We start from the raw sequence: 72,089 nt of genomic DNA, 5'->3' as shown, positions 1-72,089 counted from the left end.
ATTGTGTGGCTTGAAATCAACCACCCTTCCTTCCCTTTTTGTCATGCTTAGGTCATCAATCCTATGTCATCTTCCCATGCTTGTCCTCTTCTTATTGGTTTGATGACATCATCCTCACTAACCTCTTTGATTAGCTCCTAATTACTTGGCTAATGACCGCTGATCTGTTATGCGGTTCGCTTGACTTTCGTTTTCGTTTATCGTTTGAGGGATCATACCCGGGATCTTATTACTTAGGTTTCCTTAACCGTTCTCAATACATTATATTCCTTTTATGATCCTCTCGTATAATCCTTGAATTTAAATCCTTTTTATTCTGTTACCTTATAGTCAATTCTTTCTGTATCTGGTAGATTTCCGGGAAAAATCAAAGTGTTTGAATTTGGATTCTGACGATCTTTACATACACTTATAAACCATATAGAGTACTAATAAGATCTCAGAAGATCAATAAAAGAACCCCTACATATGTGGTATGAAAAGTTTTCTTATTCAGCATAATCAGCAAAATCACTATTCATAAGGGTTTCAAAAATTCCAAAAATTGGGTATCTTACAAATCCCCTTCGAAAGGAGGATCTTAAATATAAAAAAATGAGTTTTGGGATCCGCCCTAACTTTTAAAAATCATTTTGAAGACTCGAAAACATTTTTAAGAATGTTTGGAGTAATGCTGATTTAATAAAATAAATCAGTCTCAATATATTAGAAAATATCTGAATGTTATTATTTAAATAATATTCCCATAAAGAATAATTTATAAAAATAATTGAAGTAGAAGTTTTAAAACTCATACTTGAAATTATTATTAAATAACCAAATAGTACGAAAGTACGATCTTTATTTGAATAATCGAAAATAAGTTTGATTATCAAAACATTATTCTTTAATAAAATAAAGAATATTATTTAGTAAATAAGCGGAGTCATAAGTCCTCGAATAAATATTCAAAATAATATTCATTGAATAGAATAAACAGAGTCATAAGTCCTCGAATGAATATTCAAGATAATATTCCTTAAATAAAATAAACTGAGTCATAAGTCCTCGAATGAATATTCAAAATAATATTCATTAAATAGAATAAACAGAGTCATAAGTCCTCGAATGAATATTCAAGATAATATTCCTTAAATAAAATAAACCGAGTCATAAGTCCTCGAATGAATATTCAAAGTAATATTTATTAATAAAAATAAAGTTATCGAATAAACTTTATTCGATTAATAGTTTTGCAAACTATATATATATATATATATATACTCGGGAACATCGACTCCCGGTTTTAGAAAATGTTCGCCTTTGGGTCCCCTATACTAAGGGTATACGCAACTATTGCTTATCTCTAGCATAGGTATTATGCAATTATAAGCATTGGAATCAACACATATAGATATCAAGATTACGAAACAGACATGCATATAAACCATATCAGCATGCTCCAATATATCGCAAGATTTGCTAATTAACCATCATGCATCTATCACAAGATAATGCATATACATGTATACATCACAACAACAGTATAACGGGTAGAAAACTTGCCTGAGTGTTCCCAGATAGACTTAAGCTTAGAACAACATAAGTCGGAATTAAACCCCGGTCGCTTAAGAAACTAGACTTTAACCAATTGAACCCTAATATTCGCTTATGGTCACTTCTACGCTTAACGAATCACATAAGTCGTTCGAGTACCCTCGGCTCCACCATTTTTAATAAATTGACCATTAAGAATTTTAAGGCGATTCTTTCGTGAATACCCTACCAATTGCCTAATCCACTTTACATAATTGTTTCATACTCCAATTAGTCATTTAAGGGCCTTAATCAAGGTTTTAAAGTAAGGCGAGGGGTAATGGTTCGTTCGCGAAACGCCGTTACTTAAAACGGTCGTTTCTCCTAAACCATACATCGGATTCAAGAGAACCACATATCAAAACGAAGCTCGTAACATGAACTATCTAATCATGGCAATGGTCAAAACCTAACAGTGAGTTCACGGGTCCTAACGTTAAGAACAAAAGCAGTCTAAGGTAAATCGGACATTACAACGGCTATACTTTAGCGATTCCCAAATTTTTACAATACTAATTCACATCAAACCAACTACCAATAAATAACAACTTCAGATCCATTTATAGGCTACTGATTTAAGTCAAAATAAGCTCAAGTATCTCAATCCAATCAAATATTATAACATCTCCAAATTCAACTAAACTACTTAACAATTAAGCTCAAATCATTCTTATCATTCAAATTACTACTCATCCATCCAAACCATCTCAAAAATTCAACATTCAAACTTATTACTAAAGGGTGTGAAGATTTATACCTTTCTTGGAGGGTGGAAAGTTACTAGGGAGCCTCAAAGAACCTTGATCTATCCTTATATAACCTTGATCTTGCAAATGAAATCAAGAAACACAAAGTTATAATTTGAAAACACTATTCACCCTAATCTTTGGTGAATTAATTAGCTATGAATCCATTTGAATCAAGAGCTTAAAATCATACCAAAGCTAAGTTATGAAATGTAGAATCCATAAAAACAAACCATGGAATTTATGCTTGAGGGGAACTTGGACTTTGGATTTTTCTTCCTTGCTTTTTCCTTGAAAGCCGAGAGCAAAGATGAAAATGGGGAGAAGAAATGCTTCTTGCTCGGTTTCCTAGGTATTTGTGTGATGATTTTTGTTTTGTTTCTTTGTTTATGGCTTGGCTAATTTTTTTGGATTTACCATGGTAACTTTTGCATGGCCAAGAATCAACCAACAACACACTTCCTTTTGTCATGCTTAGGTCATCATTCTTATGTCATCCAATTGCCAGATTTCTTCTCCTTGTAGTGTGATGACATCATCATCCACTAACCTCTTTGATTAACCCCTAATTTCTTGGCTAATGACCGCTTATATGTTATACGGTTCTGTTATGGATTAAAACTAATATATATAATTGATGTATCTAATAATAAGGAACGTGAGCTTCAAGGCTCGATTTTGACTGCTCTTGTGTTTCGTGACTCAATCTGCCTTAACAAGATGCCTACGTACCTTGCTGATTGCCAATGATCAAGTCAAAAAACGTAGTTCTGATCTGTGGGGTGAGGCCCCTTATATAGATGTTGGGGAGTCCTTGAATTGGACTTGGTATAGGAGACTTGGTGGTCAAGTCCCTGAATTAGGATAGACTTAGGAGTCCTAGGGAGTAGGAAGTTGATTTCTTATCCCATGAGGTTCCTTGGAGGCCAATCTACAAGGACTTATCTTAATAGCTATTTTTCTCCCTTATTTATTAATTATGAAACTAATAAATAATCAGGGTTTTTGGGCCTTCTTTGTTCCATCAGGCCTGATCTGGTCCATCAGACCTGATCGACATGTTAACCTTTCTGGTCTTGAATGTCATACATCTTCTTATTGGGCCTTCCGGCCCAAACTATTATGTAATCAGGATTTATTTATCCCTATCATTTACCCCCCAACTTTTGGGAAACATTGATTAGGTTTCGCAGAAGTTAAGTCTATTCATTCCCTTACAGGGATTCGTTTTTGCGTAAAGTGTGGAGCGACATACACGTTTACAATGATTGTTCCTTTTTTTCAGGAATTATCTTAATTTCCAGGAACTTTTCCCTTAATTCCGGGATTTTTCTCTAACTTTCTGGATTTTTCCCTTAATTTTTAGGATTTATCCTTATTTTTCTGGATTTTTCCCTTAATTTCTGGGATTTATCCTTATTTTTCTGGATTTTTCCCTTAATTTCTGGGATTTATCCTTAATTTCCTGGATTTATTCCTTATTTCTGAAAATATTAGTATTTTTCAGAAAATATTTTAAGGAATTTCCTTATTTTTCTGTAATTTTCCAGGAATTTTTCCTTCTTTTTTCTTCTTTTTCTTCTTTCTTTTTCCTTTTTTTTTCTTCTCTCTCTCTCTTTTTTTTTATAAAGATTTCGACCAGGAATCCATTCGACCAGGATCCTGGTCGAATTAACCTTCAGATTGCCCTGGTTGACAGGGTTTCGAGCAGGATGCTTTCGACCTCAATTCCTGGTCGAATTTCGGCCAGGATTTTCACCCCATTTTTCTTCTTTTTTTCTTTTTTTGTCGACTAGGAATTTTCGTCCCTTTCGGTCAGGATTCTTGTGTTTCTGACCGAATTAACCATTTTTCTTGCCTTGGTCGAAGCTATTTCGAGCAGGATTGGTTCGGCCAGGATTCCTTCGTGTTCTTGGTCGAATGGATCTAAATTCTGATCGAATTAAGTCTGGTTTTGAGCCTTGATCGAATTCTATTCGACCTCAAGCATTTTGATCAGGAATTCTTATGATTTCTGGTCGAGCTGGGTCAAGAAGCAGGGTTAAAAACTATTCCGGTATTTTCGACCAAGAATTTTGGTCAAGAATTCTTTTCTTGACCGAATTAGCCCTTTTTTTCAGCCTTGGTCGAAGGAAATTCGACCTCAATGCATTCGGCTAGGATCTTGGTGCAAGTCCTGATCGAATGGGGTCAAGAGTTCAGAATATATTTATTTTAACCTTGATCCATTTGACCTGGGCCCTTAATTTGGGCTGAATTTTCTGGGACCAACCCTTCAATGGGTTTTTAGCTAATTGGGCCCCTCCCTTATTGGGCTAACTTTTGTTTTTAATTGGGCTTTTTTTTTCACCCCTAAAATCATTTGGGCCTAATACAAAGGACTTTTTACCTGGGCTTTTTAAACACTTGGGCCCTTAACTGAGCTTGATTTTTTCAAGGTTTTTCTAGAATTGGGCCTCATTTCTGAGCCCAAATTCCAAACTCTTCTAATATCTTTCTGGATTCTTCCAGAATCTTGAAAAAACTCAAGTTTTTCTTTTGATTTTTACTAGAATTCTCTGTATTTTTCTAGAAAATCTTCTAAATTCTTTCAATATTCTGTAGGTCATTCCAGAAGGTTCCTGAACCTGGGCCCAAATGGGCTTTCCTAGGCCCATTTTCCCCTCTTTTCCTCCTGTATAAAGGTGGGTGGGAGTGTATCACTCACACTCTTCACTCCTCATTTCATACACTTCTCAAATTCTTCAGCTTTCTCCTCTCTCAACTTTCCTCCCTTAGCTTCCAGCCCTTTTTCCTTCAAAGTTTCCAGGCTTTTCCAGCTTTACTAATGGCTGACAAGAGTTCCGAGAGGGCGGCCAAGATAGCCTCGTCTTCAAAACGAGGTAAGGATATCGAGATCCGTTCTTCGTATATGTCTCTAATCGATATGATTAACACTAGGGGGATGAATATCCCTCTACTGCACATCTCGATTCTTTTAATCATTGTAATACTTGGCACAATATAGATTTCGATAAACTAAATGTACATTATAATGTCCTTCCTCCTCTTAGATTAGTTCCAGTCTCTGGTGGTGACCGTACTTGCCATTGGAGACCCGACACTCTCTTCATTTACACATATGCCCTTAATGCTGGGCTTAGGTTTCCTTTCCACCCTTTTATTCCTCATCTTTTAGCTGATTTACAAATCAACCCGTGTCAGCTTCCTCCAAACGCTTGGAGGAATATTTTATGTTTTATGGTCAGCTGCCTTAGGGAGGGTTTTCCCCTTTCCGTAGCTGTTTTTAGGAAGGTCTTTCAGTGCTATAATAGCTCTTCCAGTATTTGTGGTTGGGTCTATGTTAAGCAAAGGCCCAAAAGTAAACATATCTTTAACAGCGCCTCCATTCCTGATAATAACCAAAATTGGAGGAATAGTTTCGTTGGGTTACGTTGGGAGAATGGTGACTGGGGCACACTTTTCCGATCTTCCTTCGGGAAGGTCAGTGATGGTAGCCTCAAATCCATTCACTTAACTCCTGATGAAACTATTATTTATAATGGGCTTACTCAGGACGATGGCACTACTACCAGCTGGATTCTCTTAGAGGAGTTCTCCCTCATTCACGTGGGACTATCCTCTGTTTCTCAACAGGGTATTTTTCTTCCCTTCTTAACTTTATTTCATTTCATGCATTATTAACATCACTTATTTTGTCTTTTGCTTTGTTTCACAGCTGCTAAGGAGATTAACGAGGACAATGTTCCTCTGGTTGAAGAGACTGCTAGGATGAAGAAAGCTCGGCTCGCAGGCCTAGACACCCGGGGAAAGGCGACAGAGCCTATCTCCTTGAAAAAGCACAAAGAGCCTATGGGGGAGGCTTCAACTGAAGGAGTTGAAGGCCATAGTGCTCCTATTACTGCTGCTGCCCCTGCTGCTGCTGCCACAGGCGCCTTCCAGCCTCTCTAGGGATTTCGCCGAGGGGATACCGTGGTTGGTTCCACGAAACATGCTTGGGATTGGTCCTACCATAGCGTGACTCCCAAGGACTTTACTGACGTGGTGGCCACCCCTGACCTTGAGAGGATTAAGCTCGTAGGAGCCCAATCTCTGGCTTCGGTATGCCTTCTCTCTTTTGAACTTATCTTTCATTCTTGTAGCATTTTCTTGCCTTATACTTTGTTGATTGCTTTGTTTCAGTCTAATGCCTATTTCCAAGGCGCTGTGAGGCAAGCCGAGTCATGGAAGCGGGCTTCTGATAAGGCCGATAATGCCCATAGGAGGCAACAGAAGAAGTATGCTACCCTGGAGAAGAAGCTCAAGCGCAAGGAGGAAGAACTCGGAGAGTCCAACGCCGAGCTAGTGGTACTTTGGGCGGAGAAGGATAAAGCTATAGACAACTATCTGGACTCGGAGGAGTTTGCCCAATCCATGAGGATTAGGGATGATTCAGTCTTTCCCGGGTTTTTTAGGACTGGTTGGGACACGGCCTTTGGGACCGTGAACGAGGCTTGTCCTGATATTAACCCGACGGACTATGTCTGCCCTGATGACGAGGCTTTGCTACAGAGGTTTCATACCCGAGTAGTTATCTCGGATCATGTTCCTCAGGATCCACTCCTTCCTCCTCCCGAGTCTTCTTCCAGACCGGCTGAGGACGATAGCTCTTCCTCCTCCTCCGAGACGACAGAGACATCCAGCGAGAGCGGAGAGGACGATGATATGGATGCTGAGGGCACCTCAGCTCCTTAGAGCTTTTTCAGCCCTGCATGGCTTGTCTTATTTTTGAGACTTTATTTATTGAACTTCTTGTAATATTTATCAGATCTATTTTATTTATCACCTTTTATGCTTGCATCCATGCATTTGGTTTTTACTTGTTAGGCCATAAACATTCTTTGAAGAACTAATGAATTTTATAAAATTGTCTGGGATTCGTCCCTTACACAAGTCTTAATAAACTTCGTAATAAAACTAAAACATATAAATCCTAAGCAAGCAAAGCTTCAAGGTGCTTTTCAACCTACTCGCCATCCTGACGAGTGAGAATCGTATCCAGCTGCCCTACACATAGTAAACCTTTAGGTTTTGTGCATGCCAAGTTCTCGGGACTTCAAAACCATCCATAGTCTCTAGCTTGTAGGTTCCTCTACCTTGAACACTCTTGACTCTGTACGGCCCTTCCCAATTCGGGGCAAGCTTCCCTTTCTGTCCTACACCAGAAGCTTCTGTTTTCCTCAAGACCAGGTCACCTTGTTTGAAAAATCTTTCTTTAACCCTTAGGTTGTAGTAGAATGAGGCCTTCTTCTGATATTCTACTATCTTTGCATGTGCCTTATCTCGCACTTCATCAATTAGATCCAGGGCTAACCTCTGCCCTTCTTCATTTTCTTCTGCATTGAAAGCCTGAATCCTTGGAGAGGAATGTGATATCTCCACTGGAACTACTGCTTCTTCCCCATATGCCAACATGAAGGGAGTTGCTCCTGTCGTGACTCTACAAGTAGACCTATAGGCCCATAATATGGGAAGTATCTCATCCACCCAATTATTTCTTGACTTCTCGATCCTCTTCTTTAGTCCATCCAGGATTATTCAATTTGCTACTTCCACTTGCCCATTGGCTTGTGGGTGAGCCACAGAGGTGAACCGTAACTCAATTTCATTTTCCTCATAATACTTCTTGAGTTCCTCGTTGTTGAATTGTGTTTCATTGTCAGTGACGAGGATACGGGAAATTCCATATCGGCACATAATGTTTTCCCACAAGAATTGTGCAACCTGCTTAGTTGTGATTTTGGCCAAGGGTTTGGCTTCAATCCACTTGGTGAAATAATCAATGCCTATAATCAGAAACTTCATTTGTGTCGTGGCCATAGGGAAAGACCCCAGAATATCCATCCCCCACATAGCAAAGGGAATGGGCGAGTTGATAGATGTCAGCATCTCGGGAGGTTGTCTAACAACAGGTGCATGCTTCTGACAGCGATCACACTTCTTCACATATTCTTTGGCATCAGCCATCATTTCTGGCCAATAAAAGCCTAGACGAGTTATCTTATGAGCCAAGGCCCTGCCCCCCAAGTGTTGTCCATAAATACCTTCATGCACTTCTTCAAGAGCCAAGCGTGCCTCATCGGGCCTGAGACACCTCAAGTAGGGAATCACAAAAGATCTTTTGTAAAGAATCCCATCTATCAAAGAGTACCTTAGTGCTCGAACAGTTAACTTCCGTGCTTCAGTTGCATCACTTGGCAACCAACCGGTTTGAATGTGATTCTTGATAGGATCAATCCATGACGTCCCCAGGCCTATGGGAGTCACAAGCTTAACATCTATGCTTCGTGTCTTCAAAACACGGAAGTACACACTTCCCGAACTTTCTTCTATCTCAGATGAAGCAAACTTTGATAGCGCATCTGCCTTAGCATTTTCTTCCCTTGGAATGTGTTCAACATGGCATTCATTAAATTGGGTCATCACAGCCCTTACTAGGCGGACATACTTAGCCATCGTATCATCCCTTGCCTCAAATTCTCCCTTTACCTGGGATATGATCAGCTTCGAGTCTCCACGAACCTTTAAGTTTTTGACTCTAAGTGTCCCAGCTAGACCAAGGCCAACTATCAGGGCTTCATATTCTGCCTCATTGTTTGTGGTTGGGAAATCTAGCTTCATAGCATACTCAATTAAGAACCCATCAGGGCTTTGCAAAACCAATCCTGCTTCACTGAAGTTTGTTTTTGATGCTCCATCAAAATAGAGAACCCAATATTCTTTATCATCCCTCTCTTTGCCCCCATTATCGACTCCCTTGTCTTGAGGTATGGCATCTTCCTGCCCCCCGACTTCTTGGTTGGGTATGGTACATTCCACCACGAAGTCAGCTAGTGCCTGGGCTTTTATTGCCGTACGTGGCTTATACTTTAGATCGAACTCTCCCAGCTCTATTGCCCACTTAATCAATCTCTCACTTGCCTTGGGACTGTGAATGATATTTCTAAGGGGCTGATTTGTTAGCACCTCAATCTGGTGAGCCTGAAAATAAGGACGCAGCTTTCTCGAAGCCATTACTAAGGCTAAAGTGAATTTCTCAATAGTTGAATAATTCAACTCAGCACCATGCAAAATTTTGCTGACATAGTATACGGGTTTCTGGACTTTCAGTTCCTCCTTAACCAACACCGCGCTCAAGGCGTTCTCTGAAACAGCCAAGTACAAGAATAAAACTTCATTCAAAGATGGTTTGGCCAACAACGGGGCCAGAGCCATATACTTCTTTAACTCTTCGAATGCCTTCTGGTTTTCCTCATTCCATACAAAGTCTTTGATGTTCTTTAGTGACTTGAAGAATGACAAGCACTTGTCTCCTGACTTGGAGATGAATCGTCCTAGCGCAGCGACCCTTCCTGTGAGCTTCTGAACATCCTTGATAGTTTTTGGTGGTTTCATGTCCAGGATTGCCTTTATTTTATCGGGGTTAGCCTCAATTCCTCTCTTTGAGACCATCAATCCCAAGGATTTTCCAGATCCTACTCCGAAAGCACACTTCGTAGGATTCTACATCATCTTGTGGTACCTCAAGACCTCAAAAGTTTCCCTCAAATGGGTTATATGATCAGTCTTTACTAGACTCTTAACTAGCATGTCATCAACATAGACTTCCATAGTCTTACCAATAAGATCCTTAAAAATTTTATTTACCAACCTTTGATAGGTGGCTCCCGCATTCTTAAGACCAAACGCCATAACAAGATAACAATAAACACCAAAGTCAGTGATAAATGATACCTTTGGAATGTCATCCTTGTGCATCTTAATCTGATTATATCCGCTAAATCCATCCATGAAACTCAGCATCTCATGCCCAGCAGTGGCATCAATCAAAGTATCAATCCTTGGCAATGGAAAACAGTCTTTAGGGCATGCATCATTCAGATCAGTGAAGTCCATACACATCCTCAACTTTCCATTAGGCTTGTTCACCATTATAGGGTTTGCTAACCACTCCGGAAATTGAATCTCCTCAATGAAACCAGCCTCTAAGAGCTTTTCTACTTCCTGTTTTATAGCCTCTTGTCTTTTCGGGGCAAAATTTCTTTTCTTTTGTTTCACTGTCTTCCGGCTTGGATCCACGTTTAGCTTGTGAGTAATCAGCTCCGGGTCTATGCCTGGCACATCAGCAGCTGACCATGCAAATACATCACTATTTTCTTGCAAAAATTTCACCAACTTCCCTCTAAGGGGCTCCTCTAGTGTGGCTCCAATGAAAGTCATCCTCTCAGGATTCTCGGGGTCTAAAGGAACCGAAACCAAGTCTTCTGCTGGCTTTCCTCTCTTCTCGTCATTTTCTCGGACATCCATATCTTCATTAGGAAGAACCTGCCCCCCGACTCCACCTGCCCTCAAAGAGGCCACATAACAGCTTCTAGCCATTTTTTGATCTCCTCTCTCTTCTCCAATCCCGTTTCGGGTGGGAAACTTCATAACTGAATGGTAGGAAGAGGGGACTGCCTTAAAGGCATGTATCCCTGTTTTCCCCATGATAGCATTATAAGTTGAACTAGCCTTTACTACCACGAAATCCAACATCTGCGTTGCTTGTCTTGGTTCCGTACCTATGGTGGTTGGCAATTTGATTATCCCTTCCACAGGACATTCTACTCCAGCAAATCCATATATCGGCATGTCGGTTGGTGTCAACTGGGAATCGTTATACCCCATCCTTAGAAAGGCGTCGTGGAGTAATATATCCACAGAAGCACCATTATCCACAAGAACCCTCTTAACCGGTCTATTTCCTATTATTGGTGTTATGACCAGCGGGTCGTCATGAGGAAACTTTACACCCTCTAGGTCAGAATCATCAAAAGCCAATGTTACTTCAGTCCTGGCCCTCTTCGGGGCTTCTCCAACAATATGCATAACCTCTCTAGTATATGCCTTTCTGGAATTTTTGGACAATCCAGCAGCAGTTGGACCTCCAAAGATCGTGTTTATCACAGGTCCTCGAGGTCGTGGCCCTCCAAAAATTGCATTTATAACCGGCCCTCTAGGTTGGGGATTCCGCCCCTGATCGTCTTGGTCCCTCCTACGATCTTCAAAGTTCTTCCTTTCATTATTATTCCTGTCCCCTCCTTCTCCAGTATACTTGTTTAATCTTCCTTTTCGAATCAAAAACTCAATTTCGTCTTTCAATTGCCTACACTCATCGGTGTCATGGCCAACATCTTTGTGGAATCTGCAATACTTGCTCTTATCTAGCTTGGCGGGATCAGCCTTCAAGGGCTTAGGCCAACGAATATCTCGATCTTTCTCGATTTCCATCAAGATCTGGCTTCTAGGAGCATTCAGCTAAGAAAGGCGTCGTGGAGAAATATATCCACAGAAGCACCATTATCCACAAGAACCCTCTTAACCGGTCTATTTCCTATTATTGGTGTTATGACCAGCGGGTCGTCATGAGGAAACTTTACACCCTCTAGGTCAGAATCATCAAAAGCCAATGTTACTTCTGTCCTGGCCCTCTTCGGGGCTTCTCCAACAATATGCATAACCTCTCTAGTATATGCCTTTCTGGAATTTTTGGACAATCCAGCAGTAGTTGGACCTCCAAAGATCGTGTTTATCACAGGTCCTCGAGGTCGTGGCCCTCCAAAAATTGCATTTATAACCGGCCCTCTAGGTTGGGGATTCCGCCCCTGATCGTCTTGGTCCCTCCTACGATCTTTAAAGTTCTTCCTTTCATTATTATTCCTGTCCCCTCCTTCTCCAGTATACTTGTTCAATCTTCCTTTTCGAATCAAAAACTCAATTTCGTCTTTCAATTGCCTACACTCATCGGTGTCATGGCCAACATCTTTGTGGAATCTGCAATACTTGCTCTTATCTAGCTTGGCGGGATCAGCCTTCAAGGGCTTAGGCCAACGAATATCTCGATCTTTCTCGATTTCCATCAAGATCTAGCTTCTAGGAGCATTCAGCTAAGAAAGGCGTCGTGGAGCAATATATCCACAGAAGCACCATTATCCACAAGAACCCTCTTAACCGGTCTATTTCCTATTATTGGTGTTATGACCAGCGGGTCGTCATGAGGAAACTTTACACCCTCTAGGTCAGAATCATCAAAAGCCAATGTTACTTCTGTCCTGGCCCTCTTCGGGGCTTCTCCAACAATATGCATAACCTCTCTAGTATATGCCTTTCTGGAATTTTTGGACAATACAGCAGCAGTTGGACCTCCAAAGATCGTGTTTATCACAGGTCCTCGAGGTCGTGGCCCTCCAAAAATTGCATTTATAACCGGCCCTCTAGGTTGGGGATTCCGCCCCTGATCGTCTTGGTCCCTCCTACGATCTTCAAAGTTCTTCCTTTCATTATTATTCCTGTCCCCTCCTTCTCCAGTATACTTGTTCAATCTTCCTTTTCGAATCAAAAACTCAATTTCGTCTTTCAATTGCCTACACTCATCGGTGTCATGGCCAACATCTTTGTGGAATCTACAATACTTGCTCTTATCTAGCTTGGCGGGATCAGCCTTCAAGGACTTAGGCCAACGAATATCTCGATCTTTCTCGATTTCCATCAAGATCTGGCTTCTAGGAGCATTCAGCTTAGCGTATTCGGTGAACTTTTGCCCAGGTCCTCCCTTCTTAGGGGTTGAATCAGGGTTTTGTTCGGCTCTAGGATACTTGTCCTTGGCGATATACTTCAGATCAGTTTTTCGCTTCTTGCCTCCAGTGGACTCATTACTTACTACGGTCTTCTTCATGCTTTCTTCAACCTTGATATACTTCCCTGCCCTCTCTTGGAGCTGCAACATGCTTTCAGGGGGACATTTGGCCAAGGACATCTTGAAAAACTCATCCCTAGTTCCTTGTTGCAGTGCTATCATGGATACCTTATCATCAAGGTCTGGGACTTTTAAAGCCTCCTTTGTAAAACGATTCAGGTAATCTCTCAAAGACTCCTTAGCTCCCTGCACAATACTCATAAGAGATGTTGAACTTTTCTCATGGACTCTCCCACTGATGAACTGCTTAATAAAAGCCTGACTTAATTCTCTGAACAAACCAATAGAGTTTGGGGGCAAGCGACTGTACCATCTTTGAGCCATACCCGACAGGGTTTGAGGGAAGGCCCGACACTTTATAGCATCATTCACGGGTTACAGTAGCAGTGCATTAGAGAATGTCATAACATGATTAGCGGGGTCTCCCGTGCCATCATAGGCTTTGATAGTGGGCATCTTGAATTTCCTTGAGATATGGGCATTCATTATCTCTTCTGTGAAGGGTGGAGTTGGATCATCAGGATCTCCAAGGGGAAGGAGATTGCTTGGATCAGTTCTTGCGACGACAGCCCTTCTTCGTACCGGACCATCCAGGTCTATGACAAGAGGAGGATTTCTCCCCCTAGGAGGTATCTGGGGTCTGGTGGCCTGGTGAGCCTCCAAATCACGCCTCAGCCTTTGGATCTCGGCCTCATGAGCCCTGATCCTTTCCTGCACTTCTTGGGGATTCGCCCCTTGGGTGCTTTGAGGGCGTTGCCTTCCATCGGCCATTGGCTCTTTGCCAGGACGCCTCCTTCTCGGGGCCACTTCATCATCCGAAGATTCGGAGTCTCTCTCAGTGTAAGGACCAGAAAATTCCCGATCCTCGGGGATAGGAGCCAAACCTCGTATATAGGGGGCGATTGCCCTCGTGCTTCACTTCGCCCAGCATATCCACTTCCTCCAACCTCGGGGTGAAGGGGCATCCCATAAGGGGGGTTAGTAGTAACAACAGTTGAGTATTCATACCCGACGGTTCGGGAATTCACAGGTATATGTACTTGTTGAACTTGAGCATTCATACCTTGAATAGTCGGGGGAGTCGTCCCTTGTGGCTGAGGTTGAGTTGCCCCTATCTGGGTTTCCGCTTGAGTAGATGCATAAGTTGAGTGGGGAGGTATCTCCACGGTGGAAGAAATCATCTGGGTTGTTCCCAATGGTGTTCCTTCCTCCAGAGCTCTAGTTGTTCTCCGTGTTCTCGTCATGGTTGTTGTTGTGCCTTCCCACAGACGGAGCCAAATTTTATGGATTAAAACTAATATATATAATTGATGTATCTAATAATAAGGAACGTGAGCTTCAAGGCTCGATTTTGACTGCTCTTGTGTTTTGTGACTCAATCTGCCTTAACAAGATGCCTACGTACCTTGCTGATTGCCAAGGATCAAGTTAAAAAACGTAGTTCTGATCTGTGGGGTGAGGCCCCTTATATAGATGTTGGGGAGTCCTTGAATTGGACTTGGTATAGGAGACTTGGTGGTCAAGTCTCTGAATTAGGATAGACTTAGGAGTCCTAGGGAGTAGGAAGCTGATTCCTTATCCCATGAGGTTCCTTGGAGGCCAATCTACAAGGATTTATATCATCACTAGGACTTATCTTAATAGCTATTTTTCTCCCTTATTTATTAATTACGAAATTAATAAATAATCAGGGTTTTTGGGCCTTCTTTGTTCCATCAGGCCTGATCTGGTCCATCAGGCCTGATCGACATGTTAACCTTTCTGGTCTTGAATGTCATACATCTTCTTATTGGGCTTTGCAGCCCAAACTATTATGTAATCAGGATTTATTTATCCCTATCAGGTTCCCTTAACTTTCATTCTCGTTTATCGTTTGAGGGATCATACCCGGGATCTTATTACTTGGGTTCCCCTAAACCTTTCTCAATATTTTATATTCCTTTTATGATCCTCTCTTATAATCCTTGAATTTAAATCCTTTTAATCATGTTACCTTATACTCAATTCTTTCGGTATCCGGTGGATTTTCGGGAAAAATCAAAGTGTTCGAATTTGAATTCTGACGATCTTTACATACACGTATTTACTTTATGGAATACTAATACGATCTTAGAATTTCCATAACAGTACTCCTATATAGTGTGGTCTGATAATTTTCCTTAATCAGCAAAAGTTACTATTCATCCGTGTTTCAAAAATTCCAAAAATTGGGGTTATTACAGTCTCCCCTCCTTAAAAGGATTCTGTCCCGGAATCGGATAGAAAATGAATAGGGATGCTCTCTTAGCATGCACTTTCTAACTCTCAAGTAAATTTTCATACATTGTGGTTCTACCATCAAACTCTGACTAGTTTGATAACCCTTCTCCTAAGTACTTGTTCCTTTTCAATCTATAACCCTTCTGGTTGCTCCATATAGGTTACGTCTGGTTGCATGTCTATGCGCTCATATGCCCCTATTTGTCTGGCATCCGAATTACACTTCCTTAACATTGATACGTGGAACACGTTATAAACTTGCTACATGTTCGGGGGTAGGGCTAGCTCATATGCTAACTTCCCAATACGTCTTAATATCTCCAAGGGTCCAACAATTCGTGGGCCTAGCTTTCCTTTCTTTCCGAACCTCATCCATCCTTTCCAGGGGAATACCTATAACAGCACCAGGTCCCCTACTTCCTATTCTTTGTCCTTTCGTGTCAAATCAACATACTTTTTATGTCCATCTTGGGCTACTACCAGCCGTCCTCTGATTAGATCTATTATATCCTTGGTCCTTTGGAGTACTGCGGGTCCGAGCATCTTGCGCTCTACAACTTCATCCTAACATAAGGGATATCGACATTGTGTTCCCTCAAGGGTCTCATAAGGCGACATCTCGATACTGGCATACGATCTATAGCACAGACTCTCATTATAGCTTCTAGCACAAACTCTCATCATAGCTTCTAGCACTATAGCTTTTGCTTCTCAATACTCCTTCTTTTCTTGTTCGTAATCGTTATTATCTTCCGTACCAAATTTTATACTAATTACACTTTTGCTCGTTAGCGTTCTATAACCTTTTAATAACCACGTCAACCTTAGTATCATGAACGTGTTAGATTCGGAATACCACCGCACTGGTACTACTCCTTTCTAGCTGCTTCTATCTTCAAAAGATTGGTCCTTCATATAGAAGTAAAAGAATTTATTGAGAGATCACTATGATCATGAACACTTGTTATATCACATAGTTAGTACAGAAGGTGGCCAGCCTTTAGTACTTGACAAGCAATTAAACAACATGTGGTATCCTACTAGGCTTCTATCACACAGATAGATAGTCATTCGGCAATACCTCCCCTTCTGGAAGGGTTGTTCTTCTCAGCTTATACAAAATGAAAAGGAGAGAAAAGAATGAATTGAAGAGAATTGTATATATATAAAATATACTGCCACAAAATATCTGGCTTGGAATCTACCTCTGAACTATAGAGGTTTGTCATAAGAGAACAAAACATATACGTATATATATATATATATCAACATCAGGTATTATAGAATTGTATTTCACATGCCTAAATATTTTTGATATTCTATCCATCATTCTATGGACCCATGCTCTTGCTCGAGCTTATACACAATCACCTTTGAAACTCCCTCGACATCGAAAATCGAATATGGGATCTCATTCTAGACATCATCATTACTAGAATTCTATACTTGCACCGCAACCTTCCTCGTATAGTAATACGACTCTCTATTGATAAGAAGGAATAAGTATTTAATAGGTAAATAATCGACTTAATTAGTCTATTAACGATAACTTATACATCACCACAACCCGATTAGTGGTACCCAATCTCAACATCCATTACACTACAACTCTCACAGTTATAATCGGCTCATTATTCAAAGAATCGTTGCTGCATTACTAGGGTCCACCACTGACCTACTGTCGTCATTCATTTTCCTTGGAATCTTAATAGCTAACCATACGGAGTCCATACCTGTTGTATCAAATTCTTCTAAGGAGTTAACATAATCACCATTCATAATTCATGAAGAACACTCCAGATCCTGACGTATTTTCATGACATGAAGCAGATAAAATTGCAGAAGAGTTTCAATCAAAGCAACGATAGCAGGTTAATACCATTATTAACCCTATGTCTTCATTGGGAGACATGAAGCTCAAGGGTTCATTTAGTCCTTTCATAACATGGTCCTGGTTTATCTCAAGATAGGACCTTCTAAGATATGTAGCCCGCTCACAGCGATAACGTGAATTAAATCTTTACCAAACTACTATTATGGTTGAGTATCGCATAATCATCAGAAGGAATGTCAATCTTTCACACCATAATACCACATTCACGGCTTTAACCATCATTACTGTATTCCTCTGGCACGAGCACTTATAATTGTCCTCTTACACTTAAAGTGTCGGCCACCTCTTTGGCCTTTCCTGATAGTAAAATTTCCTTACAATCAATGTCATTTTAACCACCTTCAACTAAATTTTCTACCTCATTTCAATCAATGCTTATGTGAAAATGCTTTTCTTAAATCCTGGTGAGAAAGAAAAAAAATCACCATTTTTCCGTAAGTCATTGCCTTAGTCTTTAGATGTGAACATTGTCACGACTGACTCTCGATCATACTTAGGACGTCTCTTATCTTGGGTCCATCCTGTTTTCACCAATCCCGACCCTCATTGGGTCGATCTATACTTCCTTATGGTTCAACACATGCCCCCACCTGGCATTATTATAATTACGTCATATTTCCTTCATCAAAAATTTCTATTCTTGAGAACTTTGAATATTACCTTTTTCCTTGTAAAACCTCTAAGGTTATCCTTAAATCTTTCATCAGGTACACCCTAGGCACAGGGCATATCAAGATACCATTTACTAATACCAGAATCATTGTCTAATACTTCTGAAAAATTTCTCCACTGATCCTTAAAGGTTGTTGTTACCTTAATCCTTCATTCCGTATTTCCCAAACTCATAATATCCCTATTAAGGGTGAAATGCTAACCTTTATGCATTCCTCTATGGTTTATCTCAAGTTATCGAGGTTCCATCCTTAATTCCACTTTTTTTGAAAAGGTACTTGCATCCTTCCATAGATAAATCAAGTCATGTATCCCTGATAAGGGTGTCTTATTCAATCATTCCCACCTCGATAGTCTATACCAATTTCACAATAACATATGTATTCAAAATGAGGTTAATCAGTATGGCATCCAAAAGATAACAACAGTTATCTATTTTTCTTTCCTGATTCAGTAATGATAACAGGGATGTTCTAGAAGATATTGGTCGTGTTCAATGTGAACCTTTTAGTTCTAACTACTCATTTACCTCTTTTATTTATCTCAACAGTCATCTCAATGTTGGGATATTTTTCATACCTGGCGTCTCCCTTTCTGGGTATCATGCCCCCGATCTTACACTTCACATTCTTGAAGGTCACTTCCTTCATCCAATTTTCCTAATTTCTTACTTTCTTGTCTCCTCAGTCCATCTGTGTTTCCTTATTAATCAATCGATCTATCTCAAATTTTCATCGAATACTGTCAACTTCAAGGGAATTAACTATACGTATCGCTTACGCCTTTAAACCTTGAATTTTAACTCATGATCAATCACCATCACGCTGATGATGACACACTTCTCTATATTTATTGCAAGGGTTTCTTAGGGTTTCCCATACCTAACTCCCTTATCATTCCTCAAACTCTATTGCCTTTATATTCCTTTCCACTTCAGTTTCTTTTTTATTTTCCTTTCTCTTACAATCATTTCATGAACCCACTAATCATTGACTTCAAACATCACGTCGTTCTGGAATTCGTGTCCTCAGAACGAATCTTGACAACTTTTACAACTTAGATTCATAATTCATCATACTCGTCCACCTTTGTTCTGGCTCTAAAGCTTTTACACTAACTCCATATCCTTGGGAAGTACTTTCCCGAAACAATTGACTGAACTTTAATCAGTTTATTATAACCTCTGGCTCCGTGCCTTTCTTGGTCTTTCACCATCGGGTGGCCTCTCTCTTAGGAAGGTAAGTGACAAAAATAGTCTTTTGCGCTTCGTTAATCATTTAGAATCTCAAATGATTCCTATATTTCCTTTAGCCAGGCTCTTGCCTCGACTGGGTCAGCCTGTTCCTTGGAACTCTGAGAGCTTAGCGACTTAAAGGTCCTGAAAGAATTTCCCACCGCACTGTCTCCTCAGGGTGGTGGTTGGGGATAATAGTCTAATTTTTTTTTAGACAGGTCCATGAATTGCCGTATAGGAGTACCGTCTCGGGTCTCCTTTCCTTACTCAACTTTCTGTTTCCTTAGTATGAAATGTTTCATCCTTCTCCCATACTTGGGGTTATCTTATACGTTAAAATTCTTGTTTTCCACTTCATTATGTTATGGGCTCCTTCTTTCTTAATGGCGACCTCCCTGACTATCACATTCAGGGTTTGCCCTAAATCTTATTCCTCGAGCTATGGATTCCATCTAAGATCCAGTCCTTAAGCTCTTAAATGTTTGGAACCCAAATTCTGTAGGAATACCTCGTTATTCCCTTATCATCTTTCTTGGTATTAATCTATTCTCCAGTCATTGACTCTCTGCCTTCATTCATCACTTTTTCTTGGCACAATATGATCTTTTTCGATAATTCGGGCTGTATTGCAATCTCAAACAGCGTTTCGGTACCAACTCCGATTACCTTCACTTCTATTTCCATTTTCTCAAAATCTCTTATCAACTCTCTCAAATCTTGAGTCTCTCCTTTATACTAAGGGCATTAGCCACCATTTTGGCTTTCCATGGATGATAAAGAATCTCATAATCGTAATCCTTGATTAGCTCTAACCACCTCCTATGGCGCATATTGAGCTCTTTCTGCGTGAAAATGCACTAGAGCACTTATGGCTTGTGTAAATCTCGCACTTCTCTCCATACAAGTAGTGCCTCCAATCTTTAGGGCAAAACTATTGCCACGAGCCCAAGCTCATGGATGGGGATATCGAATTTTATATTCCCTTAATTGTCTTGACGCATACGCGATTACCTTGTTGTGTTGTATAAGAAGCACCCTAATTCCTTATACGAAGCGTCACTACAAATCAAAAAATCTCCTTTCCCATCCGGCAACGCCAACATAGGAGTTGTCACCAACCATTGCTTCAGTTCTTGAAAGTTGTTCTCGCATTTCTCTGTCCATTCGAACTTCTCAGTCTTATGAGTAAGCCGCGTTAAAGGGGCTACTATCTTTATGAACTTGAACGAACCTCCGGTAGTGATCGACCAATCCTACCTCTGGTAGTTTCCCTATCCATGGTTATCAATTACTCAGTGGTCCTTTATTCATTCTTGTCAGGATCCCCCACGGGATCCTCCTCAGCAACAATCCCTTCTTAGGACAACATCCTCAACCGCTACATACTCAATATGAATATCATCTAGTCCCTCATGAGAACGCTCTATCGGATACACAATTTGGTCTCCAATAAGTAATAAAACATCATCGCGCTATTGATCCTCATCCTCAGGGTTCGGAGTCCCGCTACCATATACGATAACGAACTACGCTTCTATCACGATATTTATAAGGGTTCCCACAAGGGTTTTAACTGTCAGTACTACGTTAGGTAGTCCGACTATGAACTTGGCAAGAGTTCTTATTATCTTAGTGAACTTATTATCTTAACGTCACATCATCTCTGAGGTTTATAACGCTTGGCTCTGATACCATTTCTGTAACACCCCCAAATCCGGGGTCGGGGATCTGGGTTGTCACGAGTTCCATTTCCCTTAATAATACTTAATCTTAATAATCAACCAACTACTGCGTACTGTGACCCCACAATATACACACACACACCACAAGTTATAGTCTCAGAGATGAATACCAAAAATAACACAAGTCATTTTATTCCACAATTATAAACCATTACACCTTAAAAGGGTTTCTGAATAAATTTACATATTCTTTGCCATTATTACAATTCATAAGTATACATAAGTCTGGTACATCAAAAGTTGAAAGCCTAGCCTATTGGTAGTTCCTACCTCAGCTACAACGGCATCAACGCCCACAGGAAACTGCGGAACGTTTCCTATCCACTCACGAATTGGGAGCTTGGTCCTGTTCATCTTGTCTATCTGTTATTGTGTGATGAAAGAAGAAATCAAGGGTGAGCAACAAGCCCACCAAAATAATATGTATAATAATTTACAATATGTGAGCATCCTCATAGTACTCATGAAAGTCTTGGTCAAAAAGGAATGAACCAAGTTTGATATCTTATCGCGACCAAGTCGTAAAATATTCAGTATATATGTATATATACTTTTCAAAATCTTGGAAGTCCTATTCCATGCATAATATATACAGAGTTCCAGTTTATAACTGTATAAAAATATCGTTGCAAGGTGATCTCATATATATAACCATGTCTCAACGTTTTTGTGAAAATCTTTGTCATGCATAAGATAATCATTAACCAGATATAAGTTGAAAAGATGAAGTTACAAGATACTCCAATATACTTATATATTTTCCGAATACTACTTGAACTACCACCGTTCAAGGTACAATCAGTTTCAAAAGTTCATCACATAGATGAGACTACAAGAAAAGACTTGGATAGATTCAATCTTTGAAATATCATTATAAATAATGAAGTTACGAGATATTCATTAAGTCCCGATATATATATACACCTATATATATATACATTTCATACACTCCTTGAAAACCTCTGTTATAAAAATTATAAACAGAGTTGCAATATCCAATGAATTTGGAAAGGAGAAAACCTTGGCATAAACCTGATATCTTGTTGATCAGGAAAAGATACAAATAAGTAACCTTTTCTACTAGTAGATGGATGAATCCCCCACCGGTCATCACCCTGGTCTCATTAGGACCTTGTGCTAGACCACCACCCGGCCTCTTACGCGTTGATGGGCTGCCACCCAGCCACTTACACTTTGATAGACCGTACCCCGGCCTGTCGCTTATGCCGACTCAATTAATTGGACTTACTTCCCGAATGTTGGGTAAGTAATCAATTCATTTATCAAAATAACAACCTTGTTGTGAATATAAAATACACCACAGAGCCGGATCCCTCATGTTTTGAGCGAGTATTTAAATCCCCTTCGAAAGGAGGATCTTAAATATAAAAAAATGAGTTTTGGGATCCGCCCTAACTTTTAAAAATCATTTTAAAGACTCGAAAATATTTTTAAGAATGTTTGGAGTAATGCTGATTTAATAAAATAAATCAGTCCCAATATATTAGAAAATATCTAAATATTATTATTTAAATAATATTCCCATTAAGAATAATCTTTATAAAAATAATTGAAGTAGAAGTTTTAAAACTCATACTTGAAATGAATATTAAATAACCAAAGATATACTTATACGAAAGTACGATCTTTATTTGAATAATCAAAAATAAGTTTGATTATCAAAACATTATTCTTTAATAAAACAAAGAACATTATTTAGTAAATAAGCGGAGTCATAAGTCCTCGAATAAATATTCAAAATAATATTCATTAAATAGAATAAACAGAGTCATAAGTCCTCGAATGAATATTCAAGATAATATTCCTTAAATAAAATAAACTGAGTCATAAGTCCTCGAATGAATATTCAAAATAATATTCATTAAATAGAATAAACAGAGTCATAAGTCCTCGAATGAATATTCAAGATAATATTCCTTAAATAAAATAAACCGAGTCATAAGTCCTCGAATGAATATTCAAAGTAATATTCATTAATAAAAATAAAGTTATCGAATAAACCTTATTCGATTAATAGTTTTGAAAACTATATCTATATATATATAAATATATAATATACTCGAGAACATCGACTCCCGGTTTTAGAAAATGTTCGTCTTTGGGTCCCCTATACTAAGGGTATACGCAACTACTGCTTATCTCTAGCATAGGTATTATGCAATTATAAGCATTGGAATCAACAGATAGATATCAAGATTACTAAACAGACATGCATATAAACCATATCAGCATGCTCCAATATATTGCAAGATTTGCTAATTAACCATCATGCATCTATCACAAGATAATGCATATACATGTATACATCACAACAACAGTTTAACGGGTAGAAAACTTGCCTGAGTGTTCCCGGATAGACTTAAGCTTAGAACAACATAAGTCGGAATTAAACCCCGGTCGCTTAAGAAACTAGACTTTAACCAATTGAACCCTAACGTTCGCTCATGGTCACTTCTACGCTTAACGAATCACATAAGTCGTTCGAGTACCCTTGGCTCCACCATTTTAATAAATTGACCATTAAGAATTTTAAGGCAATTCTTTCACGAATACCCTACCAACTGCCTAATCCACTTTACATAATTGTTTCATACTCCAATTAGTCATTTAAGGGCCTTAATCAAGGTTTTAAAGTAAGGCGAGGGGTAATGGTTCGTTCTCGAAACGCCGTTACTTAAAACGGTCGTTTCTCCTAAACCGTACATCGGATTCAAGCGAACCACATATCAAAACGAAGCTCGTAACATGAAATATCTAATCATGGTAATGGTCAAAACTGAACAGTGAATTCACGGGTCCTGATGTTAAGAACAAAAGCAGTCTAAGATAAATCGGAAATTACGACGGCTATACTTTAGCGATTCCCAAATTTTTACTATACTAATTCACATCAAACCAACTTCAGATCCATTTATAGGCTACTGATTTAAGTCAAAATAAGCTCAAGGATCTCAATCCAATCAAATATTATAACATCTCCAAATTCAACTAAACTACTTAACAATTAAGCTCAAATCATGCTTATCATTCAAATTACTACTCATCCATCCAAACCATCTCAAAACTTCAACATTCAAACTTATTACTAAAGGGTGTGAAGATTTATACCTTTCTTGGAGGGTGGAAAGTTACTAGGGAGCCTCAAAGAACCTTGATCTATCCTTATATAACCTTGATCTTGCAAATGAAATCAAGAAACACAAAGTTATAATTTGAAAACACTATTCACCCTAATCTTTGGTGAATTAATTAGCTATGAATCCATTTGAATCAAGAGCTTAAAATCATACCAAAGCTAAGTTATGAAATGTAGAATCCATAAAAACAAACCATGGAATTTATGCTTGAGTGGAGCTTGGACTCTGGATTTTTCTTCCTTGCTTTTTCTTTGAAAGCCGAGAGCAAAGATGAAAATGGGGAGAAGAAATGCTTCTTGCTTGGTTGCCTAGGTATTTGTGTGATGATTTTTGTTTTGTTTCTTTGTTTATGGCTTGGCTAATTTTTTTGGATTTTCCATGGTAACTTTTGCATGGCCAAGAATCAACCAACAACACACTTCCTTTTATCATGCTTAGGTCATCATTCTTATGTCATCCAATTGCCACATGTCTTCTCCATGTAGTGTGACGGCATCATCATCCACTAACCTCTTTGATTAACCCCTAATTTCTTGGCTAATGACCGCTTATCTGTTATACGGTTCGCTTAACTTTTGTTCTCGTTTATCGTTTGAGGGATCATACTCGGGATCTTATTATTTGGGTTCCCCTAAACCTTTTTCAATATTTTATATTCCTTTTATGATCCTCTCTTATAATCCTTTTAATCATGTTATCTTATACTCAATTCTTTCGGTATCCGGTGGATTTTCGAGAAAAATCAAAGTGTTCGAATTTGGATTCTGACGATCTTTACATACACTTATTTACTTTATGGAACACTAATACGATCTTAGAATTTCCATAACAGTACTCCTATATAGTGTGGTCTGATAATTTTCCTTAATCAGCAAAAGTTACTATTCATCCGTGTTTCAAAAATTCCAAAAATTGGGGTTATTACAATATCCATTGGAACAGTAGTATGGTTATCCGACGGATGACTGTTGTTAGGCTTATCCGTCGGGATACAATCACTACTCGACGGATGATGAATATACATCGGGATAGAAGAAATGAATGAGTTTGGAGTGGAGACTATTATAGACTCTGTGCAGATTGATGAAAATTTAGGCACAGATGTCTCAACAAACTCAGAAAGAAATGGCAAGTGAGCCAACAAATCATCTAAAAGATGATGCTCACTTGCTTGGATTTTTGGCTTCTCTACAAGAGTTAAAGATGGAGAATTTGGTAGTGATGTATTGATCATATCAACATCCAGTGAGTGTGTGGGTGAATTTGGTGTTTCAGGGGCTTCAATTGTTAAAGATTTTGGCTGTGACTCAACATTTATTGGAGTCACATCAATCTGACTTTGAGAAGGAGCAGTGACTGGATCTTTAGCACTAGTTTGCATTGTGTGTGTTCCCTTTGCATCCCCAAGGCTTTTTGATCTTTTCTTTCTAGCATAAGTTTATGGTGAACTAGTGTCCCTACCCCTCTTGGCTAGTGCTCCTGGTTGGGAGCTTGTTTCAATAGTAACATCCTTTTGGGAGGATGAAACTAGAATTGAGCTAATTTCCTTATTAACAACCACAGTTTGTTGGGAAACTGTGGTGTGGCTAGGCTTGGGTACACTCAACTCACCAGTCTTATCCTTAGGGTTTCTTTGATTTTCACCCGGTCCCTCACCTTGCTCACTCACCTTCACACTCCCCTATTTGTGTTTAGTGGATTTTGTAACTGATTTCTTTTGAAAGAAACCAGAGGGGGCTTTCTTAGATTTGGGTTTAGAAATTGTTGTTTTGGTAGCTTGGGTAGGCATCTGTTGGGTCATTGACACAGATGCCATTGCTACACTAGAAGGCAAAGAAATGTGTGAGGTTGGAAGAGTGGAGACAATAGAACTTACCTCACTTACCTGAGGTCCCTCCATGATTGGAAAATAAAGGAGAGGCACATCTTTGTCGTGATTTGTCCTGTTGAGATCTGCAATAATCCTCCTTTCTTGAACCCAACAATTCAGCTTGTTAGTTGGGTTCTCAATTTCAATGTTCTCAATGAGATGGTTAGCAAGCATCATAAATAATCTAGCATAGTAGACACTTTTGCCTCTCTTATTCAGTTCTCCTAACTTAAAACCTAACTCAAACAAGACCTAGTCACTAAAATTAAAGTACTTATCAGTAACTAGCATGTTAAGCATGGAAATGTTAACAGAATCAAAGTTACTAATCTTACAAGAAAATGCCTTAGTTACCACATCACACAAAAAGCTCCATTCCTTTCTAAGACCTAACCTCCTAATTTCACTTAACTTTGAAGTGGAAAGTGCATGGCCCATGGAATTTAGCATGTTAACTATATCAGTGTCTGTGTGTGGAACAGTAGCAGTATTATCAAGAATTCTAAAGCATGCTTTGACAATGTCACTATTAATGCAAAATTGCTCACCTTTGAGAGTGAAAGTGATGGTCTTGTCAGTAGAGTTATACACTGCAGTTGTCCATATCTCCTCCATAACTTCACAGTAGATTGTGGGTGATTCCAGCATAGCATAACTGAGTTTACGGCTTTTCACAAAATCCATCATCTTGTGAAACTCTCCATACTGTTGAATCTCCTTGTTTACAAGAGCAATGATGTTGTTCTTTTCGTAGATATATCCAGTTTGAGACATGATTTTGACGACTGGTGCCATTGTTAGAGAATAAGAAATTCGCAGAGAGAGTTTTTGCTTTGGAGAAGAAAGGAAGTTAGAGCAATTGAATTGAGAATGATAAAAGAGTAAAATAAAAATGAATTCTGCTTTTATACTATCTCAGAAATAAACTGTCAAAATAATAAAGAGAAATAAAGTGACCAATCAAAATAGCCCAAAATAGTCGTTTAAAGATAAATAAACTGTAAAAATTCTTTCACTTATCTGTCATGTCATGCTTATAAACTGTAAGTATACTCAATGGATAATTTTCAGAGTTTTAATGGCTAAGATTGAGACAATTCGATGGATGAGGATAAATAAGATCCGTCGGGTTATAAAATACTCCAGAAAAATAATTGATTTTATTAACAAATAATATTCCGACGGATGATCAAACTCAATGGATAATGAGCATCTGTCGGGATGTAAATTTTGACTTAGCCAAAATTTCATCAAAAACAGAAAAATCAATTAAGTTTCTGGCTGTATTCCACTTGCAAAAATATCTGAAATAATTCAAGAATAATTAAGCATACCTAACTCACTTACCAACCTTAAGAAAGTGGATTCATCAAGTGGCTTGGTAAACATATCTGCAAGCTGCTTTTCACTTGGAATAAAATAAAGTTCCACGGTACCATTCATCACATGTTCCCTAATGAAGTGGTACTTGATGTCTATGTGCTTTGTTCTTGAATGTTGCACTGGATTTTCAGTGATGGCAATTGCACTTGTGTTATCATAGAAAATGGGAATTCTATTCACTTGTAGACCATAGTCCAACAATTGGTTTTTCATCCATAAAATTTGTGCACAGCAACTACCAGCAGCAATATATTCAGTTTCAGTTGTAGAAGTAGAAACTGAACTTTGCTTTTTACTGAACCAGGTTACAATCTTGTTCCCTAGAAATTGACAGGTTCCTATTGAAGCTTGAATAACTCACATTGCTTACAAGTAGAACAACTAAACTTACAGAGAAATGCTACATAATATAGCTTGAAAATGTTTCTCTGAAAATGTGTGTGCTTAGTTAGTTATTTGTTGCTCTACTAGCTACACTTGGTTTATATATCACCAATTTTACATGACAATAAGACAAGATAATAAAACAAAACATATCTAGTCTAACTCCATGCTACTTCACTACTCTATTCTAGCATCTTTGAATATCTTCATAATAGTATGGAAATGGTAATGTTTCTTTATTCTCAAATCCCTGCTAAACAGGCTGCCACATTCCTTTTGCAAACACTCGATGCATGTGACTGTGTTGTCACTGTCAACAGATATTTGAATTTGATCATCCGTCGGATACGTGCTTGTCATCCGTCGGGTAGCTTTGTTGATCATCCGTCGGGTAGCTTTGTTGATCATCCGTCGGGTAGCTATTTGTCACTTGACTCAATTTCACTTATGCAGAATTACAAGACATCTCATATTTACAATTAATCAGCCTATTCTGCATATCTACTAGTAGTCAACATGACTCATATGCTCCTAAAGAATCTACACAAAGTTATTTGCAGAAATGTGCTACAATACTTATTATTACATAAGCTACTCACTCGATGGATGTCAAATCATCATTTGTGGGGACTATATTAAATCATCCGTCGGGACTATATTTGATCATCCGTTGAGTGCTACAAAATTCACTAAGTTAAATCTACTAAGGTGTTTTGTTTAATTTATCATCAAGTTCACAACATATTCCTAACACAAATAACAAAGAAAACAAGCATCCAAGATTACAACTTAAGCAAAGAATCACAAGTAAAAACAAGATCTTCTTCTCCTTCGTTGTATTGTGCTATTAGGTCTTCTTGCTACTCTTTCCTTGCTCTCCTCCTTATGAGAAACGTCATTTAAAAGTCCTTAAATACCAGCCTAATAGATCAGGAGTCGAGCAAATCGATCTTCTAATAGAATCAGGATTTCTGAAAATCGACCTAGCGCGGCTGCCCTAAAATTCAGTGCGGCCGCCCTGAGTTCCTACCAAATGAGTGCGGTCGCTCCCAAGAGTAGCGCGGCCGCCCTGAGCTTCTGAAAAAACTGGATTTTTCTGCTTTCTTGACCTTCTCATGCTGGTTTCTTATGCGCAATCAACCGAGGTTCCATACTAACACTCTTTCAAGCATAAAATATGTAAAATCAAATCCTTCTTTCGAATATGCCCTGAAATGCAAACAATATAAAAAACATCAAAAATACAAACAACTTGAGTACAAAACACCAATTCGAGCCTTTACGAAGCATTCGAAGTGGATATAAATGCCACTTATCAGTACTTCATCAACTAGATCCAGGGCTAGCTTTTGCCCTTCCTCGTTTTCTTCAGCATTGTACGCTTGGATCCTGGGAGATGAGTACGATATTTCCACAGGAACAACTACCTCCGCTCCATATGCCAACATAAAGGGTGTCGCTCCGGTAGTGACTCTACAAGTAGTCCGATAAGTCAAAAGTATTGGGAGTATTTCATCCACCCAATTATTCCTGGATATTTCAATCCTCTTCTTCATCCCATCTAGAATTATACGATTTTCCACTTCCGCTTGGCCGTTGTCTTGTGGATGAGCTACGGAGGTAAACTGCAACTCGATCTTATTCTCCTCGCAATAATTCCTGAACTCTTCATTGTTGAACTGTGTTCCATTATCGGTGACCAGGATACGAGGGATTCCATATCTGCACATGATCTTTTTGCCACAGGAATTGTGCAACCTGTTTGGTTGTGATCTTGGCTAAAGGTTTAGCTTCAATCCACTTAGTAAAATTATCTATAGCTACAATCAGGAACTTTCTTTGTGCAGTGGCCATGGGAAAAGGTCCAAGTATATCCATTCCCCACATGGCAAAGGGAATGGGTGAATCGATAGAAGTCAGCATCTCAGGGGGCTGTCGAACAACCGGTTCATGTTTCTAACAACGATCACACTTTTTCACATATTCTTTGGCATCGGCCATCATCTCTGGCCAATATAAGCCTAAACGAATTATCTTGTGTGCCAAGGCTCTACCCCCCAGGTGTTGCCCGCAAATACCTTCGTATACTTTTTCGAGACCCAAACGCGTCTCATCAAGCCTGAGACATCTTAAGTAAGAAACCACATAAGATCTTTTGTATAAAATTCCATCGATCAAGGAATATCTCAGTACCCGCACGACCCACTTTCGTGTTTCACACACATTATTTGGAAGCCATCCAGTTTGAATATGGTCCTTAATGGGATCCATCCATGATGTCCCCAGCCCTATAGAGGCTACAAGCTTAATATCAATGCTTCGTGTCTTCAAAATACGGAAGTATACACTCCCTGAACTTTTCTCTATCTCTGATGAGGCGAACTTAGATAATGCATCTGCCTTAGCATTTTCCTCTCTAGGAATGTGCTCAACATGGCATTCATCGAACTGAGTCATCACGACCCTCACTAAGCGGATATATTTGGCCATTATTTCATCTCTTGCCTCAAACTCCCCCTTGACCTGGGATACCACTAGCTTTGAGTCCCCATAAACTTTCTAGTTTTTGACTCTCAACGTCCATGCTAAGCCAAGGCCAACTATCATGGCTTCATACTCGGCCTCATTATTGGTGTTTGAAAAATCTAATTTCATAGCATATTCAATCAAGAATCCATCCGGGCTTTATTAAACAAGCCATGCTCCACTTGAATTTGTTTTTGATGCTCCATCAAAATAGAGAACCCGATATTCCTTCTCTTTAGCGCCCTCTTCTTCATCTCCTTTGTTACCTTCCGTGTCTTGAGGTACAGTATCTTCCTGCCCTCGACTTCTTGGTTGGGTATGGTACACTCCACCACGAAGTCAGCCAATACCTGGGCTTTTATTCCATTTCGCGGCTTGTACTTGATGTCAAATTCTCCCAACTCTGTTACCCATTTAATCAGTCTCCAACTAGCTTTGGGACTGTGAATGATGTTTCTCAAAGGCTGATTTGTTAGTACCTTAATCTTATGAGCTTGGACGTAAGGACGCAACTTCCTTGAGGCTATCACCAAGGCCAAAGCAAATTTTTCAATAGTCGAATAATTCAACTCTGCTTCATGCAGAATCTTACTGACATAGTATATGGGATTCTGGATTTTAAGTTCCTCTTTAACCAACACAACACTCAAGGCATTGTCTGAGACGACCAAATATAAGTACAAAGTTTCATTCAGGACTGGTTTAGCCAACAACGAGGCTTAAACAATGTATTTCTTTAATCCTTCGAACGCTTCTTGACTTTCCTAGGTCTATATAAAATCTTTTACTTTCTTCAAGGCTTTGAAGAATGGCAAGCACTTGTCTCCAGATTTATAGATAAATCGTCATAAGGCAGCAACCCTTCCAATAAGTTTCTGAATATCTTTAATAGACCGTGGAGGCCCCATGTCCAAAATGGCCTTTATCTTGTTAGGATTTGCTTCAATTCCTATATTGGAGACTATCAATCCCAAAAACTTTCCAGATCCCACTCCGAAAGCACACTTTGCAGGATTTAGCATCATTTTGTGGTATCTAAGGACCTCAAAGGCTTCCCTCAAATGGGTTATGTGGTCAGTCTTCACAAGACTCTTGACTAACATGTCATCTACATAAACTGCATAGTTTTTCCAATAAGATCTTTGAAAATCTTATTTACCAACCTTTGATAGGTAGCTCATGTATTCTTAAGACCAAACGCCATAACAAGATAACAAAAAACACCAAAATCAGTGATGAATGATACCTTTGGGATATCATCCTATTTGCTTTTATCTAGCTTAATAGGATCGTCCTTCAGGGGCTTAGGCAAACGAATATCCCTATCTCTTTAGATTTCCATTAAGATCTGACTCCTAGGATCATTCAGTTTAGCATATTCGGTGAACTTTTGTGCGGGTCCTCCCTTCTTTGGGGTTAAATCAGCGTTTTGCTCAGTTCTAAGATAATTGTCTTCAGCATTATATTCTAGATCAGTCTTTTGCTTCTTGCAACCAACGGGCTCATTATTCACCACCGTCTTCCCCATGCTTTCCTCCACCTTGATATACTTCACGACCCTATTTTGGACATGTAACATGCTTTCAGGGGGCGGTTGGCTAATGACATCTTGAAGAACTTATCCCTAGTTCCCTGCTGCAGTGCTATCATAGCCACCTCGTCATCAAGGTCTGGGACCTTCAAAGCTTCTTTGGTGAAACAGTTCAGATAGTCTCTCAAGGACTCACTTACTCTCTGCACAATACTCATGAGAGATGCTGAACTCTTCTCATGCACTCTTCCACTGATGAACTGCTTAATGAAAGCTTGACTTAAGTCTCCAAAGGATCCAATTGAATTTGGAGGCAAATGGTTATACCACCTTTGAGCCATTCCCGACAGGGTTTGAGGAAAGGTCTGACACTTAATAGCGTCGTTCACGGGCTGTAGCAACAGTGCATTAGAGAATGTTCTGACATGATTAGCGGGATCCCCAGTGCCATCAAAAGCTTTAATGGTGGGCATCTTAAACTTCCTTGAGATGTGGGCATTCATTATCTCTTCGGTGAATGGTGGAGTTGGATCATCAAGATCTCCTAGGGACCTGAGATCACTTGGATAAGCCCTTGGGGCAGCAGCTCTTCTCGGTATTGGACCATCCATCAAGTGCACCTCCAAGTCACGCTTCAGCCTTTGGATCTTAGCTTCGTGAGCCCTGATCCTCTCTTATACTTCTTGGGAATTCGTCCCTCGTGTGCTCCTAGGGCGTTGATTAGCATCAGGTATTGATTCTTTACCAGCACGCCTCCTTCTTGGAGCCAGATCATCATCTGAAGATTCGAAGTCTCTCTTAGTATAAGGCCTAGGGAATTCTTGATCCTCCGAAATAGGAGACAAACCACGTATGTAATGGGGAGTCTACCCTTGTGCTTCACTCCGATTGGAGTGCCCACTCCCTCCAACCTCTGGGTATAATGGCATCCCGTAAAGGGGGTTAGTGGTCATAATTGTTGAATACTCATACCCAACAGGTTAAGGATTCACAGGTGCTAGTAGCTACTGAAATTGGGGATTCGTCCCTTGAAGAGTAGGAGTATTCGTCCCTTGAGGTTGTGACTCGGTTGTTCCCACCAGAGTTCCTTCTTGGTAGTGGCATAGGTTGAATGTGGGGGTATCTCTACCAATGACCAAATTAGTTGGGTTATCTCAGCTGGTGTTCTTTCAGGGGCGTTGTTTCCGCTCCATGTTCTCACCATGGTTGTTATTATGCTTTCCCACAGATGGCGCTAAATGTTATGGATTAAAAACTAGGTCGTATTTATTGCTAGGGTTCGTGAGCTTCGAGACTCGATTTGACTGCTCTTGTGTTTCATGACTCAATCTGCCTTAACAAGATGCCTACGTACCTTGTTGTGTGCCAAGGATCAAGTCAAAAATGTAGTTCTAATTTATGGGGTGAGGCCCCTTATATTGGCATGGAAAGCCTTGAAATTAGATTAGGGAAAGGAGATTTGGTGGACAGGTCTCAGATTTAGAGTGGACTTTGGAGTCCTAGGAAGTAGGAAACTGATTCCTTACCTTATGAGACCTCTTGGAGGCTAATCCACAAGGATTCATATCCTTAATAGGACTTTTCCCAACAGCTGATTTTTCCCATATTTATTAGCTACGAAAATAATTAATATTCAGGGCTATTGGGCCTTCATAAATGGGCCTTGTATGTAGTCCAAGCCAAATGCAATTAATGCAATATTAATAACACAATCAAGGTTTATTGTATCTCCTATCATACTGCATCGCACAAAACGAGACAGTAAATATATTTGGTTTTCTATTTCAACAGTCAACTAGTAACTTGACTAGTACTTTTTACTAGTTTTTAGTCCCATACTGATGTTTTAATTTTTAAAAAAATATTTATAAATTATCCAATCTTATAGATGTCAATATCTATACAGTTTAGTGATATGATAAAAAATTTAGAAAAAAATATTAATATTTGGTTTGCTATTTTGACAGTCAACTAGTAGTTTGACTAGTACTTCTTACTAGTGTTTAGTCTCATATTAATGTTTTGATTTTTTAAAAAATGTTTATGAATGATCCAACCTTACAGATGTCAATATCTATATATTTAAGTGATATGATAAAAAATTTAGAAAAAAAATGCATTTGGTTTGCTATTTTAACAGTCAATTAGTAGTTGGCCAGTACTTCTTACTAGTGTTTAGTCCCATACATATATTTCAATTTTTTAAAAAATATTTATGGATGATCCAACCTTACGGATGTCAATATCTATATAATTTAGTGATATGATTAAAATTTTAGAAAAAATAATTGTATTTGGTTTGCTATTTTAACAGTAAACTAGTAGTTTGACTACTACTTCTTACTAGTGTTAAGTGTCATACTGATATTTCGAATTTTTAATAAATGTTTATGAATGATCCAATCTTATATATGTAAATATATATATTTTTTAGTGATATGATCAAAATTTTAAGAAAAAATTAATTATATTTGGTTTTCTATTTTAACAGTCAACTAATAGTTTTACTAGTACTTCTTACTATTGTTTAGTCTCATATTGATGTTTCGATTTTTTTTAAAATGTTTATGAATGATCCAACCTTATGATATCAATATCTATATATATTAGTGATATGATAAAAAATTAAAAAAAATAATTGTATTTGATTTGTTATTTTAATAGTCAACTAGTAGTTTGACCAGTACTTCCTACTAGTATTTAGTCTCATACTCATGTTTCAATTTTTTAAAAAAATGTTTATGAATGATCCAACTTTAACGATGTCAATATTCATATATTTTACTGATATGATAAAAAAATTTAGAAAAAAATAAATATATTTGGTTTGCTATTTTAACAGTCAAGTAGTAGTTTGACTAGTATTTACTAGTGTTAGTCCAATACCGATGTTTCAAATTTTTGAAAAATATTTATGAATTATCCGACCTTATCAATATCTATATATTTTAGTGATATGATAAAAAATTTAGAAAAAAATAAATGTATTGGGATTAATATTTTTAACAATCAACTGGTAATTTGACGGGTACTTCTAACTAGCGTTTAATCACATACCGATGTTCCGATTTTTAAAAAATGTTTATAAATGATCCAATTTTACGGATGTCAAGATTTATATATTTTAATGATATGATAAAAAAATTTAGAAAAATATAAATGTATTTCAATCATTAGATCTCGATTATTTTAACAAATAAAGTATAATTAAACAGAATTCTAAATTTGACAACACACTCTTGTTAATGAAATTTATCATAAAATTGATCAAAATCACAATTTCAATTTTTTTATTAAAATATTAACTTTTTAAAATAAATTATAAAAATATAATATTTTAAGAAAAAGATTAACAAATTACAATATTTTTTATAGATATTATCTGAATTTTAATTTTCATAATAGAAAATACATAATATACGAAGTCGGTTGAATTTATGAATTGGCACTCCTAAATTCAATTGACTGTGGTTGTATTTAGTTTTAGCCCGTCAGTGATTCAAGTACTAAAATATAATTCTAACGGTTAGTTTTATATTTTATAAAAAAATTAAAAATTAATATTATTTAACTCCTACCCCCCCCCCCTTCTCTCATCATTCAACCACCATTCCCCGCTCCCTCTCCCTCAATTTTTCCTTCTTTAAGCACAACACCTCCTGTACATACACAAACCTTATCACCGTACCCAACTTTAACCAACACTTAAAACAAAGCATTCTACACAAACACATTTCTGTTACAAATTCTATCAAACACTTGACATGCATTATCAACTAAACCTAAATCAAAGAACATACCTGTTGGTTATAGACCCAACAAGACCCATCGAACGAAGGCCCAATGTACAATTAAGCTACTGGGCCGAAGGTCCTTCAGGCCCGCGAGACGAAGGCCCGCGGAAGTCCCAGGCCAAGGCCCACTCTTCTTCCAGGCCATTGGAAAGGATAAGAGGCATAATGCCCCCTTTTCACTCCCTCCTTAATAACGAGTAACAGATGAGCATTCATGAGTAATATGGGTATAAAACCCCCTGGAGAGTAAGACAACAGAGGGACATTCTCACATACACTCTACTTTTCTTGTGTTATTTACCCACATTTACAACCAGATTCTTATTCTCACACCGGAGGTGAATCGGGGGTATCCACCCTCGCATTCTCTTCACTTTCAGGTACCGGCTGAAGGTATTCTTAAGGCAGCCGAAGCCTGTTCACTAAGCCGAAGGAGTCTGGGCATAACATTTGGCGCCATCTGTGGGAACACGAGAGTTACAAACTGAGAACGAGAACATGACAGAAATAATTCATGAGCATTCACCGTCGCCTAGTTTTTCTGACAAAGGACAACCATCCACCCTAGTGGACGGAGATGGGGACATCACATTGACTCCCGAAGAAGAGACCTTACTCCTAAAGATCCGAGCAGAAAAGGCCACGGAGAAGGGCAAGGCCAAAACTGATCAAGCTGACAAGGAAGCAGAAGCCCGAGCGAAGCGAAAAGAGGCTGACGTGCTCCGGCTAAAGGCCCTGCAGCTTCAAAGAGGGGAGATTGAATTGCAAGAGCGAGCCTTGCGTGAAGCAATACGGTCCGACGAGCCGGGAACGAATAAGGATAGAAGAGAACATCGGTTGCATGACGAAGAAGATGAGTCTAACTCTGTTTGCATCCCCGAAGGAAAAGGACCAAACAACCTTTTTCTTCTAATTCGGATGAGGAACCCGATGGATCCCGCCTCAAGCTCAATCGCCTAGAGAAGGCCATGTTCGGCGATAGGAGGGCCGATAGAGAATCGGTCGTGATACAAGAAATTGAGCAGTATCGATCCCCCCAGGTGAAGAGAGGCAATTCCCTAAGATGAGCGAGTTCAATGGGAAAGGAGGCCCCGAGGACCACTGCGAAAAAGACGAACTCCTGATGGTTGGGATGGGTCACAATGATATTATGTTGTGAAAAATGTTCAAGACCTATCTCAAGGGGTCGGCTTCGATGTGGTACAAGTCCCTCAAGTCCAGGTCCATTGGATCCTACGAGCAGTTGAAGAAGAAGTTTTTGAAGTACTACTCGCACCTGTACCGGAAGGCGAAGGATACTGAAGCCCTGGTCCACTGCAGACAAAGGGCGAACGAAGAGTTGGGGGACTATCTTGCACGGTTTAAGGAAGAAGCTGGGATGGTCACTAATCTGGAAAAAATCAAGGAGATGGGCTTCTTAACGGCGGGGATGGACCCCTATATAGGTAAAAAGCTTCGCTCATCTTTTTACGATTTTCCCCCGAAATCCCTGAATGATATATATGTGAGAGGCGAGAACATTCGCCGAAAAATGGAAAGCATTGGGGGGTATAAGGATTCAAGAAGGGATGACCAATCAAAGCGAGCCGACAAATACGAAGGCTCAAGATCAGGCGCTGACCGAAGGGATAGTAGGAAAGAAGGAAGAAAAGAAACGGATTGTGGGGCCGAACGACGACGAGATAGAGATTCGGCCGTATTCACCCCTCTGAATGCGCCGATCTCCAAGATTCTCCATGAGATCAAGGGCAAACCCGGATTCGTCCGTCCCACCAAAATGAAGGTCCCAAACCACAAGAAGAACCCCGATAAATATTGCGACTATCACAGGGACAAGGGGCATAACACTGATGAGTGCTATCACCTCAAAAAGATCATTGAGCGTATGATCAAAGACGGCGAGCTTAATCAGTTCGTCCGAGATCTGAGAGATAGGCTTGGGCCGAAGGAGAATCAGGAGGAGGAGATAGAGGCCGAGGCGCCAGAGCGAAGGGACTGGATAAGGGGTGAAGTAAAAACTATATCTTGAGGCAACATCCTAGATAAGGATAGTAAGACAACCAAGAAGAAATATGCCTGACAAGTGTACAATCTATATCAGTTCGGGCAGGCAAAGGCCCATATGCCCATGACCTTCAGCACAGAAGACTATGAGGATGTCATTCGCCCATACGAGGACCCTCTTATCATCAATCCTATCATCGGGAAAAATAAGATATGGAAGGTAATGGTGGATACCGGCAGCTCGGCCAACATATTGCTTCACAAAACCTACTGTAAGATGAACTTGGCCGGAGAACAGCTTGAGCCCTGCAATGAGGCTCTCCTTTACGCCATCGGAGGGCATCCCATTCAGTTTGAAGGAAAAATTACTCTCCCAGTCCTCCTAGGCAAATTGCCATATACTATTGAGAAGCCAGTAAAATTCTACGTGGTTCGGATCGAAAGCCCGTACAATGCAATATTTGGGAGGCCCTTATTGTCAACCTTTGAAGCGGTGGAGTCTATACCCTATCTTAAGCTCAAGTTCCCAACTAAGAAAGGGGTAGGAAAAATGAGGGGTGATCAGAAAACCGCCCGAATCATAATGCTGGAAGATCTCGAGAAGGATCAGGAATACGAAGGGCCGGACGGAACTGGAAAGAAGAAGCGGGTTGTATCTGAGCCCAGCGAAAGCCGAGAAACATTGAATATTGAGCTGGAGAAATTTGGGGCCGACCTCTCGAGCCCGATTGCCGAACCCACAGCAGAAATCGAAGAAGTGGAATTGTACGCGGGCCATTCGGGAAAGATGGTTCGGATTGGAAAAACATGGGGGCAGATCTGAAGACGAAGGTAATAGCTGTCATTCAGCAATAACATGTTGTGTTCTTCTGGGGGCCGGAAGACATGCCCGGTTTGGATCCCAAGACGGCAAAATACTGCTTGAATGTGCAGCCCGAGGCCAAACCGGTGAAGCAGAAGAAGAGGACATTTGCAGTCGAACGACAGAAGGTCATAGAGGCCGAAGTAGAAAAATTGTTGGAAGCTAAATTTATCAAAGAAATTGAATATCCCGACTGGCTGGCCAACGTGGTGGTCGTCAAGAAGTCAAATAGGAAGTGGAGGATGTGTGTGGACTATACGGATCTCAATAAAGCATGTCTGAAGGATCACTACCCCTTGCATAATATCGACCAACTGATAGACGCCACGGCAGGATATGAGGTACTTAGTTTTTTGGATGCTTTTTTTTATTATCATCAAATTGCTATGAATGACGAGGATGTGCCCAAGACAGCGTTCATAACTCCGAAGGGGACTTATGCTTATATTAAAATTCCCTTCGGACTGAAGAACGTTTGAGCCATATTCCAACGAATGATAAACAAGGTCTTTAAAGAGCAGATCGGAAGGAACATGGAGGCATATGTGGATGATATGATTGTAAAATCACTGTTCCAAGATCATGCCGAAGACTTAGAATGCTTCGAAACGCTCCGGAGGAACAACATGAGGATCAATCCGAACAAATGTACCTTTGGAGTCTCTAGTGGAAAATTTCTTGGTTACATGGTCAGCGCCCGGGGGATAGAGCCGAACCCAGAGAAGATCGAGGCATTCATTAATATGGAACCTCCTAAATGCATCAGAGACATCCAGAAATTGACCGGCCGACTCACCGCCCTTCGGCGTTTCATTTCCCGGTCAGCCGAGAAGGCACTCCCCTTCTTCGCCGTGCTCAAAGGGTCAAAGAATTTTGAGTGGGGAGCCGAGTGCCAAAGGGCATTCGAGGAAGTAAAAGAGTATCTTACAAAGGCACCGCACTTAATGGGGCCCGATCCGAAGGAAACCCTCCAGCTTTATCTAGCCGTGTCCGACAGAACTCTGGGGGCGGTGCTTGTGAAAAACTATGAAGGCAATCAACACCCTGTGTTCTACGTAACCCATGTCCTCAAGGATGCAGAGACAAGGTACCCCAATGTCAAAAAAATTGCATATGGGTTGGTTATGGCCTCCCGAAAATTATGACATTATTTCCAAGGCCAAACGATTCAAGTCGTCACTAGTCAATCTCTGAAGAAGATTTTAACGAGGCCCGAAGCCTCGGGAAGAGTCGTGGCCTGGTCCATTGAACTTGGGGAATTTGATCTCAAGTATGTCCCCAGGACGGAGATCAAAGCTCAAGCTCTGGCCGACTTTGTGGTCGAGTGCACCTTCTCGGGGCCGAAGGATCTTACACCCGACGAACAGCTAATCCGGATCCCTGGGAAGTGGAAACTTTTTGTATATGGGTCGGTAGCCGGAAAAAAGTGTGGGGCCGGCTTAATTCTCTCCAGCCCCAAAGGATTTGAGATATGCCAGGCTATAAGATTCGACTTTCCCTTGACGAACAATGAAGCAGAGTACGAGGCACTCCTCGCAGGGATGGAGCTGGCCCGAAGCCTTGAGGCGAAGCATCTAAGGGCTTTCAGCGACTCCATACTGGTTGTGAAATACTTCACGGGGGAATATGAGCAAAGAGATCCCCGAACGAAAGCCTATGCTGCCAAGGTAAGAGATGCTTCTTTGTCATTTGAAACCTTTGAGCTAAGTCAAATCGGCAGGGAGAACAATGCTCGGGCGGATGCCCTTTCCAGGCTAGCTTCGGCCGAGACACAGAACCTAACTGGTTCTATTTACCTCACCGAAGCCAAGATGCCTTTGATCGAGAAGAAAAAATGTCTGGAGATCCACCAGGGGAGCGATTGGATGACCCCCCTCAGGAACTTTCTGGAGAAAGGCATTCTACCTCCAGACCGAGGGGAGGCGCTAAAAATAAAATATAGAGCGTCGAGCTACACAATCATTAGTGGGCGGATGTATCGCCAATCAGTTAGTCAACCCCTTCTGCGATTTATAAACACCGAAGAACAACGACAGGCTCTTGAGGCAGTGCACGAAGGAATTTGCGGCGAGCAACTGGCCGGTCGGTCCCTCGCCTTTAAAATTCTCCGACAGGGATTCTTTTGGCCCACCCTGAAGGCCGACGCCAGCAACTATGTAAAGAGGTGTGTACAGTGCCAATTGTTCGCCACTGTCCCAAAACAGCCCCCAGAAGAGATGACTTCGGTGCTAAGTCTCATTCCGTTCGACGTGTGGGCCGTGGATATTGTGGGCATTCTCCCAAAAAGCACGAGGCAAGCAAAATACTGTATAATTTCCATCGATTACATGACCAAGTGGGTTGAAGCCCGACCTCTCTCTGCCACTACCGAAGAGGCAGCAAAGAAGTTCTTCGTAGAACAGATTATTCTCCGATTCGGGATTCCGAAGATCTGCATCTCTGACAATGGAACCCAGTTTATTGGAAACAAATTTCATAAGTTCCTACACCACTTGGGAATTGAACAGAGGTTTAGCTCAGTCGCCCACCCGCAAGGGAATGGAGCAGTAGAAGTGGCGAATAAAGTAATCTTTCAAGCAGTAAAGAAGAGGCTGGGAGAAGCTAAAGGAAGATGGGTGGAAGAACTCCCTTGGATCTTATGGGCCTACCGAACGACCCCTAGGACATCAACGGAAGAAACTCCTTTCAGAATGGCCTATGGAACCGAAGCCCTAATTCCAGTCGAAGTAGGCTTGGAATCATATCGAACTGAGACCTACAATGTAGAAACTAATAGCTTCGGGCTAAGGGCGAACGTAGACTTATTAGAGGAGGAAAGAGAAGCTGCCCATCAAAGGAACATGAAATACTTTCTACAAGCGGCACAACATTATGACTCCAACGTCAAGAAGAGGTCTTTCGGAGTCGGAGACCTGGTCCTAAGGGAGCTAGCCGCATCTATGCCGGCCAAACAAGGAAAGCTTCAGCCTAACTGGGAAGGGCCCTATAAGGTGATCGAGGTCATCCGTCACGGAACATACAAGCTTGAAACACTATCGGGCGAAGCAATCAAAAACACTTGGCACGCCAGTCGCCTTCGGAAGTTTTATCAGTGAGAAATTTCTTTAAAAGTTAAAGTTTGTACTTGAATTCCGTATGAGGAATGTAAGCAGTTCGATTATAAATAAAGGTGCACTTTCTGTCACATTTCTTTATTAAGTACCAAAGCTGCGACCGCCTGAGTATTATCTAAGGGTGACCCCGAAGACGATAAACCCTCCGGTCGCCGCCTTCGATAAATTTGTTAATGAATTACATATCATGAGGGGCAATCCCACAAAACTCAAACATCCCTCACTACACTATTATTTAATTTGCACGTAGAAAGGACGAACGAAGGGCCTTAAGGGGCAATCCTAAGATAAGCCCATATCTTTCACCATTCCCTTGTTCATGATATATTAAAGAGGTCCGAAGGAAACCCTGTCCAGGGGCAATATAGAAAAGGACATGATCCTTCGGCCTCAATCACGATTGTATTTACAAACAAATACAGAATGAAGACGGCCTGGTCCAGGGGCAACCCCGAAGAAGACAAGCCGAAACTTCTTATTGACCGAACGAACAATGACATGTCGGTCAAGGGGCAATCACCGAACGATCAGCATTCCTGTTCCTTCACCCAAGAGCAGTAACTTAAAGCATTAACAGCCCAAATTTACCTTCGGCCTTTAACCCTCGGGGCCACGAGGGGTAGTAAGGCATCAAAATTGCTAAGGCAAAAGCCGAAGATGCGAATCATTTTGTTAAGTAAAATTGTTAAGTAAAATTGTTTTTCTTAAATAAAATTGTTAAGGCAAATCAAGCCGAAGATATAATTCGTTCTACTAGATTGCTAAGGCGAAAGCCGAAGATGCGATTCATCTTGTTAAGTAAAATTGTTAAGGCAAATCAAGCCGAAGATACAATTCATTCTATTAAAATCGTTAAGGCGAATTAACAAGGCCGAAGATACAATTCGTTAAGACGAATAAAATACACGGTTAAAATAAAAGAAACAATGCTGACAAAAGATGAAAGATGCATTAAAATATAAAAGCCCGAAGGCTACTTAAATTACAAAAGCTCGAATACAGGAGTATTGATTATTAAAAATAACATTACAAGAAGATGAATGAAGAAAGCCGCTGCAAGAGTTAGGTACGACCATGGAAAAACCAACGACAAACTTCGCAACAAGATCATCTTCAGTCATGTCAAGCACCTCAGTGCTGAAAGCTTAGGCCTGAGGGTCTTCATCTGAGAGCTCTTCGTCTTCGCCAGAGGAGACAGGAGGGGCTTCAACTGCAGGCCGGCCAATAGGATCCTCCAAGTTGTGGTCCAGCAACTGCTTATAGTCCCAGTTCAGGCCATGGGCCTTCTCCAAAATATAGTCAGCACCGAACTGGAAGCAGCGCTCCTCCGTCTGGTCCAGCTGTTTCTGCTTCTTCCGAAGCTCCTTGCGGGACTTCTTCAGCTGGACGTTCCGGTGGGAGATCCTCCGGTTCGCCTTCTTGAGGGCTTCCTCCAGCTTGGCCTTATCCCCCTTCAGCACGGTGGCCTGGTCGTCCAGGACCTTGTTCTGGGTTTTCACCCTTTCAAGTTCCTCCTCGGCCGCCGTGGCCCTCCTCTCCAGCTCCTTCACCTCAGCCATCCGAGCCTCCATGTCCCTAACTTTGTCCTCCACGGCCGCAGCCCAAGGAGCAGCCTACAAAAAAGACAAGAAGCATTAAACAAAGAGAAAGGTGCGGAAGAGTAAAAGATGAGCGAAAGAAAAAATAAAGAAAATTTAAAAACATACCAGGGACAAAAAGGACAAAAGCTCGGTGCAAGCCTCGGTCGGAGAAGCCGAAGCAAAGGCCGGAAGATCGGCCGGGAGCTGGAGGCCATGGCACTAGTCTGAAGCCACCTACTTCGTAGACTGCCTCACCGGGTAGACAGTATGATCAGACATCAACACGCCCCAGCCAGGAAGATAAGACTGAACGATCCCCTCCCGACTGCGGGTCCTCTTGGAAGGGTTCCCTTCCCTCACCACCACCGGCTCATCCTCATCATTATCAGAGGCCACTGGAGCCTGATGAAGCGGCGTGACCCTCTCCGCCTAGGGCCTCTCCTCGGTCTCCCCGGAAGGATTCGGCGTGGCCCCTCCATCAGCAGCCTTCTTCTTCGCGGCCTCTTCTGCGGCCCTTTTTTCGGCCGCCCTGGCTTTCTTCCTTTCAATCAGGGCCTCCCTGGAAGACACTGAAACATAAACGAAGGAAAATATGTCAGATAAAAAAGATAGAATGAAGGAACGTATGAATAAACGAATGACAGCTAACTGAAATAATCCGATAGACAAATGAGAAGTTTGTTACCCCCACCCCACAAACTTAGTAGCCAGTCTCTATCCCGAAACTCCTCGGGACCTAGATTGCTCACGCTGACGTTTACCAGGGTCGCGTAGTCCTCCTTCTCCCTCTATGTTAGGCTCGGAGCGAGGAGCAGCGAAGGGTTTACGTCCCGCCAGACGGACAATGGATCCAACTTCCGACCACTCACGAAACACCAGTGAGTATGGGTCTTCTTGTTACTGGAGTTGGTGGCCGTCCAATCCGCCCGGCCAGCCCGACGAGCAATGGTATAAAATCCCGGGTTCTTCGGGTTCCTTCGGAAGTCGTAATGCCACCAGAATAGCCTCGGAGTTGGGCGAACTCCGGCATGAAGGCACCTATTCTGGAAGCAGTTGATATGGATGAACCCATTAGGATCCATCTGCCCCAGAGCGATCCCCGTCTGTCTGAAGAGATACGTCACCATCTTCAGTATTGGAACTCGGAAGCCGCACTTGAACGCCGCCTCCGAGATCTCGACAGCACAGTCGCCGTACCCTTCCGGCACTCCAGGAATATCGTAAATCCGCTCGTTCCCCTTGGGGCATAGAGCCAGAAGAAGTTCTGAGGGACAAAGAAATCAGAATACATCTGAATTATCCTCACCTTCGATAACTCTGACCGGTTATTCGCCGCCGGGTAATTCGCCACCGATCTAAAAAGATCCCGACCCGTTCTCTCGGGGCGAATAGAAGATGTTCCTACCAAAGTGCCCGACCTTGGGTCCCAAGTCTCTGGGGGGCGATTCGCTATGTCCATGTCCCTGTATTCGAAAACAGAGAGACATTAGTCCATGTACTCGGGACAAGATAAAGGAAAAATGAAAAATATTAAAAGGCCGAGTACATGTCCCAGAACCGAGCGAACAGAAAAAGATATGGAGTCGGCTCCTGAAGGCTGTTCCAAAGGGCAAGTTCCCCGAAGGAAGTTCTCGCCCCAGAAACCCTTCGCCTGCCATCTTTAAACTCCAAACCGCCTATCTGCCCCTAGGGTCGGCTCCCGAAGGACGTTCTTAGGCCAAGAACCCCCCGAAGAGAGTTCTTGGCCAAAAAATGCCTCGCATGCCATCTTTAAACCCATGGGGAAACCCAGAAAACTCCTATTGCCTACCCAAAAGTACCCAAAATTTTAAAAGGGTGGGAAAAAACACACAGCACACGAACATAAAACCCAGAAATGTCCCGTAAACTCAAAGACTTGACGAAAGCCACTGAGCCCACATGCAAACACCATAAAACTCAAAAACTAGCATGCAAGTGAAAAAAGCAATGGAAAGGCGAAAAAGAACTTACTGATTTGAAGATGTTCCTGAATTGAAATGGGATAGTCCGGAAAGACGGAATTGTTGTTGCCCATGATTGAGAAACTCACCATAGTTCGCTGCTACATATAAGAAAATGGAAGTGATAAAAAGAAAAGGAAAATGCACAAATGGACTTTATATTGGCGCCCAAAAAGAATTCAGAAAGGCGACGTTTGGGGGTTTTTAAAATAGACATCCCAGATTAAAATGGTTGAGATTCAACGGCTGAGATTGGGTCTTGGAACGACGTGCCAACAGCTGTCGCTTTAATGCACTACAAGTTCCCACAAGCTTGCCACGTGTACGACCGAAGATCGAGGCGGAACTGAAGCAGTCACCCTAGGGTTTCTTCGCCCCAATATGGGCCAAGACCGGTGTCCGTTGGCCGGCCCGAAGGCCCGGCCAAAGGACAGGGACATGTTGGTTATAGGCCCAACAAAACTCATCGAACGAAGGCTCAATGTACAATTAAGCTACTGGGCCGAAGGTCCTTCAGGCCCGCGAGACGAAGGCCCACGGAAGTCCTAGGCCAAGGCCCATTCTTCTTCCAGACCGTTGGAAAGGATAAGAGGGATAACGCCCCCTTTTCACTCCCTCCTTAATGACGAATAATGGATGAGCATTCATGAGTAATATGGGTATAAAACCCCCTGGAAAGTAAGACAACAGAGGGACATTCTCGCATACACTCTGCTTTTCTTGTGTTATTTACCCACCTTTACAACCAGATTCTTATTCTCACACCGAAAGTGAATCGGGGGTATCCACCCTCGCATTCTCTTCACTTTCAGGTACCGGTCGAAGGTATTCTTAAGGCAGCCGAAGCCTGTTCACTAAGACGAAGGAGTCTGGGCGTAACAATACCAATAAGTTTAGTAGCAAGAAAGGATTCTGATCAAATCTTTTATCAATAACATGATTATGAACAGTTCTTACATCAAAAGATGAGTTTTTATGGAGCAAGAATAGATTCAAAGCTCAAAAATTTGAAGATGGGGGTCCCTTGAGAAAGGAAATAAAGGGCTTGTTTTACGTTACCTTGTTGACCGAATGACTGAATAAGATGGTTGGTGCCAGTGGGAATGTGATAAAATCGAAAAAGGAGGCGAGATAGGTGGGTGAAAAAACGAATGCAATGGCGTGTGAGGGTTTAAGACTGATTTGTGGTGTGAAACTGAACCGAAAAAACCCCATTTTTGGTAACATCGGAGTTATCGGAATTGTTCGCTGATTTTTTGAAACTCATCGGAATTTGAGAATTTTCCGATAAGTTTTTTTTTAAATAATTTGGTGCTCGTTAATTCGACCGCATTCGTCAAATTTAGAAGAATGTTTTTAACCATATATGGTCAAATTTATATTTAGGCGGACATTTCAAATTATATCAAAAATTCAATTTTTGGGTGAGATTTTTTTAAGCATTTTCGATCGAATTTAAACGGTTGAATTTAGCCACTCGTATACTAAAAATGACTATTTTACTAAATATAACTCAAGCGAATACGACGGTCCAAAAATCGTTCTTATTGAAGTAAATACGACCAAAAAAGGTCAAATTTAACTAAATACAACTGAATTTTGACTCAAAAACAACTTCAAGTATGCAACCAAACTTATTAGTCGAATTTATAACTTATAAAATAACAAGTTGAATGTAAAAAACGAAGTACTTCTTTTCAACTTCCGTTGACTTTCCGCTTTTTTATTAACTTTACTTTTAACATTTATGTTTTTAAATATTTTTCTAATTTAAAATTCATGAATTAAGATAATTGTATTTAAAAATTATTTTTAGTTTATTAAAGTAAAAAAATTAAGATTTATAAATAAAATTATCCAAACACTTATTTAATTTATAAGTATTTATTTACCTATCATTTAAAAATTATTTATTAATATCAAATCATAAATTTCTTATTTTAAATTTTTTGAAACGAGTACATATTATGACAGACGCAATTTACTTTTTCAACAACAGTCTTCATGGACAAATTATAAACATTTAGACTCCTATTACAATTTCTTTCAACTGCATTAACTAAATAATAATATTCAACATTTGAAAATTTTAAATACTTTAAATAGCACTTGTAGGTATTATTAATATTCAATCTATTTTTTATACATTTGACTTTTATGCACAAACTTTTAAGTCCAATGATCACATACTTAAAATAATAATAATTTTTTAAATCTTTTTTGTGAATTAAAGTTTTAGTTATACAATTTTATTCAAAAAAAATAAAAATTATGATTTTAAATATGCGGTCAAAATACTTAAAAGTGAGTGTACAAAAGTCAAATATCATATAAAAAAATATAGGGAGGAGTATGATATTAGAGGGCATACATCTTCCTCAATCTCAAATAAATATTAAAACATTTATTACACACTCCGGGTAGTTTTACAGATTTTGGAAATCGGAATTATTCTGTTGAGGTACCGATTTGTGATTTATCAGATGATTTTTAAAAAATCGGATAATTTATCGGCGATTTATCGGAAATCGGTCAATTTCGGACAAAAAAATTTGACCGATTATTAAGTCATTTATCGGCGATTTTTAAAATAAAGACTTCGGGGATAAAATTAAATAAGAAGAGGAATATATACTGAGATGTGGTTATGTCTTTGTACACAACACAAGAAGAACTAATATTTTGATAGTTAAACTCGATAATTTTGGATACGGCACGACTTACACGACACAAAATGACACAATAATTTGGTGTTTATTTTTACTTTTTTAATACACAAAAGTACACGATTGAGATTTAGTGTCGATTTTGTGTTTACCTTTCGGATACACCACAAGACACGGAGTATACGATACAAATAAATAATATAATTAAATATTAATATTTATAATGAATATATGTATATTTATAATAAATGTATGCATATTTATTTTAAATATAATACTTGATTTCATATTATTGTATTTACATGTGACTTCAATATATATTTTGTAAATTTTGTAAATTTTTTACCAAAAAATATTATATTTTTATTTATTTATTTATTTATTTTATATTAATATCCAATTTTACAGAAAAATATGACATGAAACAATACGAAATAAAAGTAAACAAACACGAAAGTAAACAAAATACGAAAATATACAACATAAAACTAGACGACGCGAATGATTTGCCATGTCCTGTGATGGTCAATATACATAATTTCAGTTATATAAGAGTTATATGAAACATTTTTCAAAATTTGTTAATTATAATATTGAATTGAACACCTTCTCAAGTTATTCAATTATTATATTAACTAAGTGAAAAAACCGCGTTTCGTGTGGTTGTAGAAATTTGTTTCAAAAAATTTAAAAAGTATAAATAAAGTATGTAGATAAATATTTTTCAAATGCTAAAAAAATGTTGCAAAAAAATTAAAAAATCTCACTTACATTATTTATTGCAAAAAAATTTTAAGAGTGTACATGATATACACAATGCAGTTCTTTTCAAACTGTTAGAAGATTTTGTATTTCACCTTGCAGCACGTGAGCATCAAATGCAAGGGTGGATCAAACATGCTAAAACTTAAATCTATGTATAAATTAAACCCCGTTGGATTGCTTTAAAAAAGAAGAACATTACTCACGGACTGTAATTATCAAGATGAACTATTAACATAAAAGGAAAAAAATATGCCAGAGTCTCTAAACTAACACTTAGGTAATTACACAGAAATTAAACTAATACAAAATATACACTAATTACATGTAGAACTTGTAGTCCTGGTTCCAAATCCAAGGTCATAATTTATATTTTACAAAAAAAATCGATATAATAAATCGTTAATACTCACCAACATAGTAAGCACAAGTAAAAGATAATAACATTCTTACATCATTCAACAACTCCCATATATATCTCCATTTCAGTTCTAGATCTGCAAGTACATTGTCATCATATACTCTCTCTAAAGCCAACCAAAATGCAAAGCAATAAGGTTAACTATATGAACTTGTTATTCTGTCTTTAGCACTGGCATAGAAATTTTACATTGCATGATAAAGTCCTTTAGATTAAAAATGAAAACCAACAAATGTTAGACTAAAATAGAAAAGAATCTTGATTACTAAAGAGCAAAACTATCATTATAGAAATGGTGGTACCTTTAGGTGCCGAAAAATAAAGAGAAAATGTAAATCATGATACTGTTTTAAAATAAGGAGATGCATATCTAAACAACAATAATTTTCATTCTCTTATGCCAGCCTCCTTGATCTTACACAATATATATAACTTTCACTATATTGAGACAAGGAAGTGAAGAAGATTGCACAAAGTTGAGAAGATTGTTGCAATTATAGACATGAAATAGTTGAAGTTTGCATGTTGATATGCCTTGTAATAAATTGGCAACTAAGGTATATGCATGTCGAAAGCCACTACATGAACATGATAAAACTTGGACGCAAAAGAAAACACGAAAAATGAATAGTAAAACGAATAGCCTGTCATGCCACGCACCTTAGATTTCAGTCCTTTTCTATCTTTTTTTTCAAGGATTATAACTTTTACCTCTGTTAGGCGCAAACAACCTTTTTGCTTCTCGGCATCAAGCACAATTACATATATATCGGCAAATATCACACAATATAAATCAACACAAATATAAAAATTTATCAGGTTTAAGAGAAGTAATGTTTAACATCTTAATACTTTCGAACCTTTAGTACCAACAAGTGATTTTGGTAGCCTTGAGTACAGCAGAGATGCCTGTAACGGTTTAGTAGTTATACATCAAATTGCATTATCAAAACTTTAATCAAGCCATAAAAACTTAAAAGATTAATGGTATGTTTGCAAAGTGTGTATTATTATAAATCCAAACCTTAGAGTAACCAAAGTCGCAGATCTTAAGGCGAGGAGCTGGATACTGAATACATCAGTAGATAAATGAAATCCCCTCCATATAAAACTGTGTGAAGTGAGATGAATTTCACAACATTTCGCACAATTTTGGGGGTGACAAATACTCTCCGACCTCATCCATGACCAATAAACAATAATTCAGGTTCTTCAATCTATAAAGCACAAAAAAAAATTAAAAAAATTATTTTTGCAGAGTGCAAGGCAGCCTTCATAACTACACATGTATTAAAAGTTTAAATAAAATCCAAACAAAGATGTTATAAACCACAATGTTGAAGTTAGTGTGGTTTCAATTCATAAATATTGAATATGAAAAATGATAATGTAGTTAGATATCTTTAACTAATACAATATATAACTAAAAGGTCAAAATCAGTCAACTCTGGAATTGTGTTTGCATTTGAATCTGCATTTTGTTTTTGTTGTCACATGTATTTTATCAGATCAGGGTAGTAACACCTATTAGGTAAAGGTTAATTTCATGGTTGAAATAATAAATTACTGGAAGAAAATAACTATATAACCATAGCTTTGAACATGATGCATTTTGATCCCATTCCTAAAGTTAATTCAAGACCCTTTACTTTCGAGTTATAAATAAGGGAAAGGAAAGCCAGGTCTCCCACTACTCCTCAAAGCAAGCCAAACCAATATTTGTTTATAGAGCATACATTATTATTAAATACCAACATCAAACCCTAGCTAAAACTATATTCAAGAAAATTTCGAATGACAAGTCTATAATAATACAAGTTTTCTTTATGAATGTAATTAAAAAAGGCAAATTACTATATTCACAGTGACTTGCATTAAATAATACATATATACAACACTAAATGAGAGCTCTAATCAAGGTTTGTAAAGATATAATAAGTCATGAAAGTAACTTTGATATTTCAGTAAACTCGAGATAGCATGTAAAATACAGGATAAATTAAGTCAGCAGGAGTATAATGAACACAACCCATGTCTCTACAGCGTGCGCCAAAAATGATACATTTTGCTATATTGCAATCAATGTACTCTCTCGAGAACAACTTAAAGCTGTAGATCGCAAAAATATATTTAGCATTAGCAAAATGGCAAATCTTCAAATAAAACCAGATAAATAGAATAAATTGATAAATTTTTAATTTAACAGGGATACCCGAATTATATGTTGGGGATACTGAAATATATGCTGATAATTTGTAACAAATGGGGAGGAAAGCACTAATAATATAAAAAACAGACATAACAAATAACCAAAACACTCATATTTACTAATGATAAAACAGAAAACCTTGAAGGGGAAAAGGTGGTCGGCCCTCCTTTATACACATGCTCGGCCAAATTAAGGGAGATAGAGAGTCCACGACTGAATTACAAGACTTGGTTGTTGATTCTCTAGGTAGTAATTTTTGTGCTTTAATTATTTCTTGCTGATTTTCTTTAACAAAATTACAAAGAAATAATGAGGGACAAATAGAAAATGGACAGTGTGTGAGGACTATGAGAAAATAACTTAAACACGCCTCAGAGGTCCCAGTTAAATAACCAGCCATCAGAACCACCACCTCATCCTTCATAAACTTGAAAATATGATACTGCATGACAGGAAAATGATACTACAACACTGTAAATGTGACTACAAAAATAGATATTAATCAAAATATTTCTAAAAATCTGCCAGGTTGTGTCAAAGGATATAAGTATATATAGAAGAAACTATCAAAAAATTATCATGATATACGAATAAATTGAGATATTTTTCCTATTCAGCATACTCTTAGAGAGCAGGAACCTAAAACTTTAGATGCTAAAAATATAATTAGCATTAGAAAAATGAAAAATCTACAAAGTAAATCATGCAAACAGAATAAATAATTGATTCACACGAATACCTGAAATATTTGTTGGTATTCTGGCGAGAAGAACCCTAACAATATAAAAGTAGATATAAGATGTAAACAAAATATTCGAAACTGGAAGGAGAAATGAGGTGCTTTCCTTATAAACACATGATGAACCCAATTTAAGGTAGATAGGGAGTCCAAAACTGAAACAGGAGATTTGACTGTTAATTTTCTTGGTAGTAATATCTGTACATCATGAGTTGTCCGTTCATTTTCTTTGTTGTGCAGTTACACTGAGATAATAAGATAAGAGAAATATAAAAAAATGTAAGGGGCTTTAGAATCCAGATAAAATAATTTAAACACAAAAGGGAGGTGTCACGTCAGCCACGAGTGATTTTTCTTTATATAGATATATATATTTTATATTAAATTTTACTATTTTGATCTTTTAGCCTAACAAACACATTGACTGGTATAAATATATACAGAAAAATTAAATGATAGTTAAAATAAATTAGATAAAGTATTTCTATTGCTTGGAAAATACAAGTTACAATAATGAGGGGCAAATTAAAATTGAAATGGGACAGAGGAAGTAATTAATTACTATTATTTCCTTTTTTGATTTAATGTGAAATCGAAATATATTTTCTATATAATTATAAAACTAAATTTAATAAAACGGGGCAACATATAAAAATGTAAATAACACAACACATCAAAAAATTCTCTCAACCTTAAAGCAGCCTCTTTATTATCTCCGAGGGGCTTTCATCAATTTTTACCGGTGAAAAATCTCGATCTATTCTTCTTTTTATTATTGTTAATTCATCTCTTATCTCATCTCTTGTTGAAATTCAATAAGTTTCTAATATATTTGGGTTTTGTTTATCTCTCCTTATGAGAATTTTGTTTTATTTGATTTATTTGCAGTTTATCATGTTCGAAATTATAGATCTGATAAAGATTTTTATGATGATACATTTGTGGTCGATTGCTCAAAACAATTGATATCATGTACATATCATTTCAATAAATTGATTGATTGCTTAACAAAAAGTAAGGATTCAACATCAATATATTTATACATTTATTCAATTTCGATCATATGTGTAGATCAGTAGATACCGTATGACTTTTCATTATTAATTACTAGTTAGTAACCCGTGCGAAGCACGGACCCGAAATTAAAAATAATAATATTACATTATTATTTGAAATGAAACTCATAATCTGTGCAAAATACAGATCTAAATATAATAGATAAAATGTTTTTAAAATATGTAGTTAAAAAAATCAAAATTAAGTGTAACTCTAAAAGTATAGTTCTCGTTATGCATGCCCCTAATTATTTATTTATACAAATCTGACATTTTAACTTCTAATACGATTATTTTAAAGTAAACTGACGTTTGGATGTTCAGCAATAAATAAAAATTGAAGTAAAATTTACAGAGAGTAGAAGTTAATTTATGTCACTTAGAGATTTTATTACATAAAATTTTAAAAATAGTTATAATTTTTTAGTGAGTACCAAGATTTAGGATATAATCATGATTTCGCTTATTAATATAAGTTGATACTCCCTCCGTCCCAAAACACATATCATGTTTTGACTTTTTACATTATTTACGGTAATCGATTGACTACTAATTTACGTGTAATATATAAGATCAAATATAGTCATGAGTGATCTTGTTGGATTCGTATTTATGAGTACTTTAATACAATGAAGTTTTTATATTTAATACTAATACGAAACTAAAAATATTAACAATCAAAAGTGTGCATTGGCAAACGTGTACAATACAAAAAGGAAAAATATTTAGGGACACAGGAGTAGTTGATAACCCGTGCGAAACACGGATCCGAGACTAAAAATATCGAATTAATATTTGTAGAGAATTATTCATAATCTGTGCGAAACATGAATTAAAATTAATATATTAATATCAAATATTAAATTGGTACTTGTAAAAATAGTTACGTGGTTAAAAAGAATCGAATCGGTTATGAAATTTTCTACTATAATTCTAGTTTTGCATTGTTTTCCTTGATATAGAAATCTAACATATTAGTTTTATTTTTGTGAAACGAATTGTATCTCTATCTTACGAACCAAATATATGTTCTTTAGATAATTTAATATTAATTAATATTATATGATAATTATCTTATAATTCGCCTTTTCAATATAGTTTATTTAATATTACCTAATTATTGATAAAAAAATTAATTTATAAAATAAAAGTAAATAGATGTTATTAAACTTAATTTAATATTACTTAATATAATCTAAATACAGCCCATAAATTTGTTATTGTTTAAATATATTTTTTAATTTTAAGTAAATAAACGTTGTGATGGACAGTAACAAATACGATCGTTAAATCAATAATTTTCAGTTTAAAAGTTAATAAATTTTACTAAAGTCATTTGTTATTACTTAATTAGTATTAAAATAATATTATCCAATTTAAAAGTAAACTGGCACTAGAATTGACACTAACTAATAGAAAACAAAGTTTACAGAGAATAGAAGTCAATTCGTGTTAATAGTTTAATTTACGGTTAGTAGTTTTTCAAAATAAAAGTAAATATATGTTATTTTACTTAATTTAATGTAATTTAATAATTTTTTATATAATTTATAAATAAATAAAGTTTATAGAGAATATAAATCAATTCATGTTAGTAATTTACTTAATAGTTTGTAAAGAAAATAAAATTTATAAAGAATGGAATGATTTATGTTAAAAACAAAGTTTATAAAGTTTAGAAGTCAAACTTATACATGGTTTCGCTTATTAATAAAGAATAAAAGTATAGAATTCTCTTTTCAAGAAAAAAACACAACACGTCAAGATACATTAATTTGTCACGTCCACTAATACATACAAATAGACGACTTTGTGAAGGCACCGGCCAAAATCCTTCTTCCTTATTACCCGTTTGGTAACTTGGATTTCATTTAAAATTCTAAATTTGATCAAATAACATGTTTGGATAAGTTAAAAAATTTGGATTTGGATTTAATTTAAAATTCAAGACAATCAAATTTTAGTGCAAATATGAGAATTTGAAATGACAACTCAAATCATATCATTTAAAATCCAGCATTTCAATTGAAATGCTTGTTTTCAAACAAGGCACAGAATTTATGAACCAATTACATTTGGCAGAAAAATTGAGGACACAAGGGAATTTGCAACAAAATAAGATTGGCGCACAGGATTTAACTAGCCGAGCTAAATTGGTATGGAAGTAATGCTTAATGAGAGAATTTGAGTTTACAGTAACACAATGCCAGGTGCCAAGTTCATAGTTAAAGTATTCAACTAGATGATTGTTGGACTGTTAAAGGAGTTGTTACTTGTTACCGTAAGTGCTTCTATCTGTTTGATTATCTTACGGTTCCTTGTCAATATATGTGATATGCGTCTTCAACATCACCATTCGGCAACCTTGCCACATTGCAACGGCAGCCACCATAAATCGGTCAATCAATGTATGCAAAATTCTTTGTAGGAGTCAGGATGTTGCATCAAACCACTTATCCGCCTCAGAGGAGTTGCATATATTAACTATAACAACCTCTTAGTACACCTATATTAATGTGACTCTTCAATTTAGGTTATCGTATATGTGTCGGTTATTTAGATACTCAGACACTAACACCTTTTTCTACTGCAATATGGAAACCTCAACTAATTTATAGATCAAATATTAGTCACATTTAGTATTCGAAATAAATATTTATGAAGAAAAAAAAAGCGAAAATGTGATAAAAATAGGTAAGATAGCAAATTAGCAATTTTTTTTAGAAAATCAAGTTTAATCGAAGTTCACTTGTTACTTTATTGTTAAATGTGTAACTTAACATAGTTGTTTATTAATGAAACTAGTTTACTAAACCGCGCTTCGCAGCGACCTTCTAAAATAATATTTTGAATTCTTTTCCCTTGTATTTTTTATCTGATCTTTGTCATTATGAAATTAAGAATAATAAAAATATATAATAAATCAGAAAGTTTAAAAATTCGTTCTCTTGTTAAACATGTTTACTCCAATGTGTCGTTCTCTCATTATTCATAAATATAATATCATAAAATTGTATTATTTATTAGTCAATAATCAATGTAATTTTTTTTTCTATTTTATAATGTAAAAATTTGAGAAAATTGTAAAAAAATATATGAGATGCGCCACCTAACCGCAATATATATAGATATTTGTTTTTGTAATATTTCATATGCTAAAAATTAAAATAAAATTTCAGAAAAATATAATATAGTAAGTTGATTTTAAGAAAAAGAGGAGAAATGATATTAAAAAGGAAATTTAGAAAAATATGAAGATGTTAAGTTGATTTAAATAGAAAGTAGAAGTGGCAGGAGAATACTATGATGACAACGTTGATTTAAAAAATCTTTAATGGAAGATGTTGTATAAATTTAGGAGAATATTATGAATGACGATAAAAATTTATAGATATCCGTCTTTGCAATATTTTATAGGCTAAAAAATAGAATATAGTAAGTTGATTTTAGGAGAAGAAGGAGAAATCGTAGTAAAAACAAAATTTATGAGAATACCAAGATGGTAAGTTGATTTAAATTGAAAAGAGAAGTTTTAGAAGAATATAATGATAAGTTGATTTCAAAAATCTTAATGGAAGATTTTATAGAAATTTTAGGAGGATATTATGAATAATGATAAAATATTTAGGAGGATATAAGTTAATTGTAGGTTTTGATATTTATTAACTCAAAAATTCGAAAAAATTAGAAAAATAGAATGAGACAATTTGAGAGACGCCACATTAACGTCCCCGTCTTATCCTTTATATAAGTATATTGATGATTTTCGTATCCCCATACCCGTGAAGTTCCCTTATTCTCAATTTTTAGACTTCTTAAATGTGTCGACATTCATACGTAAGATAAAAATATATATACGCTAGACCCGGCAATTTATGACACGACACGACTTACACGACACGAAACGACACGAAAATTTAGTGTTTGTGTTTGCATTTTTAGTACACGACACGAAAGTACACGAACACGAAAGTACACAGTCGAGATTTAGTGTCGGTTTTGTGTTTAACCTTCGAGTACACGACACTAAGTATACGACATAAATAAATATTATAATTAAATTTTAATATTTTTTTATAAATATATGTAGAATTATAATAATTGTATGTATATTTATTTTTAAAATATTATTTATTTTCATTATATTGTATAGAATTGAGATCTAAATATATATTTTTCATATATTTTATAATTTTTCTACCTAAAAATCTTATATTTTAATTTGTATTAATATTGAATTTAATATATATTAATATTCAATTAACACGACATACACGACACGAAACGATACAAAACGAAAGTATACGAACACGAATGTACACGAATGCTAAACATGTCGGTTTTGTATTTGGCATTCAAGTACACAAAACACGAAAATACGCGACACGAAAGTATACGACACGAACAAATTGCCAGGTCTACGCTAGCCGCTTATATTTACTTCCCTAGTCAAAGATGAAAGAAACCAAACAATATTAGCAAATTTCTAATCAGCTAAATGTCGAGATATATTACAAAATACTATATAATTTAAACTCAAACTCGTATTCACATACACTTGCAATGCAAAACCAAAACAAAAAAATTTTTGTGTACTTGTTTCCTGGAACTGATTCCTTTCTTTTATCGGTTTATGCACCTAACTGTCACTTGCCTCTACTGTAAGCTTGTTAGCACTAATAAGCAAGTTGGAGACATCATTTTGTAACAGAGAAAGATATCCTGTAATTAGATGGTTATAATATAAACAGCTACTTGTAAATTCCCAAACCTGGCGCCACAAATGCATACGAAAGAACCAGTCGTATCACATACCAGCAAAGGTTACATTTAAAACGTAATTAAAACAGGCAATTCAAGTGAAGCGAGCGTCAACCACTTATAGATGTTGAAGAAAGAGCTCTTACTCTATAGCAGCATCAAGAAACAATTTAACCAGACTCCCAAAGAAAGCAAAAGATAATGAAATGTTTCGTAGTCCTTGGTAGCATTATCAACTCAGTCATCAACACATATATCCTTCCTAAATTTATATAAAGCAACATGGTGGTTCTGATATTTGCGTGAACAGCTGGTTGTAATGCAAATAAGCGTTCTGCATATCTACAAGAGCATAGCCCTCAACATATAACATGTATCGCAGTAGCTAGAGAGCATTGTTGCATTCAGAAACCGCGGATGTTATAATCTTACACCTGGATAATGCATATGTTGATAATCACAATTTCTAGTTCAAATTCAGGCGTTCCTAACACAGTTTTCCCTTTTGAAATGAATCCCTCAAATGTAATTCATACTATCACAGTAAACTCTAATAAAGACCCCTTACTTTGCAGCTAAGAAGATGACTTTGTATTAACTATTAACACTTTAACTACTTTGCAACTTACTCTATTGACATCCAGAATCCAGTATAGAACCTCAACCCACTTATTCTGTACAAAACATGAAAAGATTGCAACTCAAATTGAAATAGAGCAAGTAAATACTACATATTCATGCACGTGCATGTGACACGCACTTGTGCATATATAAACAAAATGTTTGACCAAAGAATCAACCCCACAGTTGCTAGGCATGGCTGCATAATAATGTTATCATGTCTCTGAATTAGTATCACACAAACCAAAGTCACTCCCTGTGTCCCTGGACATAGATTACTTTGCAGGAATAGAGATAGAAGATAAACCACCAAACATTGCCTTGCATTATCCATATATAATACTACTAGAACCAGAATCTTGACTTTTACATACCACCACTGCATATATATTACTACAACTAAGAGCACCAGTAACCAAATCTAAAACAAAAGCTTGTCAAAAGGACATAACATGACTAGTAATTAATCAAGGAAACATCATATAGTCAATGCATAACTGGGCTTTCAAAAACTATAACCAAGTCCTTTAATTACTTGAGATCTTACATGATTGAGCAGCTACTTGTGTTTTCATCACTGAACATATGAGAAGCAGATTGACCAGCACCAGTACTTGTATAATAAATGGGCTCGTTGTAAGGAGGGTATGGACCTGGATTGTAGTTGTAATAGTACCCAGTCGTGCTCGGAGGAACAACAGAAGACCTCTGAAGCATCATCTGAGCTTGGGCTTGAGGCTGCATCATAACTTGCCTGTTCTGCAAATTCATCAGCATTGCTGCAGCTGCTGGACTGTTGAACTGCTGAGGATAATTAATGTTGTACGCTGGATGGTTTGAAAAATTAAGCCCACTTGAAGACCCTCCCTGAATTGCGCCATTTGGTTGCATTTGATAAATCCCTCCTGGAGCTGCAGCAATATTCTCCATCATCATCGAATTCACATCATTCGGTGCTCCACCCCTTCCAATTCCACCTTGATTGTTCATCATTGCAGCAAGAAGATTCGTATCAATTCCACCACTTGCATTAACATTAATCCCCGCATTCTGATTTTGATTTCCCCTTTTCCCGCCTTGATTATTCGTTTTGGCTTTGTTTTGAGCCATATTCTGAACAGCTTCAAGCATTTGTCTAGCATGGTTAGCTTCAGCATTCTGCTGGACTAGAAAATTCAGTCGCTTTAACTCTTCTTCTTCATCCTCTTCACCAAAATATTCATCTTCTTCTAAGAACCTTAAATTCGAAAGCTTTTGCTGCTTCTTTTGGCCTTTGTTGTTGTTCTTGTCATCCTTGATACAGTTAGCTTTCTGTTTCTGGTTCTGATTAGACTTATTTGACCAAATTTCAGCATGCTTACCAGCCTTGATCAATCTCTTGATCAATGTAGCAGAATCTACACAACCAGAAACACTGACTTTTTGCTGCTCTGTATCTATGAGTACTTGGAAAACTCCTGCTCACAAAAAGGGGTAAAATAACATAACAATTAACACAACAGTAACCAAAAACAAAAAGTTACTGTGTCTGTATCATAGGCCTTTATGACATTGAAAAAACTTGAAAGCATCAAGACTCTTGTTTTTCTTTTTGCTAATTCAAAAAGACTCATTTTCTTTAACCTCAAACACAAAAAGATAGATTAAAATGCTCTACTGCACAAAGAGTAAACACCAACATAGTGAAAAAATATATAGAGTAAACACCAACATGGTGAAAAAGGTAACAAATAAGTACCATAAAATAAAGCACATATCAAGAATCACATCTTCATCATTACATAAAAAAAGCCACCTTTTTTAAGTTAAAAAATCAAGATTTAAATGCTCTAGGGTATAACATGTAAAGACAGGTATCAAGATATATACATTTAGTACTTGGAGGGGTAAAATGTATCCTTTCCTAGAATGTGTTTGTGTGTGTGGAGACATTATTATAAGTAAAAAAACACAGTACCTTCAATCCTTTGAAGAAGTTTCTTGACTTTCTGCTTACAACCATCACAGTGAATATTAACCCGGAGAACAAAAGTCTGTAAAGAATGAAAAGAAACAACGCATACAAACACAATTTTTAGTAGGAAAACACTTATACCCAACTTTAGTTACCTTAAAGTCATCAGAAAAGAAAAGAAAAAAGAACCTCAAAAAATGCAAAACATTGTGTAAGAGAAAAACAAACAAGAAAGAAGATAAGGAACATGAGAACCTGGATCTTAAGAAGCTTGAAGTCACCATCCTTAGCCATTTCTTGAGTGTTGTTTGAACTGCAGAGGGGTGTGTGTGAGAGAGAGAAACAAGTGCCCTGAGCTAGAGTTGTTTGTTTCTACTTTACCCTGGACTTTGTAGTCAATGCCTCAGTGGTAATAAAAGATTAAAAGTAAAGAAAAAAAGAACAAAATAAATGAGAAGACAAAGAGGTTGTGTACAGAAAAAGAGAAGTGCAGTGCAGAGGAAGATACTTACAACTTAATGGAGGGAAATTGTACTATGGAATTCTGAAAAGCTAGACTGGACTAAGTAAAAATATACACTAATTAAATATATTCAAATGTACTTTTATTAGTAATTAATCTTGTAGTAAATACATTGCAGAGTACATCTACTCCTGTGGCTTAATGCAGTCTTATGCAGGACATATACGCCTTTGCCGAAAATGGTAAAAACTTAAGAGTGTGTTAATACGGTCTTTAACTACATACTGCAACTACAATAATGTAGTTTTCGGTTGCTAGAACTTAATTATCGCAGTTTAAATTTTATTTTTATGGTTTGATTTTTATTAATTCGGTTTTTAATTCAATTTCGATGTAGTAAGAAAAGCACAACCAAATCGATACATGCCCTTTTTCACAGATTTATTGTCTCAGAGGAGCATATCCACTTTGATGGTAGTATTATTAATCAGTCATTGAGAATGAACAGCTGGATCAATAGACAAACATTCCGATTTCCTAATATATGCATGGTCACATGCATGAAGCCATACATCAAAACTAAAGGAAGCTTAAATTTAGATTTCTAAAGCTAATTATATAATGACATAGATAGCTGGAATCAGTGATAGCGAAACTGTTTCTGTGATTCGAATTTTAATGGACTAGAGCATCTCCAAATTTTCACATCATTATCTAGTACAATCAAGGGTGGATCTAAAAAAATTTGTTTAGGGACACCGGACAAATTTTGAGAAAATATTTTATATATTTAAATTTTGAGACGACAATTTCAGATATTTTTATAAATTTTAATAATTTAAAAATATAAAATTTGATTTTATGAGGGACACGTGTCCTCGGTGATCTTTACTTGATCCTTCCCGAGTATAACTCAAAGGGCATATTTATGCAGCCCACGTGGCAGAGGTGCCCCAGCAAAAAGATAAAATAGTGATGTTTATTAAAATTGTAAGATACAGAATATGTATTTTTTATAAAATGCTCTTGCTTAAAATTTAATTTCAACTATAATATTAGTAAATCTGTCATTATTTGGGCTATTTTTTTATTTTTTTTGTAGTTATATGATTATATGTTAGAGATTAAATTGTTGAAACATTAAATTTTTAGAACTTATATAGCAAAAAACTTAAAAAAATCTTAATATAAATTACCATTTTTTTGAATTTGTACTACAAATTTATGACATACCCACTTCACTCAAGTACATAGTTTCCCAAGAAGAAATTTGGACTTACCCAAACCATCATACAATACGTTATTATTTTTTTTTTTTGAAATAAACGTACTTGCATTAATCAAACCATGTCTAAATCAAGGTTACAAATGAGAAAATCAGGAGCAGTATTAACCCACTCCTGTAAACCAGACATAGAATATGCACCCTTTGCTAACAAATGGGCAACACTATTCGCTGATCTAGGAACAAAAACAATTAACACTTTCTCAAAGTGTTTAATTAACTCCCTACAATCATCAACAATTGTATCGAACATCGACTCCCCTTGGCTCTCCTTCACTTTGTTGATTGCGTCAACCAGTGTCTTAGCATCTGTTTCAAAAACACACTTGCTCGATCTCCATTCCTTTGTCCATGAGAGTGCTTCTCGCATGCTCAAAGCCTCAGCAATTCGTGGTTGATGTCCAACCTGTACCTTCCTACTTCTTGCTCGAACAAATTGACCAGAATCATCTCTTGCCACACATCCTAGGCCAGTCATCTCTCCATTCACATGACACGCTGCATCCGTGTTTATTTGTATCCATTGTTCTGGTGGTTTACACCATGTATGCACCCTCATTTGTTGTTGAACTTCATGTTGCTCCTCAACCTCCCTAGCCTTGCTCCAATCGGTCTTCATGTTTAATGCCATAGATTTCACCCCGAAAGATGACACTGTCACTCTCTCCCATACCCATTTGTTTCGCCTGTACCATAAGGCCCAACAAATCATACCATACATAGCCCTCTGTTCATTGTTACCCTTGTTAAAGATTTGTTTAGTAACCTGCAGCACCGTATCTCCAGGGTCCTCTGCGATCAGGCTCAGCATACCTACAGCAGCCCAGACCTCTCTTGTAAAATCACAAAGAAACATTACACGGGCCGTGTCCTCAACATAATTTTGACACCAAGCACATCTATCAACAATATTAACATGCTTGGTAATTAGATTTGCAGCTGTCAGGAGCACTTCTCTGCACATTCTCCATATGAAATTTATCACCTTTCCTGGAAGTTTGAGTCCCCAAACTTTACTCCAAAAACTTCTATCAGGACAATCACTCTTCCCTTTAATTTTACGATAGCAGCTCCTTACCGTAAATCTTCCTGTGTCATCCAATAACCAATACCATGAGTCATTTCGTTTACGCATGGGGACATGAAGTTGTTTTATCAATTTCTTATCCCTTTCATTGCATAAATCGTCCAAAATATCTTCATCCCACCCCTCCTGATTCTCGTCCATCAAATTAGCTACTGTAATTTGTTCTAACTGGGGGTACCTTTCAGTTGTCATGAAACCATTGTCAACGCAGGGCAACCATGGTTCCTGCCACACTAACGTGCTGTTTCCATCTCCTATTTTCTTCCTCGCTCCCATTCGTACCACATTCTGGGCTTCAAGAATACTACGCCAAATGTAGCTGGGGTTGTTTCCAAGTTTAGCATTTAAGAAATCCGATTGTGGATAATACCTGGCTTTCATCAAAGATGTAACTACATGGTTGCAGTTGTTTATCAAGCGACATGCCTGCTTTGCCAGCATTGCAACATTGAACTCTCGTAGCTTTTTAAATCCAAGACCCCCAGCCTCCTTTACTTCACATAATCTATCCCATGAAAGCCATCTTATTCCTTCACCCGAACTGTTCTTCCCCCACCAAAAGGCATTGAATTTCTTCTCAATTCCATCACAAATTTCTAACGGAATTAACATCAAGCTCATCCAGAAATTTGGAACTGTTTGAGTTGACGTTTTCAGTAAAAGTACTTTTCCAGCTTTAGACAGTGTTTTATTCCCCCATGTCTGCAATTTTTGGTCTACCCGATCAAGTAAAAAAGAGAAGGTTGCAACTTTATTTCTACTAATACTCATGGGCATTCCCAGATAATTCCCTGGTTTATCTATTTCAATCACTCCCAACTTATCACAGACCTTTGCTCTATCCTCCACCCTTGTGTTAGGGGAGAAAACCACTGTAGACTTCCCAAAATTAATACGCTGCCCTGAGATCAGCTCATACCTGTTTAGAATCCGTTTCATATTGTCAGCTTCCACCTCTGTAGCTTTGAAGAACAGGTAACAGTCATCTGCAAAAAATAAGTGCGAGATATTTGGTGCGTTCTTAGCCACTGTACACCCATGTATGAGCCCATCATCGACATTTCTTCGCAGCATTGCACTTAAACCTTCTGCACACATGATGTATATATACGGAGAAATTGGGTCTCCTTGACGTACCCCCCGTGTTGGAATTACTCGTCCAATCTCTGCTCCATTGTGTAGAAATCCATATGACACTGTCGATATAAATTTCATAATCCTATCAATCCATATCTCATGAAACCCAAACCTCATCATCATATTTTTGATAAACCCCCACTCCAATCTATCATAAGCGTTCAAAATGTCTATTTTTAATCCTGCCAAACCCCTGCTTCCTTGCGTACGTCTCTTCATATAGTGGTTTACTTCAAATGCAATCATTGCGTTATCCGTTAATAATCGCCCTTCCAAAAAAGCGCTCTGCACTTCAGATATCACAGAACCTAGGCATGGTTTTAGTCTATTGACCATTACCTTAGACAGTATTCTGACTAGCACGTTACACAAAGAAATCAGACGCAACTCAGTCATATTTTGTGGCTCTTTTGTCTTAGGGATCAATCGTACTACAGCATGGTTCACCTCATTTGGCAGTTCACCTGATTGCATGAATTTTTTACAAAATAAAACCACATCCTTTCCTACTATATTCCAGTAAACTTGAAAAAAACCTGGGTTTAGGCCATCTGGCCCTGGTGCCTTATCCGGGTGCATAGAAAAAGCAGCTTCTTTAACTTCCGCAGGTGTAATTTCCGCCAACAAATCTTCATTGTCACTTGCAGTCACCCTACTGACTCTCTCCCTATCGCTCAATTTTCCATCCGTCGTCTGTGCTGTAAACAACTTCGAGAAATAATTCTCGATGACCTCTTGAATCTCCTCGGTAGTTTCCTTCCACTCTCCTTCATCGTTTTTAATCCGCTGCAATGTATTTATTTTTTTCCTCCCAGAGGCATAATTGTGAAAGAAACTTGTGTTCCTATCCCCACCTTGTAGCCAGAACTGTTTGGCTCGTTGTTTCCAATACGTTTCTTGTTTTTCCAGCAATTGCATGTATTCCCATCTAACATCATTATACATTCGAATCCCCGGCCCATCTCTCCTTGATCTCAACCTGCGCAGTCTTTCTCGACATTTACTTATCTCCTGTTTATACTTTCTACTTACACCTCCCCCCCACTCCTGTAATCTATTACAGCACATGGTAATCTTCGTCATTAGGTCCTGACTATCGTTCCCCTGCCAACTCTGCTTCACAATTTCTCTGCAGTCTTTTTCTTTAACCCAACTATTTTCAAAGCGAAATCTCCTTTCTTTAACTTCAAAGACCTGTCTCTGCAAATTTAAAAACAATGATAGGTGATCAGATGTAGCCACTTCCAATACCTGAACCTCCGCCATAGGAAACATACTTCTCCATGAGTTATTTGCCAAACCACGGTCTAACCTCTCCTGAACCCACCCATGGTTTCCGCGAGATTTCTCCCAAGTGAACTTTTCCCCTTTAAATCCCAAATCAGTCAAGCCACATGAAGCAATCGTCTCTCCAAATCCCACTAATAAGCTTCTTGGATGAACACGACCCCCTTTTTTCTCATCTGCGAACAACATATCGTTAAAGTCTCCTATAATGCACCACGGAAGTGTTGACCGACCCGCTAGATTTCGAATAATATCCCAAGACTCTCGTCTTCTCTCCCTTTCAGGGCATCCGTAAAAGCCCGTATATCTCCATCTTCCAACCTGATTGTTTTCCACCTCAAAGTCGATATAGTGCTTGCTCCCATCCAAAATCGTACAACCCCCTTCGTTTTTCCATAACAAGGCCAAGCCACCACTATGTCCTTGAGCTTCTATTCCCCACCATCCAGCAAATTGCAAAGCTTTACAAACTTCTTCAAATTTTTTTATTTTTGATAATGTTTCAGACAAGAAAATAATACTAGGTTTAAGCTGTTGGGTAATTTCTTTTAAAAATTGAACTGCCCATGGTTTACCCAGCCCACGGCAATTCCAAGCTAGAAGACTCATTGTTGAAGGCGGGCCTGGACCACAGGACCCGCCTCTTTCCCGTTTTTTGGCCCAACCAAAGCTGTTGAGTCAGTTATGTTATCCAGCCCATCTACTACTATACTTGTTCCCTTATCCACTCGTTTTCTTTTACTATCCAATATTGTCATATCATTTTCAAATTCCTTTTCCCTCCCGATATCCCTACTATCATGCCCCTGATTTATCGTAATATTCTCTCCCACATCCACCGTTCTGTTAGCCAAGCAAATCCCCCCACTATCGCCTAAATTTTCGCCAACTTTTCCGTCTATCTCCATGAAATTCGCCACCACCCTGTTCCGTGCTTGCACGGTTGTTGATTCTGTTTTCCGATCATCCATGTTGCTCGTCCCCCCCGTGTTTCTCAGCCATTTAGCTCCTAAATTCTGTTGTTTGCCACCCTTCATCGGAGCTCTGAGCCAAGTATCATAAGCCTTCTCTATCATCTTATCCGAGTTTGCATATACAACTGCACAATCTCGTTCTGAATGTCCCAAAACTCCACACACGAAACAAAATAAACTCAGCCGTTCATATTTAAAATTCACCCAGTTCCACTCTCCACCCTCTCGTTTAATCTTCATCCTTCTCTTGATGGGTTTTTCTACATTCATCGTGATTCGAATACGCATAAACATTTTCCATACCCCATTAATATTAGTCGGATCAGATTTGACGAAAGTACCCACAAAATCTCCGATATTCTGCAGTAGCTTCTCAGAAATCAGCCCTTTTGGCACGTCATATACTTGCATCCATATATCCATTTTGTTTAGAGGCACCGTATGTGGGTTCTCATTCTCCCCTAGTACATGATATAGCAACAAACTTTGTTCGAACGTCCACGGGCCGCCTTCAACAACCTTCTGCAAATCCAGTTTATGAAAAAACACAAATGAGAATCGATGATCTCCCAAGTCATGAATTTCCATACCTTCTTTTGGTCTCCATAATGATGCCATCACGTTCTTATTTTTAAATATGTTATTATTTTTAAATGAATACATTATTATTTTTAAATGAATGCTATAGTCTCGTAACGGTTCCCAAAATTATTGTTAAATGTTACTCCCTCTGTCCCTCCCATTTGTTTACACTTTCCTTTTTTGGATGTCCCTTCCAATTGTTTACATTTCAAAACTTTCCAAAAATAGTAAGGTTTTTATAATTTTTAAAATAACTACATCCACTACTTCTCTCCACTATACCCACTTTATACATATAATATTAATCGGTCCCACTACTTTACTAACTTTTTTAACTTTCCTCCACTATTTTATCATTTTTCTTAAACTCCGCGCCCCACCCAAATATAAATATTTGGGAGGGACGGAGGGAGTAGATGTATACTCCCTCCGTCCCGTTGATTCTTATACGTCCACTGTTTGCACGTATTTCGAGACTTTTATCAAGTATTGTTTCATAAATTTTTTTAATATTTTTTTTTAATAAAAGTTTAAACATGAAACTTTTATTCAGAAAAAAAAAATTAAAAAAAATATTGTGGAGTTATTCTTTAAAGGAGCATTAAAAAATGTGCTGAAAAGTAATGTATATAATTAAATGGGATAGAGGGAGTAATATGTATACTCTTACTAACTTTGCTAATAATCAGATGGTACCTCTTGTGTATATATATATGTCTACAAGTTAAATGCGATAAATATCATGTTACGGTTATTTGGGAAATATTTTGGAAACGGATTGAGAGTACAACTAATGCTCTTATTTTTTAAACTGAATTAGTAAAACGGTACAAGTGAAATAAAGTTGGTAAAAAATGGAAAAGGGAGGCAGAGAGAAGCAGTTGGTTGGGAGAAGTGAAGTAAACATAAAAAGATGAAATAGAGTGTGCGGGTAGGGGTGTTTCAGGGGTCATCATTGCTTAGGCTAATGGGGAGTTGAAAGCACAACACACAACACAGCCTCTGCCTGCACCACCCTGTAGCTGCAGATCATGCATCATCCTGTAAAAGTGGATATCAGCAGCAGTGTGGTATTTTTGTACCAGTAGCCCCTCCAGGATATTGTCCCCCCTAGTTTTTCTCACATTTCGCTTCTTTTCATTGCTTTCTCCTCTCCTCTCCTCCCCTTCAATTTCTTAGCCACACTCACTTTCATTTTGCTTACCATACAAGCTTATCTAGAGCAGCTAAACTTAGTAAATTGTTACACAAATAAAGCATAAAATTTTCCATATCGGACATTATTAAATCTATACAAAGTTATACTACTATTTAGAATTTTCTTTTTTAAAAAAAAAAAATAAATACAGGTAAACTAGCTTCTACCTCTTCGGTCATCATAGTACCAGAATTCAAGACTTTTGTTTCGTAGCGATTTTGTTTTCCCGCGCGATTCCTTCCACGTCAGGTGAGAAAACCTTTTTCACTCCTCCTATCTCAAAAGAGTTTGGAACACGCAACATTTAACTTAACTCCGGCTGTAGTAACAGTAGTACATTTTCTTATTGGAAGTTGAAACAAAGTTTCTAACGAACCTGGTCGGAAGTTCCTTGGCTAAAAGTGAAAGCTATCTGTACGATGACCGCCGTTGGGCCTAAACTCAACCCCTTAGCTTTAATTCGAGTAGGACCGCTAGCAAGCTCGTCTATCTCAAACTCATTTAAATATGCTCAATTCGACTTGATTAACTTAACAAATCGAATTCGGGTAGAGGTTTCGGCTCGTTTAATTAAACGTGTCGGCTTGATACGAAACGAGTCGGCTCGACTCGACTCGTGAAATTATTCTAGATTTGATTAAGTGTAAAATTAATCACTCGACTTGTGAATCCCGGTTCGTTAAGCTAAATGAGCTGATTCGACTCGACTCGTGATATTAAATAAGTTGAGTTTCGTCAGAGATTTAAGCTCTGTTACGCCCAGACTCCTTCGGCTTAGTGAATAGGCTTCGGTTGCCTTAAGAATGCCTTCGGCCGGTACCTGAAAGTGAAGGGATGCGAGGGTGGATACCCCGATTCACCTCCGGCGTGAGAATAATAATCTGGTTGCAAAGATGGGTAAATAACACAATAAAAGCAGAGTGTATGCGAGAATGTATATATGTTGTCTTACTTTCCAGGGGTTTTATACCCATATTACTCATGAATGCTCATCTGTTACTCGTCATTAAGGAGGGAGTGAAAAGGGGGCGTTATGCCTCTTATCCTTTCCAACGGTCAGGAAGAAGAGTGGGCCTTGGCCTGGGACTTCCGTGGGCCTTCGTCTCGCGGGCCTGAAGGACCTTCGACCCAGTAGCTTAATTGCACATTGGGCATTCGTTCGATGGGCCTATAACCAACATGTCCCTGTCCTTCGGCCGGGCCTTCGGGCCGGCCGACGGACACCGGTCTCGTATATTGGGGCGAAGAAACCCTAGGGCGACTGCTTCAGTTCCGCCTCGATCTTCGGTCGTACACGTGGCCAGCTTGTGGGAACTTGTAGTGCATTAAAGCGACAGTTGTTGGCACGTCGTTCCATGGCTCAATCTCAGCCGTTGAATCTCAACCGTTTTAATCTGGGACGTCTATTTAAAAACCCCCAAATGTCGCCTTTCTGAATTCTTTTTAGGAGCCTATATAAAGTCCATCTGTGCATTTCCTTTTCTTTTTATCATTTCCATTTTCTTATACATAGCAGCGAACTGTGGTGGGTTTCTCAATCACGGGCAACAACAATTCCGTCTTTCCGGACTATCCCATCTTAATCCAGGAACATGTTCAAATCAGTAAGTTCTTTTCCGCTTTTCCATTGCTTTTTGCACATGCATACTAGTTTTTGAGTTTTAGGGTGTTTACATGTGGGCTTGGTGGTTTTCGTCAAGTCTTTGAGTTTATGGGACATTTCTGGGTTTTATGTTTGTGTTGTTGTGTTTTTTTCACCCTTTCAAAATCTTGGGTACTTTTGGGTAGTCAATAGGAGTTTTCTGGGTTCCCCCATGGGTTTAAAAATGGCATGCGAGGCGTTTTTTGGCCAAGAACTCTCTTCGGGGGGTTCTTGGCCTAAGAACGTCCTTCAGGAGCCGACCCTAGGGACAGATAGGCGGTTTGGAGTCTAAAGATGGCAGGAGAAGGATTTATGGGGGCGAGAACTTCCTTCGGGAAACCTGCCCTTTGGAACAGCCTTCGGGAGCCGACTCCAGATCTTTTTATGTTCGCTCGGTTCTGGGACGTGTACTCGGCCTTTTAATATTTTTCATTTTTCTTTTATCTTGTCCCGAGTACATGGACTAATGTCTCTCTGTTTCCGAATACAGGGACATGGACCGAGCGAATCGCCCCCAGAGACTTAAGACCCAAGGTCGGGCACTTTGGTGGGAACATCTTTTATTCGCCCCGAGAGAACGGGTCGGGATCGTTTTGGATCAGTGGCGAATTACCCGGCAGCGAATAACCGATCAGAGTTGTCGAAGGAGAGGATAATTCAGATGTATTCTGATTTTTTTGTCCCTCGGAACTTCTTCTGGCTCTATGCCCCTAAGGAGAACGAGCGGATTTACGATACGCGTGGAGTGCCGGAAGGGTACGGCGACTGTGCTGTCGGGATCTCGGAGGCGGCGTTCAAGTGCGGCTTTTGAGTGCCGATACTGAAGATGGTGAAGTATCTCTTCAGACAGATGGGGATCGCTCTGGGGCAAATGGATCCCAATGGGTTCATCCATATCAACTGCTTCCAGAATAGTTGCCTTCATGCCGGAGTTCGCCCAACTCCGAGGCTATTCTGGTGGCATTACGACTTCCGAAGGAACCCGAAGAGCCTGGGATTTTATACCATTGCTCGTCGGGATGGCTGGGCGGATTGGAAGGCCACCAACTCCAGCAACAAGCAGGCCCATACTTACTGGTGTTTCGTGAGTGGTCGGAAGTTGGCTCCATTGTCCGTCTGGCGGGACGTGAACCCTTCGCTGCTCCTCGCTCCGAGCCTAACAGAGAGGGAGAAGGAGGACTACGCGGCCCTGGTAGACGTCAGTGTGAGCAAGTTGGGTCCCGAGGAGTTTCGGGATAGAGACTAGCTACTAAGTTTGTGGGGTGGGGGTAACAAACTTCTCCTTTATCTATCAGAATATTTTAGTAGCTGTATTTTGTTCATTCATACGCTCCTTTATTCTGTCTCTTTATCTGGTGCATTTTTCCTTTGTTTATATTTCAGTGTCTTTCAGGGAGGCCCTGATTGAAAGAAAGAAGGCCAGGGCGGCCGAAAAGAGGGTCGCAGAAGAGGCAACCAAAAAGAAGGTTGCTGATGGAGGGGCCTTTTCTGCCCGGATCTTTAGGAGTAAGGCCTCTTCTTCGGGAGTCAATGTGATGACCCCATCTTCGTCCACTAGGGTGGATGGTTGTCCTTTGTCGGAAAAACCAGGCGGCGGTGAATGCTCATGAATTATTTCTGTCATGTTCTCGTTCTCAGCTTGTAACACTCGTTTCCCACATACGACGCCAAATGTTACGCCCAGACTCCTTTGGTTTAGTGAACAGACTTCGGCTGCCTTAAGAATGCCTTCGGCCGGTACTTGAAAGTGAAGAGAATACGAGGGTGGATACCCCCGATTCACCTCCGGCGTGAGAATAAAAATCTGGTTGCAAAGATGGGTAAATAACACAAGAAAAGTAGAGTGTGTGCGAGAATATATATATGTTGTCTTACTTTCCAGGGGATTTTATACCCATATTACTCATGAATGCTCATCCGTTACTCATCATTAAGGAGGGTTGGAAGGCTACCAACTCCAGCAATAAGCAGACCCATACTCACTGGTGTTTCGTGAGTGGTCGGAAGTTGGCTCCATTGTCCGTCTGGCGGGACGTGAACCCTTCGCTGCTCCTCGCTCCGAGCCTAACAGAGAGGGAGAAGGAGGACTCCGCGGCCCTGGTAGACGTCAGCGTGAGCAAGTTGGATCCTGAGGAGTTTCGGGATAGAGACTGGCTACTAAGT

General features: G+C 38.4%; 3 protein-coding genes across 3 annotated transcripts; 2 read left to right on the top strand and 1 right to left on the bottom strand.

The window, feature by feature from the left end:
* The first annotated feature begins 36,704 nt into the window (after positions 1-36,704).
* On the top strand, positions 36,705-37,571 carry LOC141664705 (uncharacterized). The gene has a single exon (XM_074470659.1). The coding sequence runs from the start codon at positions 36,705-36,707 to the stop codon at positions 37,569-37,571; it is 867 nt and encodes a 288-aa protein (XP_074326760.1).
* A 3,527-nt stretch (positions 37,572-41,098) lies between these two features.
* Positions 41,099-41,503, top strand: LOC141664704 (uncharacterized). Its single transcript, XM_074470658.1, has one exon. It carries the CDS (start codon positions 41,099-41,101, stop codon positions 41,501-41,503), a length of 405 nt encoding a protein of 134 aa, XP_074326759.1.
* Positions 41,504-58,619: 17,116 nt separating this feature from the next.
* On the bottom strand, positions 58,620-60,755 carry LOC141667284 (heavy metal-associated isoprenylated plant protein 37). Its single transcript, XM_074473712.1, has 3 exons — positions 60,527-60,755; positions 60,275-60,350; positions 58,620-59,774 (listed from the first exon to the last, which is right to left on the bottom strand). Exons 1-3 carry the CDS (start codon positions 60,563-60,565, stop codon positions 58,861-58,863), a joined length of 1,029 nt encoding a protein of 342 aa, XP_074329813.1. The 5' UTR covers positions 60,566-60,755; the 3' UTR covers positions 58,620-58,860.
* Positions 60,756-72,089: the final 11,334 nt, after the last annotated feature.

The sequence above is a fragment of the Apium graveolens genome, chromosome 6 (assembly GCF_009905375.1).
Source record: "Apium graveolens cultivar Ventura chromosome 6, ASM990537v1, whole genome shotgun sequence".
Taxonomy (NCBI): domain Eukaryota; kingdom Viridiplantae; phylum Streptophyta; class Magnoliopsida; order Apiales; family Apiaceae; genus Apium; species Apium graveolens.
This window is presented reverse-complemented; position numbering and strand designations above follow the sequence as displayed.

Coding starts and splice junctions, on each gene's coding strand:
- LOC141664705 (XM_074470659.1), top strand. CDS start 36,705: ATGTTCAAGACCTATCTCAAGGGGTCGGCTTCGATGTGGTACAAGTCC.
- LOC141664704 (XM_074470658.1), top strand. CDS start 41,099: ATGGCCTATGGAACCGAAGCCCTAATTCCAGTCGAAGTAGGCTTGGAA.
- LOC141667284 (XM_074473712.1), bottom strand. CDS start 60,565: ATGGCTAAGGATGGTGACTTCAAGCTTCTTAAGATCCAG. Junction 60,351..60,526: donor TCAAGCTTCTTAAGATCCAG/GTTCTCATGTTC, acceptor CATTCTTTACAG/ACTTTTGTTCTCCGGGTTAA. Junction 59,775..60,274: donor ACTTCTTCAAAGGATTGAAG/GTACTGTGTTTT, acceptor TTTTGTGAGCAG/GAGTTTTCCAAGTACTCATA.